This window comes from Myotis nattereri (genome assembly GCF_964212035.1).
Source record: "Myotis nattereri genome assembly, chromosome: 3".
NCBI classification, from domain to species: Eukaryota; Metazoa; Chordata; class Mammalia; order Chiroptera; family Vespertilionidae; genus Myotis; species Myotis nattereri.
Genome location: NC_138077.1, coordinates 122,814,907 through 122,886,995, shown reverse-complemented (window position 1 = coordinate 122,886,995; position 72,089 = coordinate 122,814,907). Strand labels below are relative to the sequence as shown.

General features: G+C 45.4%; 1 protein-coding gene across 3 annotated transcripts; it reads right to left on the bottom strand.

Moving 5' to 3' along the window:
• Positions 1–28,622: 28,622 nt before the first annotated feature.
• On the bottom strand, positions 28,623–66,054 carry NQO2 (N-ribosyldihydronicotinamide:quinone dehydrogenase 2). 3 transcript variants are annotated; one of them, XM_081086212.1, is made up of 7 exons: positions 66,000–66,054; positions 47,395–47,529; positions 44,580–44,744; positions 34,478–34,608; positions 32,085–32,198; positions 30,461–30,562; positions 28,623–28,878 (listed from the first exon to the last, which is right to left on the bottom strand). In XM_081086212.1, the coding sequence occupies exons 2-7, from the start codon at positions 47,399–47,401 to the stop codon at positions 28,702–28,704; spliced, it is 696 nt and encodes a 231-aa protein (XP_080942338.1). In that variant the 5' UTR covers positions 47,402–47,529; positions 66,000–66,054; the 3' UTR covers positions 28,623–28,701. The 3 variants fall into 3 exon arrangements, with proteins under 3 accessions (XP_080942338.1, XP_080942337.1, XP_080942339.1); XM_081086211.1 differs by lacking the exon at positions 66,000–66,054 and adding an exon at positions 52,150–52,451; XM_081086213.1 differs by lacking the exon at positions 66,000–66,054 and adding an exon at positions 52,150–52,451 and having other exon boundaries at positions 28,623–28,833.
• Positions 66,055–72,089: the final 6,035 nt, after the last annotated feature.

Genomic DNA, 72,089 nt, shown 5'->3' with positions numbered 1-72,089 from the left:
TGTTTAATTTCCATTTATATCTGAGTTTTTCAGTTTTATTTCTATTATTGTTTACATCAATTATCATTGATTAGAAGTTTCATTCCACTGTAATCTGAAAAGATACTGTGTATTACTTCAATCTTCTTTCATTTATTGAGAGTTGTTTGTTCTAAAAAGGGTTTTTTGTGAAGAATGTTCAACATGCACTTGAGAAGTGTATATACGTTTGTTGTTGAGTGGAGTGTTCTCTATATGTCTGTCAGTTGTAGGCTGTAAGGGTGAATTTTGCCAAACATTTAATAATTCCAGAAAATAGAACATTTTCTAATTAATTCTATGAAGCCATCAGTACCCTGATACCAAAGCCAGATAAAGACATCACAAGAAAACTACATACCAATATCATTGTGCATATTGATGCAAAAATCCTTAACCAAAAATTTGCAAACCTAATCAAACAGGATATCTAAAGGATTGTATGTCAGAATCAAGTGGTACTCACCCAGGAATAAAAGGGTAGTTCAATATGTATAAAACAATCAATGAAACACACCACATTAATAAAATAAAGGGAGAAAAACGCATCACATAATGATCTCAATAGGCACAGAAAAAAGATTTGACAAAATTCAGCACTAATTCATGGTGAAAACATTCAGAAACTAAGAATATCAAGAAATGTCCTCAAGCTTCTGCCACCATGGCATCCCTGGGGTCACTGGCATTTTTCTCCCTTCTGTGCTCCCTCTCTTGTCTGGACATCTGGCGTGAGATCTCAGACCTAAGGTGATGAAGATTTGGTGCTTGAAAATGAGAGTCAGACATCTTGTGAAGCATAAAATAGAAAAGCAGCAAAGAGATGGAACTTGCCTAAGCCTTCAACCAAAGTTTTACCACCTGCTGAACAGGCCACACAGAGAGGTTCCAGATTTACCTGAAGAACCTCCTGAAGCAGCTCGAGAAGTAGTTACTGCTGCTGTCCGGTGTCCAGATGGGAATGTCCTGAGAAGGTTTTTATTATTTATTTATTTATTTATTTATTTATTTATTTATTTATTTATTTATTTCAGAGAGGAAGGGAGAGGGAGAGAAAGATAGAAACATCAATAATGAGAGAGCATCATTGATTGGCTGCCTCCTACACACCCCACAGTGGGGATTGACCTCACAACCCAGGCATGTGCCCTGACTGGGAATTGAACCATGACCTTCTGGTTCATAGGTCGATGTACAACCACTGAGCGATGTCATCCAGGCAAGGAGGAGGTTTTTAAAATCCTAAAGTTCACAGGTTCTATTTGACTGGATGATGAAAATTGGGTACCACACATCCCTATAAAGCCTTTCTACTTCCTTTCCTAGAGGCCTATGGAAGTGTAGGGTGGCCAGTCATTGCAGGACATAGGAATAACTGTGGATACTGTACTCAAAATGGAAGAAAAAGAGCCAAGCAACTAGAAACAAGAACTATCTATTCTACATAAAATCAGTTATGTTATGACCTTACAGGACAATAGAGGATTCACATTAAAATCATGCCATACCTTGACTGAGCTCAAAGCAGTGAGAATATGTGGACATAAAGGATTAGGAAAGGAATGCTCTCTGCATATAATGATTTTTGGAATATGCTATTTTATAATGTACCAAATGAGAGCTTGGTAAAAATGTATACAATAAAGCTCTCAATAACTTATTTTGTTCAGCTGATATCATTATGTTGAAAAACAAAACCATATGACTTTGGTTTCTGCCTCTTTAATCCATCTTAATTACACTATATTTCACAATTCAGTGAAACTCCTCATAGTCTTACAAATAACAATGTTACTTCTGCTGTATTCCTAGAAATTAAAAACTTTAAGAGAATATTCAAAGCTCCTTACAGCTTTAAAGTTTTTTTAAGTATATATATATTTTTTATTTTTTGGGGGGGGCATTATGACTTTTATTGTGACTTCCCTCACGTCCAAGTCCACAATCATTTGCTATGAACAATATTTTCAGAGCCACCGAACTTTTGATTTAGGGCCAACAGGACCTTTTTGGCTGGCGAGTTCTATGCTATTTTTCTTGCATAACGTTCACCCGTAATACATCCCCTACAATTTCCAGTTTCCCTGAAGAGGGAGAAATCAGAGTCCAGTGAAGCATTCAGTACAGAACCCTTGTAAGTTTTTTAGGCCCCCACCTCTCATCTTTTTTTTTTTTAATTAAATCTTTATTGTTCAGATTATTACAGTTGTTCCTCTTTTTTCCCCCCATAGCTCTCCTCCACCCAGTTCCCACCCCACCCTCTGCCCTTACCCCTCCCACTGTCCTCATCCATAGGTGTACCAATTTTGTCCAGTCTCTTCCTGCACCCCCACACCCCTTTCCCCCCAAGAATTGTCAGTCATCTCCTTTTCTATGCCTCTGGTTCTATTATATTCACCAGTTCACTCTGTTCATCAGATTTTTTATTCACTTGATTTTTAGATTCACTTGTTGATAGATATGTATTTGCTGTTCATAATTTGTATCTTTACCCTTTTCTTCTTCTTCCTCTTCTTAAAGGATACCTTTCAGCATTTCATATAATACTGGTTTGGTAGTGATGAACTCCTTTAGCTTTTTCTTATCTGTGAAGTTCTTTATCTGACCTTCAATTCTGAATGATAGCTTTGCTGGATAAAGTAATCTTGGTTGTAGGTTCTTGCTATTCATCACTTTGAGTATTTCTTAAGTATATTTTTATGGTTGATACTAGTACAGATATTTTGCATCAATAAATATAATCATGTAGCTTTTCTTCCTTAACATATTATTGATTACATTGATTAATGTTCAAATATTGTACCAGACTTGCTTGCCTGGGATAAACCCCACTTTGTCATTCTGTTTATACATTGCTGGATCTGTTTGCTAATTTTTTTGTTGAGTATTTCTACATTTATGTTAAAAAGTATAGAGGTAAGCCCTAGCTGGTTTGGCTCAGGCTGAAGGGTACAGGGTTTGATTCCAGTCAAGGGCACATACCTGGGTTGCAGTGTGGGAGGCAACCAATTGATGTATTTCTCTCATATCAATGTTTCCCTCTGTCTCTCCCCCCCCCCCCCTCAAAAAAAAAAAAAAGATATAGCTATAGTGTTCTATAAGTATAATGGTCTAAAATTTCTTTTTTTCACTGCCTTTGTTTTTGCTATCATGATACTGTGAGCCTCATAAAATGAGTTCCCTCTTTTATTTTCTGGAAGAGATTGTTTTCTCATTTAAATAGTTGGTAGAACTCACCAATAAAACCATATAGGCCTAGAGATTTCTTGTTTGAAAGGCTTTTAACTATAAATTCAATTTCTTCAGTAGTCACAGGACTATTCAAATTATCTATTGCAACCTGGCACATTTTAGGAGTTTGCAGTTTTCAAGGAGTTGGTTGATTTCATTTGAAGTTGGTGGGTATAGAGCTGTTTATAGTATTGTTTTATTGTCTTATTCGTGGCTTTTTGTTGTGTTTTTTTTTTTTGTTTGTTTGTTTTTTTTGAGGCAGATATTTTAATCCATGCCCACGAAATTTAACTAAAACAAATAGATTTGGGATTGATAGAGTTGTGTTGGCTAGGATGTGGAAAAAGGGGAACTCTTGTGAACTGTTGGTGGGAATGCAAATTGGTGCAGCCACTGTGGAAAACAGTATGGAAGTGCCTCAAAAAAATTAAAAATAATTCTGACTTGTGACCTAGCAATTTCACTTCTGGATATATAGCTGAAGAAATCTAAAACATTACTTTGAAAGAATATACCCCTATGCTCACTACAGCATTATTTACAATAGCAAAACTATGGAAACAACCCAAGTGTCCACCAATAGAGGAGTGGATAAAAAAGTTGTGGAATATTACTCCGCTATAAAACGCCCCCTCAATATCTTACCACTTGCAATAGCATGGATGGACCTAGAAGGTATTATGCTAAGTGAAATAAATCATTCAGAGAAAGACAATTGCCATATAATTTCACTGATATGTGGAATCAAAAGAACATTATAAATAGAAAAAACAATACAGAAACAGACTCATAGATACAGAGAACAGACTGATGGTTGTCAGAAGGGAGAGGTTGGGAGAGTGAGTGAAAAGGGTGAAGGGATAGAGAAGTACAAATTGGCAGTTACAAAATAGCCAGGGGATGTAAAGTACAGCATAGGGAATATAGTCATTAATACTGTAATAACCATGTATGGTGCCATGTGGGTACTAGAAATATCAGGGGGAACACTCTGTAAAGTCTTACTAGTTTCTGAATGTCCGTGGGTCTGTAATGACATTCCCTCTTTAGTAATCATATTAATAATTCTTGGGGCGGTGCTGGGGCCTGGAGCTGGATCTAAGATGACAGTGGTGGTGGGGGGTGGGGGGAGGGCAGGTGTCGCAGGACCCGTGTGGCCCTGTCGGTGTTCCCCTGTGACGGCCTCCCACCTTCGGGGACTCAAACCTCGAGATCCAGCCGCGAACAGCAGGAACAGGGCCAGCATCGCCTTCCATAGTGATGAGGGCGAAGATGTGTGTGCTCGGTGTCCCGTGAGACGGAGGGCAGCCAGGCGGGCAGGTGGTCCTTCGTCCTCATCCTGAGCTGCAACCGCTTCCTCTTCCAGCTCACCACACCCACGACCTCCTGGAGACCTCCCGAGGCCGTACTGAGCTGTCGGTGTTCAGCGACCGAGGGCGGAGCAGCGCCCTGCAGTATTCCCAGTCTCATGGCCACCGGCGGTCGACCATTCCTGGCAGCCTCAGTGGACACATTTGACACCTGGAGCCTGATGGCCAAGTCTGTCAAGCACAGCGAAGGGCATTTGCACAGGATGGACATCCCCCGTCTGCATTCCGGGCTGGGTCAGGGTTAGGGTCGGCAGGGGAGGGCAGTTGGGGGCGACCTGTGTTCTTCATTCTGTTACTGAGATCATATTTTGGTTATTGTATTTGCAGTCCTAAATTTTTCATTTGTTTCTTTTTAATATCTTCCATTTATTTACTGAGATTTTTTTTACTTTTCCATTGGGTTCTAGAGTATTTGTGATTAGTCATTACAGAATTTGTCCTTGTCAATTCATTCCAACGTCTATGTCATCTTGGTGTTAGCATCTTTTGGTGTTAGCAACGTCTTTTCCCCCCATGTGTCGAGTGTTTCCTTCCACAACCCGGGTGGAGTAGGGTTCAGTACCTGAAAGAGGAGCCGCACAACAAATGAGAGAAAAAGACACGAGATAATTTTGCAATATTGGAGGTCCAGGCGGGCAAGTCCAACTCAAGGAGAGGGACTTCCACCCATGCTCAGGCCGCTCCAATCTTTTATTGATCTGGAGTAGCCCTTAGGCAGGTGACCCCCTAGCAACAAACAGACTAGCCCATCAGCAAGGATTTACATAATAATAAATGGGGGAGTAGTTTCAGCTACCACTGTCTGGACAAACAGAGGTGGTGCCTAGCTCTGGGCTTTGCTAGGGCTTCAAAGGCACCCAGCCTTGGGGGGGGGGGGGGACGGGGGGCGTTTCGGGGAGTTCTCTGTCTATGCTTAACAGATAGTGAAGGCAATAAACAGCTTCCCACACCCATGCAAGTTGAGATTTGGTTCTTGAATACCAGGTAATTTTGGATTGTTTTCTGGCTAGTTTGAATATTATATTATGAAACTCTGGGTCTTATTTAAATTCCACGGAGAATGTTGTTATTTCCGTTTTATGAAGGAATCCCCTTGTTAATTAAGATCAGGTCACAAATTCTAACACATTTTCACTGAGTGGTGGTTTCCATGTCAGTTCAGTTCTCAAAGACTTTGCAGCGCTGCTTGGACCTGCCCTCCGTGTATGACACCAATGGCCCGTCTGTGACCTGAGCAAAAGTTTATCTTTTAGCTCAGTTCTCAGAGTGTTTGGTAGGCTGACTGGGCCCAGATCTACATGTCTGTGGTCCAGGAGTCACACCTAACGTTATAATGCAGGTTTCCTGCACTTTTCTTTCTCCCTTTGTATAATCTCCCCAGCACTTCCTGCTTCGATGGGATTTCTATTTCCAGGCTGCAGTCAGAAAGCTGGGCTTTGGCACGAGGGGCTGCAGCTGGGATGGACCCTGCAGGGCTGGATGGCGGTGGCGGTGGCGGTGGCGGCAGCCATGGTGGGGAGGACAGACCCCACTCCCGGTGGCCATTCAGGACCTTTACCCGAGGGGGCCGTCACTCGGGGCCCAGCTGCCACTTGGCTCAAGACAGGAAGGCGTCCCAGGTCTGCAGGTACTTCCAGCGAGGATTCTGCTTCCACGGAGACGGGTGCAGCTATCAGCACCCGCAGCCCCCGGGCCACTTGCAGTGGGGCCGCCGCCATTCGGAGCCGCTTGTCACCCAGCCAGGACCCCCGCTGGGGCTGACCCGCAGGGGCTCCGAGCCCACCTACCTGCCCTCAGCGGCTGTGGGTTGGGGCGGGGCCGAGGCCGTCTGGGACACGGAGCCTGGCCTCGAGGGGCTGGCCAGCCGGAATGAGGCGCTTGGTGGCAGTTCCTGGAAGTTCCTGTTGACATCATCTGATGGAGATCACAGCTACTCCCAGAAGTCTCGGCCTCAGTCAGACCCTGTCCAGGAGCTCTGGGCCCCACTTCAGAGCATGGACCTTGAGAGGGAGCAGGACAGCCGGATGTCGTGTGTGGCATCTGCATGGACAAGGTGTGGGACAAGCCGGAGGACAAGGGGATCTTCGGCATCCTGCCCAACTGCACACACGCCCACTGCCTGGGCTGCCTGCGCACCTGGCGGAGGAGCCGCCAGCACTTCCCGCTGAATGTCATCAAGGCCTGTCCCCAGTGCCGTGTCTATTCCAGCTACATCATCCCCCACAAATTCTGGGTGGGCGAGGGGGCCGAGAAGGAGAAACTCATCAGGAACTTCAAGGCTCGGACCAGCCAGATCCGATGCCGGTACTTTGCGCGGGGGAGTGACCGCTGCCCCTTCAGGTCTGACTGCATTTACCTGCACCAGCTCCCGGACACGGCCCCGTCCTCGGCTCCCCCCCGCCCAGACTGCACACGGCCGGCCTCCGGGAGTGAGATGGTGCCGGGCCCCGCAGTGCTGCTGGAGGACGGGATGTTCCTGGATTATAACCTGGCTGCCGCCGCCTTCTTGGGGTTAGAACTCCTGCTGGATCGCACCAGTTCTTGACGGCCCAGCCAGGACCAACATGTGGGGGGTGGGGCTGAGGGGCAGGGTGTGCTAGTGGGAAAGTCTTTCCCCTTTTGGGGTTTCTAACACACGTCTGTGACAAATGTAAAACTTGTATGAGATCTATGACGTGAACGGAGCCACTAAGTGGGATGGAATTAGCCCCCTCTCCACCTCCGTGAACATGGGAAGGGTGGAGGGCTCTGGGCAAAGGGGAGGGTTCTCACTGCCTTACTAGGGACTTGGATTTTAACTTTGCCCTTTTGTAGAAGGATTCTGACAGAAAACCAATAAAATGCACCTAAGCCAAAAAAAATAAAATAAAAATAATAATAATAAAAAAGCTGGGCTTTAACTGCCCCGCTCTGTCACATGCTTTTACAAGTGCACTCACATCTGGAGCCAAGAGAAGGGAGGGCAGAAAGCAGCAGGGTTTTGTCCCAACCCCTTAGGACCACAGTGTTATTGATTGGAGAAGAAGGTTTTATTTCTCCTGCACGCCCCCTACTGGGGATCGAGCCTGCAACCCTGGCATGTGCCCTTGACCAGAATCAAACTTGGGACCCTTTATTCCGCAGGCCGGTGTCTATCCACTGAGCCAAACCAGCTAGGGCTTTATGCCTAGTTTTTACCTTGTTGGGAAAGGCATCCACTATGGCCACTGAGTTCGCTGTAGTTTCTTACTGAGCATGCCAAGGATGTTTGAGTGCTCACTACCTGGGCTACTTCTCAGGGCGTGAAGTGGTCAACCTCAAGGGATGCGTTAACATGTCTCCCCAGCAGAGAGCAGGCTTGCCTCTGCTGTCTGTAAAAGCAGCGAGTCCCCAAACTCGAAGTTCCTCTTCTGTAATCCTCTATGTGAGGGCATCCATCCTGTGCTTTGCATTGCCTTCGCGGAACCCGGCGGCCTTGAGGAACCAACACAAAAGAGTATGATGCACTCTTGCTTCCACAGTAGCTAGAGTGCATCATACTCTTTGGTGTCTCTGACCAGAAGTCTCTCCCTTCTACCAGCATCCCCGAAACAGGATCTAACGGGTCTGCTTGATAGCTTGTAAATAGGGTAAAACTTTAGCATCTGCCGAGTTGTTGGCAATTACTATTTCTTACATGCAAGGGTTTTCACGATCAGGTTTCATAAATTGTGCATAACACCACACTTACTTTTTTTCTGCTAGGTTTATGCTGTTACATCAAGTGAAATAAATTAATTTGCTTAATCAACCCATATTTAGGATTTTTTTCCTTCATTTAAAAATAATATATAACTTGGTAATTTTTTAAAAATATATTTTTATTGATTTTTTACAGAGAGGAAGGGAGAGGAGTAGAGAGTTAGAAACATCAATGGGAGAGAAACACCCATCAGCTGTCTCCTGCACACCCCCCAATGGGGATGTGCCCGCAACCAAGGTACATGCCCTTGACCGGAATCGAACCTGGGACCCTTCAGTCTGCAGGCGGACGCTCTATTCCAGCCGTGGGCAAACTACGGCCCGCGGGCCGGATCCGGCCCGTTTGAAATGAATAAAACTAAAAAAAAAAAAAAAAGACCATACCCTTTTATGTAATGATGTTTACTTTGAATTTATATTAGTTCACACAAACACTCCATCCATGCTTTTGTTCCGGCCCTCCGGTTCAGTTTAAGAACCCATTGTGGCCCTCGAGTCAAAAAGTTTGTCCACCCCTGCCTATTCACTGAGCCAAACCGGTTAGTGCTAACTTGGTAATTTTAAAAGTACTTTTTGAGGATAAATTCTCAAGAATGTATAAAAAGTATTAAATGTAATGAGCATTTTCTTCATAAATTGTCTTGTTAGAAAAAAATTAATTGTCTTATTAGAAAAAAATTATTTTGAAAGAAAAATAATAATAGTAGAAGAAAATGAAGCTCTATGATCATATCTATGATTTAAAAAATTGTAAGTGGTGAATAAGTTCCCCAGATTGTATCTGGGGATATGAACCCAGCTATCTTCAGAATTACAGAGTTGGAAAAATTTTATTTTGCTATGTAAAATATGAAGCACACTAATTCATGAAAGTTCTTAACCATCTGGGTTGTCCATCATAAAGCCTTATTCACATCATGAAATGTAGCAATCTAGGTCTAATCAGGAGACAGGAAGCACACAATAGGTTAAACAGAAGTTTAATATAAAGAATTATTAGCTATGAAAAAAAGTGACTATAAGATACAAGGCACCTCTATCAGGTTCCCTTGGGCTGAGGGACAGTACACATGGAAGGGCAGAGGGTTCAGAACTGTTGGAGCAGGTGTGGCTCAGCCCACAGATGGCAGAGACATGTGCTGGTTTGTTCAAGTTGGAGCTGGTCTGGAGTTGCTGGATGAGCAACAGTCCACTTGGGAAAGTGCAGGCAGATGAGCAGCACCTGCAAAAAGGTCATCTGGCCTGGCTGACAGGGACCTAGGTGTGCAGACCCTCCCTCTGGGGCACACGGGGCTTAAAGGAATTCTGTTAATCACAGCAAATATATTGAAGGTGGCATTCAAGGCTGAGAGGCAATAAATTGATAACACATTAAGTACTGATATATTCAACCAACTTTTTTTGAGGTTTTATTTAACTACTAGTGGCCCGGTGCACGAAATTTGTGCACGGGAGAGGGTATGTTCCTCAGCCTGGCCTGCACCCTCTCCAATTTGGGACCCCTCGAAGGATGTCCTACTGCCAGTTTACAGGGATCAGGTCTAAACTGGCAGTCGGACATCCCTCTTACAATCCAGGACTGCTGGCTCCTAACCACTCACCTGCCTGCCTTCCTTCCTGATTGCCTCTAACCATTCTGCCTGCCGGTCTTTGCTCCCAAATGCCCCCCCGCCAGCCTGATCACCCCAAACTGCCCCCCCTGCTGGCCTGTTCGCCCCTATCTGCTCTCCCCACTGGCTTGCTCATCCCCAAATGTCCCCCTGCTGGCCTGCTCACTCCAAACTGCCCCCCCCCGCTGTCCTGATCATTTCCAACTGACCCCCACTGATGGCCTGCTTGTCCCCAACTGGCCCCCCTGCTGGTATGCTTACCCCCAACGGCCCTGTCCCCCACCAGCCTGATCACCCACAACTGCCCTCCCCTCTTGGCCTCTAACTGCCTCTACCTCGGCCCTGCCACCATGGCTTTGTCCAGAAGAGCACCTAGAAGGTCTCCCAGTCTAATTAGCATATTACCCTTTTATTAGTATAGATGAATTATTTTATAGAATGGGCATTTTATTGCAGATGGTTTCCCATGGCATTTTTTCTAAAGAAGTAAAAATTACTTTAAAAAATGTTTCAGGAAGACTTTGAGAAATTTACAGTATCTGCTTTTTTTCCAAGAAAGTTGTCACTTTTATGCCAGAGTGAGAATTATTTGTATGCTTTGTATGTCAGCATTGGGCCACTGTGACTGGGGGCACTTAGCTTGACTTGAGAGTAATTATCTTGCTCACTGGCTGGGAGGGAGGGTGTGTGGCAGAGGAGATAAATACTCGGTTCTGGATTATTTATAGATTGCTGACTTTCTGGATTGATTGTGCGGGCCCCTCCTTTTATTGATGTCCACCTTCTATTGACAGACATCTACCATGGGAGAGAAATGAGATGAAACTCTCTTCCTTTTCATTGTAAAAAGCATTTGAATTCCTAAGGTGTGATAAGGCCACCCAGCCATCCACAGTCAACGTACACATTTTCATGGAGGATGTTCCCACTCTTGAATAAATTAAAACAATTTTTTTTTAAATTTAAACTTTCTTCTATAACTGTTTCCTTGTTACTTAAAAGCTAGTTTTTTTGAAACTACTTCCAAAGCTTTTCAAGCTGTATATGTCCTCGGAATGAATTTATAAATTAGAATTGAGCCCGGCCAGTGTGACTCAGTGGTTTAGCAACAACCTATGAACCAGGAAGTCACAGTTTGATTCCAGGTCAGGCCACATGCCCGGATTGTGGGCTTGATCCCCAGTACGGGGCGTGTAGGAGGCAGCCGATCAATGATTCTCTCTCATCATTGATGTTTCTTTCTTTCTTTTTTTTTTTAAATATATTTTATTTTTTTTTACAGAGAGGAAGGGAGAGGGATAGAGAGTTAGAAACATTGATGAGAGAGAAACATCGATCAGTTGCCTCCTGCATGCCTCCTACTGGAGATGTGCCCGCAACCAAGGTACATGCCCTTGACCAGAATCGAACCTGGGACCCTTCAGTCCGCAGGCCAATGCTCTATCCATTGGCTCACTGTCTGTTTTAATTTGTCTGTTCGTTTTGACTCTGTCATATGCTCAAACTTCAGTGGAAGTCATGAGAACCTATTATTTTTGCCTGCTCCCTCCTTTACTTTGGAAATATTCTTTTTTACTCAGAGGGACCTTAACTTTGATGTAAGGGATTGTTTCTGTTGCCAACTGTTTTCTTCCTTGCCAAGTAAGAGAGTTGTTGTGAACTCTTCAGTGATGCCTTCCCCAGGATATTTGCAGATGTGGTTGGGAAAAGTCATTTCATCCCCAACCTTTGCATCTCAGGTGCTGAGGTGCCTGGGGTGCCATGGCGATCACGGGGAAGCAGACCAGCTGGCACCCCCACCCCGGGGTGTCCAGGGGTGCGGGCTGGCCTGCGCCCGGGCTCTCTCTCCCCCCGATCCACAATGCGATCACCGACCGCAGGCAGCCAGCACCCCCGGCCTGGGGTTGTTGCCTCGCCTGCCGCCAGGCTTTCCAATGGTGATCACCTTCTGGTGGGTGGGCCTACAGGCTGCCTTTGCCCACCGCCCAGCTCTTGCCCTGCCACCTGGGTTTCTAATCTCATTCACCTCCCATGATTGTGCCTATGTATGCAAATTAACCATCATCTTGGTTGGCAGTTAATTTGCATATCGCCCTGATTAGCCAATGGGAAGCATGTCGGAGGTACGGTTAATTACCATGTTTGTCTATTATTAGATAGGCTTAGAGGCCCGGTGCACGGGGGAGGGGAGTCCCTCAGCCTGGCCTGCACTGTCTTCATTCTGGGACCCACTGGGGGATGTTCATAGGGATCGGACCTAAACTGGCAGTTGGACATCCCTCTTGCAATCCAGGACCGCTGGCTCCTAACTGCTCACCTGCCTGCCTGCCTGGTCGCCCCTAATATCCCTTCCCTGCTGGCTTGGTAACCCCTAACTGCCCTCTCCTGCCAGCCTGGTCACCACTAACCACCTCTGCCTTGCCTCCACCACTGTGGCTTTGTCTGGAAGGATGTCTGAAAGATGTCTGGTCTAATTAACATATTACTCTTTTATTAGAATAGAAGTATAGATATGGCTGCGGGATCGGGCCTAAACCGGCAGTTGGACATCCCTCTCGCAATCCAGGACGTCTGGCTCCTAACTGCTCACCTGCCTGCCTGCCTGATTGCCCCTAATCATTCTGCCTGCCTGCCTGGTTGCCCCTAACAGCCCTCCCCTGCTGGCCTGGTCACCACTAACCACCTTTGCCTTGGTCCCTGCCACTGTAACTGTCTGGAAGGACATCTAGAAGGATGTCCAGTCTAATTAGCATATTACTCTTTTATTAGTATAGAAGTATAGATATGCCTGTGGGATCGGGCCTAAACTGGAGGTTGGACATCCCTCTAACAATCCGGGACTGTGGGCTCCTAACCGCTTATCTGCCTGCTGGCCAGGTCACCCCTAACTGCCCTCCCCTGCCAGCCTTGTCCCCCATAACTTCCCTCCTCTGCCAGCCTGGTTGCTCCTAACTGCTCTCCCCTGCCAACCTGGTTGCTCCTAACTGCTCTCCCCTGCCAGGGTAGTTGCCACTAATTGCCTCTGCCTTGACCCCACCACCATGGCTTTGTCCAGAAGGATGTCTGGAAGGATGTTCGAAAAATGTCTGGTTTAATTAGCATATTACCTTTTTATTAGTATAGACTAGAGGCCCGGTGCACAAAAATTTGTGCACTCGAGGGGGAGGGGGGGTCCCTCAGCCCGGCCTGTGCCCTCTCGCAGTCTGGGACCCCTCGGGAGATAATGACCTGCTGGCTTAGGCCTGCTCCCGGGTGGCAGAGGGCAGGCCCAATCCCTAGGTGCAGCCCCTGGTCAGGCTCAGAGCAGGGCCAATTGGGGAGTTGGGGAGCCACCCCCTGTCATGCACAGAGCAGGGCAGATTGGGAGGTTGCGATGCCACCCTCAGTCATGCTCAGGGTAGGGCTGATTGGGGGGTTGGGGCACCACCCCCTGTCACACTCAAGGCAGGGTTGATGGGGAGGTTGCAGTGCCACCCCCTGTCATGCACAGAGCAGGGCCCATCAGGGGGGTTGGGGCTCCATACCCTGTCATGTACAGAGCAGGGCCAATCAGGGGGTTAGGGTGCTGCACCCTGTCACGCACAGAGCAGGGTGAATCAGGGGGTTGGGGAGCTGCCCCCTGTCATGCACAGAGCAGGGCCGATCAGGGGGTTGAGGCGCTCCCCCTGTCACTCACAGAGTAGGGCCGATAGGGGAGTTGGGGCACCGCCCCCTGTCACACTCAGGGCAGGGCAGATCAGGTGGTTGGGGAGCCGCCACTCTCACACTCAGGGCAGGGCCGATGGGCAGGTTATGGCTCTACCCTGTCACACACAGAGCAGGGCCCGTGGGGGCTAGGGGTTTGGGGCACCGCACCTGTCACACACAGAGCAGGGCTGATCAGGTGGTTGGGGCACCGTACCCTGTCACACACAGAGCCGCAGGGCGATCAGGGGGTTGGGGAGCTCCCCCCTATCAGGCACAGAGCAGGGCTGATCAGAGGGTTGGGGCGCCTTCCCCTGTCACAAACAGAGCAGGGTGGATAGGGAGGTTGTGGCCCCACCCCCTGTCACACACAGAGCTGCAGGGTGATCAGGGGGTTTGGGCGCTGCCCCCTGTCACACTGATCCCGGTGCCAGGAGGCCTCTCGGCTCCACTGATCCCGGTGCTGGGAGGCATATTACCCTTTTACTATATAGGATAGAGGCCTGGTGCACGTGTGGGGGCCAGCTGGTTTGCCCTGAAGGGTGTCCTGGACAGGGTGGGGGTCCCCACTGGGGTTCCTGGCCAGCCTGGGTGAGGGGATGACGGCTGTTTGCAGTTGGTCACACACCCTTCCGGGTGGGGGTCCCCACTGGGGTGCCTGGCCAGTCTGGGTGAGGGGCTGAGGGCTGTTTTTAGGCTGACTGAAGCTCCCAACCGCTCCTTTTTTATTTTTATTTTTTATTCTGGGCCAGCTTTAGCTCTGGCTCCAGCTCTGAGCCCTCCACTGCTGAAAGAAGGTATCTGGTTTGTTTGGGTTCTATAATCGAAACTCTGTATCAACTCCAGCTCTGAGATCCTGGGCTCGCTGAAAGCAGGTTTCTGGAGTTTTGTTTAGCTTCTATATTTGTTACAATGTTTAAACTGCAGGCTCAGAGGCTGGCAGCGCAGGCGGGGAACGTTGGAGTCCTCCGTCACTGAAGCAAGCAAGCCTCATGTTAGTTTCAAGCTGCCTGGCTGCCAGCCGCCATCTTGGCTGGCAGTTAATTTGCATATCTCGCTGATTAGCCAATGGGAAGGGTAGCAGTAGTATGCCAATTACCATGTTTCTCTTTTATTAGATAGGAAGTATAGATATGTCTTTGGCATCAGGCCTATTCTGGCAGTCAGTCATCCTTCTCACAATCTGGGACCACTGGCTCCTAACTGCTCACCTGCCTTCCTTCCTGATCACCCCTAACCACTCTGCCTGCCTGGTCGCCCCTAACTGCCCTCCCATGCTGGCCTGGTCACCCTTAACGGGTCACATCTGCCGGCTTGGTTGCCCCTAACTGCTTTCCCCTCTCGGCCTGGTTGCCACTAACTGCCTCTGCCTCGGCCTCCACCTCCATGACTGTCTGGAAGGACGTCCAGAGGTGTAAGGTCTAATTAGCATATTACCCTTTTATTAGTATAGAAGTATAGATATGCCTGCGGGATCGGGCCTAAACTGGCAGTTGGACATCCCTCTCACAATCCGGGACTGCTGGCTCCTAACTGCTCACCTGCCTGCCTGCCTGATCACCTCTAACCCCTCTACCTGCCTCCCTGGTTGCCCCTAACTGCTCTCCCCTGCCGCCCCTGCCTTGGCCCCTGCCACCGTGGCTTTGTACAGAAGGACGTCTGGAAGGATGTCTGGTATTATGAGTTGGCTCAGCGAGATAGACCACCAACTCAGAATTTAAATTTAAGAGCTTTTATTAAGCTGGCCAGCTGACCACAGTCCCAGCACTCTGCCGAAGCAGAGGCTGAACTGCAGTACAGACTGCAGAAGTTACAGCATTTTATCTGCGAAACCCACAAAGTTACAAAGCCTTGTTTACTCAATTAGTTCCCAACACAGTATAGCATTATCACCTTCCTATCTATGTTTTCCTGGAACAGAGAGCACAGCATATTGAGGAGGGACCATGAGACCATATCTCAAGGCCTGACATGATGTCAGTACCTTCCTATCTATGTGTTCCAGGACAGACAGCACAGCACGCCCCGTCTGGCCGAAGTGCCAGATATGCAGCCCAGTACATGGTCTAATTAGCATATTACCCTTTTATTAATATAGATAGTTCCACCTGGCCACCATTTGGTGGGCTGTGCTGAATGTCATTGCCCAAGTACTGAGGGGGTGTGCAGTGGGTGGGCTCTGCCTCTGGGCCCACAGTACCACCATCTCTTTCCTGTCTTTGTTTGATGCATCCTCAGGAACAAAACCCATCTGAGGGGCAAGGAAAGGACTTTAGCTCTACAGAAGCTAAAGTGCTCAAGTCATAAAGTCAGAAAAAAAATGGATTGGGAACCACCCCTCACAGGTCCACTCAGAGATACAAATTCTCCAAAGCCCTTCCAAGAAGGATTAAATGCCAGTTAACTAAAAATAGCTCCCGCCCCACATCAGGTCAAAATGCACAGAACATGCAAGGTTTCCTATAATTAAGATCCCTCCAACTTTTCTGATTTCTGACTGTGGCACGGACAAATTATGGCATCGGTATTAGTGAAGTGACCATCTAGAGCCCCTCACTTCTGCAGAATTTTAGTTCTCAGAACCACTAACCAATCTTCTAAGTAAAAACATTCTCCCCTTAGAAAGAGCACCTCCCTCCTACCCTGTTTTCCTTTAAGCTCACCCTCATGAAGCAACTGTAGCATAGCTGCACTTTGTTCCAGATATGCTGACACTGGACTCTCCTTGGCATTTGTCACCTTGTTGCACCTTGTTGCAGCCTCAGCATAGGTGTGCACAGTTCGCCACACAGCAGGGAACACAGTGCAAAAGCTTAGTATTGGACTCCATCCAGAAGGGTTCAGCCAGTCAGCTCTCAGAAGGCCTCGTTAGAAGGCACTCCCAGCTAGTCATCCAGCTTTTCCACACAGTGCTAGGCTGACAATGATTAGGGCAGAATAGGTTAGCATTTACAAATCCTAATTTTATTTCTATATTCAGAATCAACTCAATAACTAACAATCGATCATCAAGGACTCAGCGGCTGCTGCTTCGCACGGAGGCGAGGCAGGAGGTGGAGAAGGTTGGCACACAGCTGTGAGAGCAGGCCCCCGTTCTTCATCTACCTACAGGAATACCACTAAGGACACCTACTTCATAGCCTTCTTGTGAAGATTAACGACACACTTCAGGTGAATTATGTAGCACAGTGCACGGCACTGAGTGAGCAGTCTATACACTTTAGCCATTGTTCTCATTCGCCTTTAATGAAAAAATGTGCTTACCTTCTGGGCTAGGTGTCTAGAAACGGTCTGGGATTGCAGTTGGGAGGCACCCATGTGTGCAGACTCATGGAGTCCCTTAAATGAACTGACCTGCGCACACCCAGGACCGAGGCTTACTACCAGGACCTGCCACGAGAGGGCAGCAGACGCACAGCCTGGCTGTCCTGGCCCAGCTCCAGCCCTTTGGAGTGAGTCAAACTGTGGGCTCAGATCCCGAGGCTCTGGAGGGCCACCCACTTCTCCGCGGGCATGCGCACATAGCACCCCAGGATGCGCTGCTATGGAAAGCGGCTTCACTTCCCAACGGGCCAAGCCGGGTGATCAGAATCAGTATCTTGGGAAGGTGTTGACTCAAGCAGGCCATTTATCAGTTTGTGAAGCAGATTAAAAAAACACACATAACAAACAAAAAACAAAAATCACCAAGGTAAACAAAGACAAGGAGGAGTTTTCTTAAATTCTCCGGACTTGTCAGGTAGATGGCCTGTTGTAAACCTAAATGACCTTGATAATCTCATTTTGGCAAAGCCAGGTGCAAGCTGGCCTGCGGCCATTAAGGGGGGGGGGGGGGTGTGAGGAGGGCGCTTTTGAGTCACCCAGAGGACAAAGCGCCCTCTAGCCACAGTTAGCCTGGAGACTTAGAATTTAAAATTTGTGATTCTGGTGGTCTGACTAAGCAATCAGATTTGTGAATATTATTTCTTGATGCACATTACCAAGTATATGTGTGGTATGTACACCACACTGCAATCCGAAGATACCTGGCTTATCCCATATTAAGAAATATTAAATATATTTAATAGGAGGACCAAATGAGAGAGAGAGAGAGAGAGAGAGAGAGAGAGAGAGAGAGAGAGAGAGAGAATAGGAGGAAAAGCAATCCTGAAATATCACCAGATTAGCTTCCTGAATTTTCCCTTGTTCCTGAAGTATATCTCTGGCTGCAGACATTTTCTTACAGTCTCCATGACCGCCCAGCTCACAGCTGAAGAACCTGGGTGGCAGAGGGTTCCTGGGTGGAGATGTGGCACACCTAGCTACTCTAGCCCCTAGCCAGTAGGAGATCCCCCCAGCAGACAGGGCGAGAGCCGTCCTCTGTCATCCATTCCACGTGTGTTCACTGGTGTTCTAGTTTGTGCTGCCATGGGTTTCCAATCCTGGCATGCATTTTCATGGCCTAAGGAATGGATAGAGAAATAGGAACCAAAATATGTGTAGCAACATGGGAAGGAGCTCCTGCTTAGACAGCTATACGTGTCCGATCAACTCTGGGAAACAGATTCCAGCCAGAACCAGTCAAAACCATAATCAAAATCTAAGGCACCGGTGTGCATGGAGGACGTGGGAGGTTAGCTCCACTGAGGTGGGCCAGGAAGACTCCTCAGACAGAGCATTCTTTTTTTAAAAAAAATATATTTTATTGATTTTTTACAGAGAGGAAGGGAGAGGGATAGAGAGTTAGAAACATCGATGAGAGAGAAACATCGACCAGCTGCCTCCTGCACACCTCCCACTGGAGATGTGCCCGCAACCAAGGTACATGCCCCTGACCGGAATCGAACCCGGGACCCTTCAGTCCGCAGGCCAATGCTCTATCCACTGAGCCAAACCGGTTTGGCGACAGAGCATTCTTGAATATAATTTTGAAGGCTGTCTTGGGTTTTCCAGAGACGAGTTTGAGAGGTGGCAGGAACGGGGTCATTGAAGGCAAAGCACTTGACCGTATGAGAGTTCTTCCCGAAGCACGAGGCCTATGAGTGCCAGGGTGGACTGTGCCAGAGTTTGTGGCAGCCAAGGGAGGGGCAGGGAGTCTTTACAAGAAAGCAGACGAGGGTAGGTCGGCCCATATCATGGGAGGTCTTGGACTTCATCTGGAAGCAATGGGCAATAATGGAAGGTGTTTGTGCTGGAAGGGGACTTAGGACATGCTCAGATTTGTGTTTTAGAGACATTCTTTGGGAGCAATGTAGAAAAGGGCAAGGGTGGAGGTCGGGCAACCTGTTAGGAGGTGATTATATGATAACAAGAGGCCCAGTGCACAGATTCATGCATTGGTGGGGTCCCTTGGCCTGGCCTATGCCCTCTCGCAATCCGGGACCCCTTAGTGGATGTCGAAGAGCCGGTTTTGGCCCAATCCTCACAGGCCAGGCCAAAGGACCCCACTGGTGCACGAATCCATGCACCGGGCCTCTAGAATGCATAAAAGATCTTTGGTTAATCTCGTCCCACCCTCCCTCCAGCAGCAACTTAACCCACAGCCGATTCCTCGAGGAATCAGGCTCCTTCCTCTACTGGTCAGAGCATCTTCCCCCTGGTGGTCATTGTGTGTCATAGCTACCTGGCAAATGGTTGAACAGTTGGATGGTCACTTAGGCTTTTATATATACAGATAAAAACTTCCAGGGCCCAATGTGGCCCAGTCTCAGCAGGCTTTCATGCTAAGAAACAAAACGCAACAGCTAAAAGTTATTTTTTAAAATAACGTTATTAAAAAACAATTCCAGCCTTTTCTTCTGCTTCTGAAAAATGCTAAAGGGAATGCAATTTAAAGCACATAGCAACACATTGTGGCCATTTTTCCTCATCAGCAATCCACATGCCTTAAGTGTGAGTAATTGGAGAGTAGGAATTCTGTGTCTTGTTTTTTCTTGAATCCACAGCTTTTAGAATAGCATTTGGAGCTTAACAAAGCTCTGTGTAGGTATTTTTTACTCCATGGTACAGCCTCTCGCATGCAAACCTAGTTCCTCCCACTCTCAGCCCACCTGGCCTACCTCCTTCTTCCCAGTTTCCCCATCTTTGCACCACCAGACCTGGGAACTCACTTGACAAGATCTGTGCTTGAGGCTGGTGGGAAGCTTTGAGGATAAAGATGAAACCCTTCTGTGGCAAAGAGGCTGAGGACACTCAGGTAATAATGACTTCTACCTCCATCTCAATTGGTGTCTCCAGATGAGAGATGATAAGGACTAAACTCAGGCACTGGCAATGGGGAGGAAAGCAAGAATGTCTAGGACAGACATCACAAAAGCCACTTGCAGGACTGCCTCCCTGAAGACCAGAAACCTGGAGTGTTGCCATGACGGAAAGAAAGACGACTTTGATGCATTCCCTGGACACCCATGTGGCCTTGAAAGTCAATGATAGAGTTACTGTTTATTGAGCACATACTCCACGCCAGGCAGTACAATACACTAGATGCCTTTGACACAGAGACATTAATAAAGTCATATACATAACGCACATGTGGTCATCTTACAGAGATGGAAACCGAGGCACTGAGAAGATAGGTGATTTGCCTAATGTCACAGAGTCAGTAAGCGTCAGAGACCAAGATTGTTAAGCTAGGTGTATTTGCTTAGGAGTTTACAAATACTAGTTTGTCTTTGGTTGGGGATGAGACTCTGTCCTGGTGTCATCTTTATTTTTATAGTTTGGTTTGTTGTCTTTCTTTTTTTTAGTCTACTATTGTTTTGGGTAGAAAAAAGAGAGCAATGATGTAAAAGACAGAGTATGGAAAAAATCTATCAGTGTTATTGCTTTAGGTAAACACTTGTGACTTATTAGCTAATAATTTCAGATAATGCTATGTTGGTCAATCAACAAAACTATTAGCAAATATTTAAATGCATCACCACATTCAAAGGTGAGAAATAACTTTTTCGTTTGACGTAGTCCCACTTGTAGTGGTGGGACTCTGGTCAAGTTACTTCAACTCTGTAAGCCCCTGTTTGCCCATCTGCGAAAATGGAGATAATAATAACAATGGACACACTGCCAGCTCCTCCTGGGAGAAATCAGCACAAAATCCAGGCCTTCCATCAGTGGCTCAGGAGTGCCAGTGACACAGGCTCTGATTCCTGATAAACTTTGTCCTTTTTTTTTTTTTTTTTTTTTAATATATTTTATTGATTTTTTACAGAGAGGAAGGGAGAGAGACAGAGAGTTAGAAACATCGATGAGAGAGAAACATCGATGAGAGAGAAACATCGATCAGCTGCCTCCTGCACATCTCCTACTGGGGATGTGCCCGCAACCCAGGTACATGCCCTTGACCAGAATCGAACCTGGGACCCCTCAGTCTGCAAGCCGACGCTCTATCCACTGAGCCAAACCGGTTTCGGCTATCCTTTTTGTTTTTAATGAAACAAATGACAGTATGAATTTACATTTCACTGCATCTTTCCATTTTACAGAGAGAAAGAGCAAAAGGCAAAGAGAAATCAGACATACTGTACTTGTCTACATATCAAAGTCATTAGCAGCCCCAGGACTGGACTATTGGGATCCCAGAGAATATAAGACTGTTTCTGGGACCTCAGGTAAAAGATTCCAACATGACAGGACTGAGGGCCTCCTGGCCTCTTGCACATCATGTGGGATAACTATGCAAGGCCAGACTCCCCTTATCTCATAAAAGAGAAACTGAGGCCCAAATAGGTTGTTCAGATAGTTCAAGGCCTCTCAGTCAGTTACTGGCAGAACTGGTATTGACCTCGGGACTCTGTACCGCCTTCTGCTGCCTCCCTCAGTTCTCCACTATGGCCCATTCTTCAACTCATGCTCCTCCTTTGTGCACGAGACACTATGTACTTAACCCATGTGGTGAGAAAAGAATTGGACAAATATTACTATAGATTTTGGTCTCATTTTATACACTTCTATGTGTGATTTTTAAAGGAATATATATGTTTTATTGATTTCAGAGCAGAAAGGAGAGGAAGAGAGAGATAGAAACATCAATGATGAGAGAGAATCATTGATCGACTGCCTCCAGCACACACCCTACTGCAACCAGACCTGTGCCCTGACGGGGATCGAACCATGACCATCTGGTTCATAGGTCAATGCTCAACCGCTGAACCACACCAGCCGAGCTCTATATGTTTTTTAATTTTAATATATTTTTATTGACTTCAGAGAGGAAGAGAGGGGGAGAGAGAGATACAAACATCAATGATGAGAGAGAATCATTGATTGGCAGCCTCCTGCACGCCCCCCACTAGGGATCAAGCCTGTGCCCTGACCGGGGATTGATCTGTGACCTCCTGGTTCATAGGTCCCACACTCAACTACTGAGCCATGTCGGCTGGGCTCTATTTGTATTTTTATATCATTATACTCAGATTACTAAATTAATTTGTGTTTTGTTTTCACTGTAGTAGTTATTTCCATGTAGATATAAACTGTGCTGGTTGAATTATTTAGGATTGTTCAGTTACTATAAAACCATTTAAGCAAAAACAGCAACATACTGCCTTGTAGGACTAAAGAACTAAAGAAAAAACTCCAGCTTCAGCAAGGATGGGTCCCGGTGTTCAAAAAATGTCATTAGGAAGTTGCCTCTTTATATCATTTAGATGAGCTTTCCTCAGGTTTGGCTTCTTTTTAAGGGCAGTGCTCACTATGTCTTTATTGTCGGGAGTATTACAGATGCCCTCCCCCCCCCCCCCGCCCCCGCATTCCACCTGGGTCCCACCCGCTACAGGCCTTCCTGCCCTATTGTCTATGTTCAAGGGTTATGCATAAATGCAAATAAGTTCTTTGCTTATTCTCTTCCTGTCCCACTCCATCTTTCCCTTTGAGATTTGCCAATCTATTCCATGCTTTTATGTCCCTGGACCTATTTTTTAAAAATATATTTGTATTGTTCAGAAAGGAAGGGAGAGGGAGATAGAAACATCAATGACGAGAGGGAATCATTGATTGGCTGCCTCCTCCATGCCCCACATTGGTGACTGAGCCCACAAACTGGGCATGTGCCCTTGACCAGAATTGAACCCGGGACCTCCTAGTTCGTAGATGAATGTTCAACCACTGAGCCATGCCATCCATGCTGGACCTATTTTGTTCATTCAGTTACACAGATAAGTGAGATCATGTGATATTTGTCTTTCTCAGTTTGGTTTATTTCACTTAGCATAGTATTCTCCAGGTTCATCCACGCTGTCTCAGAGGTAAAAGATCCTTCTTTTTCACAGCTCCATAGTATCCCATTGTGTAAATTTACCACAGCTTTTTACCCACTCATCTGCTGATGGGCTCCTGGGCTGTTTCCAGATCTTACCTATTGTAACTAACACTGCTGTGAACATAAGGGTGCATATATTCTTTCTGATTGGCATTTTGGGGGGTCTAGGATATATTCCCAGAAGTGGGATCACTGGGCCAAATAGTGGTTCCAATTTTACTTTTTTGAGGAAACTCCATACTGTTTTCCACAGTGGCTGCACCAGTCTGCATTCCCACCAGCAGTATACGAGGGTTCCCTTTTCCTCACATCCTCGCCAGCACTTGTTGATTTATTCATGGTAGCCATTCTGGCAGGCATAAGGTAATACCTCATTGCAGTTTTAGGTTGCGTCTCTCTGGTGATTAGTGACCTTGAGCATATTTTTCATGTCTCTTGGCCATCTGTATATCCACTTTGGAGAAGTATCTATTGAGGTCCTTTGACCATAGATTAGATTCAAACCTTAAGCTTCCAAAGCAGTTTTATAAATAGAAATACTTAAATTATAAAATAGCTTGATATAGCATCCTTTTTAAAATTAATGTATTTTTATTCAGAGAAGAAGGGAGAGATAGAAACATCAATGATGAGGGAGAATCATTGATTGGCTGCCTCCTGCACACTCCTGAGCCACACCAGCCAGGCTAGCATCCTTTTTTAAAAATTCAAACTTTTTATTGATAATGAAAATTGCTGCTTGAGCTAAACTTAATCTAGAACAGAGACATATTAAAAGTAATGCTATGCTACATTATTTAAGACTAGAGACCCGATGCATGAAAATTCATGCAACAGTAGGCCTTTCTTCCCCCAGCTCCTGGCACCAGCTTCCTTCCAGCACCCAGGACCCAGGAAAGGGCTGGCTTCCCTCGGGCTGCCTGCAGGCACCTAGTTCCTGGCTGGCTTCCCTCTGACCCTGGCTTTGTTAGGAAGGACGTCCGGAATGACATCAGAAGATGTCTAGTCTTATTAGCGTATTACCCTTTTATTATTATAGACTAGTGGCCCGGTACATGAAATTTGTGCGGGGGGGGGGGGGGGGGGGAGGGTGAAGAGGGGTGTCCCTCAGCCCGGCCTGCACCCTCTCCAATTTGGGACTCCTCAGGGGATAACTGGCAGTTGGACATCCCTCTCACAATCCAGAACTGCTGGCTCCTAACTGCTTGCCTGTCTGCCTGATTGCCCCTAACTGCTTCTGCCTGCCAGCCTGATCACCCTTAACTGCTCCCCTGCTGGCTTGATTGCCCCTAACCATCTCTGCCTCAGCCCCACACCCAGGACCCAGAATTCCCTCCTCCAGCAGACCAGAGTCACCTGGGACCTGGGTTTCCCTCCCTCTGGTCAGCCATAGGCACACGGGACCCGGGCCAGCTTTGCCCAGGCTGGCTACAGCTGCAGGGGATGGTGGGCAGTTGGCTTCGCTCGGGCTGCAGTCGCAGGTGCTGGCGCCTGGGACCACAGGGTGGGCGGCTTCTCCATCTCCCAGGCCACAGCCAGCCGCAGGTGCTGGTGCCTGGGACTGCTGGCAGGCGGCTTTGCTTGGGCCTGGCTTTGTCAGGATGTGTGGATGGTCGTACAGAAGATGTGCGGTCTAATTAGGATATTACCCTTTTATTAGTATAGATCATGGTGTGTTTTTTATTGCCATCATTAACCATAGTAACTGTTGCTTATGTATTAAAGTTCTATTCCTGCTAAGTCTAGGAGCAGCCTCAGAATCCTTCTCACCATTCATCTTAAGTCTGATGCTTAGTTGATCAGAATTAATACCTGAGGTGAAGCCTCTTACTGCAGATGTATCCCAGAATGTATGGCATCCTCTCTGCTTTCTGATCCAGCTAATAATACATTGCCTCAATCATGTTGATTGAGGCCATTTTCCCCCTTGCAGTTTCTAGTAGTAGATTACCATCTACTGCCTAGGAAGCAAAATTGACTGTCTCCATGTAGATCGCAAAATAAGGCATTTTTCTCATCAATAAAATTTCATTCTTTCAGCATGAGTAATTTTATCAACAATGTTTTGAGGCAGTAACAGTTATAACAAATTGAGTGAATTATTGTTTCAGGTACTGTGCTGTGCCATACACAGATTTTATTTTATCTTTGCAACAACTGTATACAGTAGGTACTATAATTACACAGATGAGAACCCCGAGGGATAGAGAGATCAGGTAACTTGAACAGTAAAATCTAGAAGTGGCTGAATCTCATTTTAAATCCATGAGCCATGCCATTTAACCATTACACTCCACTCAGTATTGTGCTAGAGCCTGCTCTTTTTTTAAAAAAAAAATTTGTTTTATTGCTTAAAGTATTACAAAGAGTATCACATATGTCTCCTTCCCCCCCCCCCTTGACCTTCCCCCGGCCTCCCCTACCCCCCAGTGTCTTGTGTCCATTGGTTATGCTTATATGCATGCATACAAGTCCTTTGGTTAGAGCCTGCTCTTACTGGCTCACAAATTTTCAGTAATTTTGTAAGCTGGTTGTTAAACATGTTCATTATTAAAAATTAAATTATATAATCTTAAAAGTGAATAAATTACATTAAAACCAAAGGTAATACATACTCTAAATTCATCACTCCTTAATTATTTACTACACTTTACTGTTCTGACTCGACATTATTTATGTCTTTTGGGTCTTTCTGGTAATAGTGTATTACTGCATGTTTCTCCTTCAGCTCTGCAGATGTATCCCAGAATGTATGGCATCCTCTCTGCTTTATGATCCAGCTAATAATACATTGCCTCAATCATTAGCAGCTGAAATCAGTCATGGATGGAGAATTTATGCCACAGAAATTGGCTGATAGTATAAATCAGAGTTTTGTTTTCTTTGATTGAGAGCCAGTTGTTAAACATTTATCGGCACAACACTGACCACATTGGTGGTGGTGGTCTTGTCAGAATGTGTTATATTATGCAGATAAAAATCTATCTAAACAGACTTGATTAGATATTTTGAAAGATGGAAGAATTGTCCCTGTCAACTATTTTAGTTGATTCATATCTTCACTAATTGTCATCATTGCAAAGTTTTCAGTCCCCATATGGATTCCTGGATATAGTATGTCATGCCCTGTCCCTGTCCCCTCCCTTTGTAGCCTTTGTTATCTTAAGGACTCTAGTTTTCCATTTATATGTTTAAGTACCAACCTTACTGGCTTAAAAATGTAAGCTTTTAACACTGCTCTCTCTGTTCTGTATCCTACAGATAAAAACTGGAGTTGGGTTGTGGCAGAAGAGATAAATTCAGAAGGGGAATATTGGAGTAATGACTGCAGTGGGAGAAGAGGGAACCTATCACCCAGGCCACAGGCGCTGGCACCCTGGACCACAGGGCTGGCAGCTTCTCCGAGTGGCTGCTGCCTGGGACCTCGGGGTGAGTGGCTTGTCTGTCTCCTGGGCCAGAGCCAGCTGCAGGCACTGGCTCCTGGACCACAGGTGGGCGGCTTCTCCGTGTCCCCTGGGATGCAGTGTGGGCAGCTTCTCCGGCTGGCTGCGGCCTGAGATCACGGGGCAGGCAGCTTCTTCATCTCCCGGCCGAAGCCAGCCTCAGGCGCTAGAGCTGAACTTCTCTGTCTCCCCTGACTTCTGCATCCCCAACAGGCCTGGAGTGGCCAGAGCCAGGATGCTTGCATGGTAGCCATGGCTATGATGCAAGTATTCCAGCTCCAGCCTCCCCCATCTTTGTTGGGTTAATTTGCATACTTACTCTGATTGGCTGGTGAGCATAGTGGGAGGGATGGTTAATTTACATGTTTCTCTTTTATTATATAGGAGGATTATTGGCAAATTATTTAATGGGTTGTTATGAGTTGCATTCTAATTATAGACAATTATCTGAGTATGGAATAAGTACTAGATTAAATCCCTTAAAAATAAACTATATATGAAAAGATATTTGAAAAAAAAAGATGGGGTGATTTTGAAGAAGATGCTTCTGAAAACGATGCTAGAGAGCATGGCCCCAAAGGAGACTCCGAGGGAGGCAATTCCTAAAGTCTGCAAAGAGTCAGAAAAGAGATCCTAAAAAGATGAGCCTCAAAAAAAGATGACGAGCCCTAGCTGATTTGGCTCAGTGGACAGAGCATCGGCCTGTGGACTAAAGGGTCTGGGGTTCAATTCTAGTCAAGGGCACATGCCCAGGTTGTGGGCTTGATCCCCAGTATGGGGCATGCAGGAGGCAGCCAATCAATGATTCTGTCTCATCATTGATGTTTCTCTCTCTCTCCCTCTCCTTTCCTTTCCTTATGAAATAAGTAAAAATATATTTAAAAAGAAATAAAAAGATAATGAGGAGCCTGGCTAGGCTCCTCAGTTGGTTGGAGCATCATCCCATGCACCAAAAAGTTGTGGATTTGATTCCACTCAGGGCACATACCTTGATTACAAGTTTGGTTCCTGGTCAGGGCACATATGGAAGGTAAACAATGATGTTTTCTCTCACATTGATATTTCTCTCTCTCTCTCTCTCTCTCTCTCTCTCTCTCTCTCTCTCTCTCTCTCAAAATAAATAAAAAAGACATATCCTCGGGTGAGGATTTAAAAAAAAAAGAAGGTGACAAGAAAGGCTTTGCCAAAGGCCTGAAGGAGACCCTGAAAAAGAAGCCGAACAGGAGGAGGATAGCCCCCAAAAGGCCTGAGGAAGTCTTGGAAAGAGAATCTGAAGACTGCTTTGGAAAAGATGGCTCCAAAAAATAATTAGAAGAAAATGGTGTTGAAAAGTTAGGAGAAATGACCCTGAAAATTGAGAGTCTGAGGATAATGGGTCTGAGAGAATGAGGAGAAAAGCACTGAGTGTGAAGATCCAGGTGCAAAGGGAGAAGATGAATATGAAGACGTATTTGATGATGCATCAGATGGAGAAGAGGAGGAAGACAGTGCAGAAGCGGAGGGTCTGACAGTGCTGAGGAAGAGGAGGAGGAGGGTGCAGGTGGACAGCTGTTGGAAGATGAGGATGCCAACAAGATGGTGTTTGATGAGGAGGGTCCAGTGAGGGGTGCATGTTGAGTCCCATGTGAGGGGCTCTGCAGGGGTGTTAGCAACAAGGAAGGGCCCTGTCCACGAGCAGAGGCTTTGTCCTCAGAGGTGATGATGATGATGATGATGATGATGATGATGATGGTGAAGATGAGAAGCAGGGGGAGGAGGAGATCGGATCTCTATAACACGTTTTTGTGGAGACACCTCCATCTCCCCCGGCGTTCTCTGTGGGGGTAATTATTAGTGGTGTTACATGAACACATGCATTGTGATAGGAAGCCATCGGACTATTGTTTGGGAATTTTCGTTGTAATTAGCACTCAATGATTTTAAATGTAATTTAAATGGCTATTCAATTAAAACTCATGGTCATAATACAAATTTTTTAAAAAATAAAAGAAAGAAGTGCAAACAGCACTAAAACGCTAGCTATGGAAAGATTGAAGTTTCCTATGAAAAAAACAGAAACTCAAGTTATGAAATAAAACGAACACAAATTCACAAGTGCAGCTTAATGTGAAGGGGAATATCTGAAAACAACATTACCCATGAAGAATGAATATAGGGAGAGGGACAGCTATCAGAAAGGAAATAAGCCTGGGTGAATAATGGTATTAGAATAGAATTCAATAGGACCTGCTGATTAGAGAAATTTTGGACCTGGCTGTATATCCCTCTGAAGAAACCCATTCGCACACCTCAGTAAACAGATCCAGTGAACTTGTTGTAACTGAGTTTTATTAGAGCAGCATCTTCTCTTCCCATGCGCTTGCATCGCCTAGTGTGTTGTTCACATGATGTTACTGCCCAAAGTACCAAGAGCGCGTGCAGGGGATGGGCACTTCCTCCCAGATGGTCTCCAGCCTCTGGGCCCAAGATGCCACCATCTGCTTTCTTTCCTCTTCTGATGCAGTCTCAGGAGCAAAACTGATCTGGGGGGCGAGCACTTTAAATCCACAGAAGTGCAAGGTGCCATGCTACAGCCACAAAGCAGGAAGAATTGATCGGAAGCCACACCCTTACACAGCATTCAGGTGAATAATTAAAGGGGGAGATGATATAAAATAAAACTTCAAAAACACAACTGGAAACCTTGAATGCTACTGGGTAACTGAAAACCACGAAGTGCCCTATAACCTTAGGATGCTATTACCGGGGAGGTGAAGAATTCTGGGCAACAAGAAGTTCCAAATTCTATTCTGTTCATTGATCTTTGCTACTGACTCAGACAGCGAACTTTATGGTTTTGACTGAGTAGGCAAATTAGTATCCATTTACATGATAGATTATTCTAGAATGAGATTATTCTAGCTATAATGTGCACTCTGGAAGGTTTCTCAAGTTCTGTATTAAATAAAAACAATAAGAAGTTTGAAGCAACATTTATAGTATACCATTTAGGTGAAAAAATATAATAAACCTAATAATAATAATATAGATTATTAAAAATGATTATTTTTAAGGTGAAATTAAGAGTACTGACTTTGTATTTTTGTATTTTATAGTCTCACTTTTTTCTTTTATGCACTTTTACAAAGTGAAAAAATATAAAGATTTTTTTAAAACAAGAAGAATTTAAGTGTGGACAGTGGCACGTGAGAGACCAGTTGGCCCTGAAGAAAGACAGTAAGGCTTGTAAATAATCATTTCTTTCTCAGGGCTTCACTAAGTGGAATCCCTGTGTCATCTCCTTTCAAAGAAGACCACATTTTCTTTCCTAGAAATATCCCTCTCCTTCCCTTAAAACCCACACTCTGTCCAGGCCTACCCTACCAGGGTTGGTGGGAGGGCAAGAGGCCCACACATCACCGTCACATTTTAAAAGTGAGCTCACCAACTTTTAAATATGTGATCACTCCTCCCTGGACAACCATCCCCTCATAGCAATGTGGAAGAACGTTCCCATCTCAGTTATGGAGTCTCCTGGCAGTTCTCTGCTCCTCCCCTCAACCTGCTTGAACCTGCCACGCCCACTGCTTTCCCCTTTGCAAACCACCATCCTCCGGGCCCCTGGGCCCAGGGGTGCGCACACAGTCGGGCCTGAATCCTGGGGACCTGAGTGAGGTGCTCTGAGGAGGAGGCACAGCCGGGGCCCCATGGGCCTCCTCTGTGGGGGGCGTGAGGCTGTTGGGAATGCCAGGCCTGAGCACCTCTTGCCAGGGTTGGAGGGCGATGCTGCCTTCAAGCAGCAAGGCCTGTGGAGGACTCTATAGCTCTGAGGGCTCAGTACCTGCCCAGTCCCCCACTAACCACCCCCCCCCCCCCCCCCCGTCCCAGTCCCCGCCGGGGCAATCCTGTTATCTGCAGAGCAGATTCCAGCTAACCAGGCTTGTCCTAGCTTCCACCCAAACAATATTGCAGCCTGTCATTATAATTTGTGTTGTCCCTATTGGCCAACCTTTTCAGTGCTGCTAAGTCAAAAAATTAAAAAGGGTAAAATGTTATAATTTCCTGCATCCAGATGGAGTCAAAATGAATGGGTTTCAGGCTTCAGTCCCACCTCATTTTGCACCTGGGGAAGCTGTGGGGAGAGGGGGTGGGGTGCGGTGCAATGGCTACCTGGAGGGGCCACAAGAAGTATTTAAAATCTCCGCTGACTCCAGTTTTCGTGTACATCTCGGCCGTGCTGCCCGTGGTTATGGAAAGGAGGGCCAGTTTACCCTGCGGAGGAGAAAGCACGTGTGTCATGTGAACCCCAGAGGAGGAGACAAATAAATGTCACTGTGACTCCAGCACAGAGCTCTGTAATGACCAGGAGGGGCATCTGGGGAGGGGCAAATACAACACTCCCACTTCCAGGAAGGCCAGCTACAGGCGACAGCTGCCCCCAGTGGGAGGCAGGGAGGGAGCAATCAGAGGGAATAGTCTGATCTCCCACCTCTGGCAGAAGGTGGGTTCAGCGCTGCAGGTGAGAAGTGGGCAAGGCGGGCGCAGACCTGGAGGGCTGGGAGGTTGGGGGCCGAAGGAGGCCAGGTCATGCCCACACATGGCACCACTCAGCAAATGTTAGCACACTTCTGGCCCAAGCCGGATCTTTGTGACTTAGTGTTTTCTTTATATGCACTATTTTCTGAAGCTTTTAGAATTTTAATAATCATGTATTTTAATAAGAAATTCATAGCTACCACGTGTTGGGTATGGACCAGCTTCCATGGGAAGCTCTGAGAGACGAACTGCGAGGGGAGCAGAGCCGCCAGCCCTCTCGAAGTCAGGGCTGCGCACCACGTGGCCCACTTTGAGACCATTGTTATAATCTGATTGTTATTGAACAGGAAAGGAGTAAAGGGAAGACTAGAGAATACAGGCATGCCATTTATACAGCTTTGCTAATTTAACACTATCCAAGTCTGTTCCCCACTGATTGATGTGGGAAGGGGCTGGACACAGGCAGTTTGGACGCATGCCCAGTAAAGAGAAGATGTTTATCTGTCGATCACACCTGGGAACAGGTAATTGGCCAGAATGAGTGGGGCCACTGCGAGGGCATGAAACCTGAATATTTCAACAGCTGCACAAAGGTGTATGCTCTCTTGGTTCTCTGTCTGGAGCACTGGGCTCCCGGCTCTCCTGTTGCTGGGAGTGTCCTCCCTTGCACCCATGTGGCTCACGGCCATGTGGAATCCAAACTATAGGCTAATGGAATTTGATTAACTGATGCTGAACTGGACCCAGCTGCAACATGGAACAGACACTTTGGACACTGGCTTTGCTTTTGGAGCTGCTGGAACCTCAGCGGCCCCCTTTTCAGGACTGGGTTAAGTGGCATCAGACATTACAACCCCAGGAATGGAACTCCATGCTAGTAAAGCTTTCTCCCACATCTCATTCACCTGGGGGGTATTCTGAAAATATCATTTCAGCGGTACACAAAAACCCTACTGCCACTCGTGTGCACCCAGCCCACTAATTTCTCTAGCAGCAACACCACCTTCCTAGCAAAACTTCAGGCCCTCACAGCCATACACGTAGTGCACTGTGGCTGTGTCTGTGCCTCCCTAGAGACAGAGCTCCGAGGCTTCAGAAACAATGCTTTTATTCACCCACGTGCAGCGCACAGAGCTTTCTTTGCCCATAGTTGGTGCCCAATCAATATTTGTTTTTTAAAAAGTAAACTAGAAATATAACTCGATGAGATGCACTCTGTCCCTCCCTCAGTCTATAGTGATCCTTACCCAGCACATACCTTGAGAAACCCGGAATCATAGAATCCTGGGAGGTCGAAGGCAAACCCCTGGCACAGCACCCTGTCCATCCAGCCCTTCAGGATGGCCGGCACGCTGAACCAGTACAGTGGGAACTGGGGACAACACCAAGGACAAACAAATGCTGCGGTTGTCTCAGGCTTCGTGGTTCAGTCTATCTCAGTGATGGTGAACCTATGACATGCGTGTCAGAGGTAACATGCAAACTCATTTTTTTGTTTGATTTTTCTTTGTTAAATGGCATTTAAATATATAAAATAAATATCAAAAATATGTCTTTGTTTTACTATGGTTGCAAATATCAAAAAATTTCTATATGTGACACGGCACCAGAGTTAAGTTAGGGTTTTTCAAAATGCTGACACGCCGAGCTCAAAAGGTTCGCCATCACTGGGTGACTGAAGGAATCCTGCTGCCCGCTTGCAGGGGGACTGAGCAGGCGAGTGTAACCCATGGGGCAGCACAAGTGGAGGACATTTCTTCCCTTTCAGTGTGAGGCATGCAGTGTGGGTTTGAGAAGGTGGAGTGGGTGGGGCAGAGTGGACAATGGAGCTGGTTGCTGTCACAGGTGCCGCTGCATCCTCTACGACAGCCCCCTTATGCTGGACCCCGAGCAGACGGGGAGGCGCTCAGAAGCTCTGCTAGACTCGGATCTGTGGCGGCAGCCTGTGGCCGACACTATGGAAGGGACATGAGGAAGGGTGTGGAAATAGATTCTGCCCCTTTGTGTGCCTGGGGGGAGCTGCTGGCATCTGGAAATCAGACTGAGTTAGGTTCTGAGAAGCTTCAGGTTTAACACAAGCTAAAGCCTTACCCTCAGATCCCACACACCAGCAGTAAGATCTCCTCGAAGTTTTCGTGTTCTCCTGGAAGCCCTGACACTATGTCCAATAATGCCATCAATGCAAAGAGATGGACACAGACAAGAACCAGTTACTAAAGGTGAAAGGAGGACTGTGCTTCATGTGTTTTCACTCTAACTCACACTCAAACTCGGGACTTGCACTGATCCAAGCTTCACAACCTACTTCTGTGTGATATTGGCAAGTTACTTAACCTGTCTGTGCCTCCTGTTCCTAATTTGCAAATAGGGCTACTCCTCGTCCCTAGCTCACAGCATTGTGGTGAGGGAGGGTCCAGAACAGAGTAACTGCTCAGTGAAGAGTGAGATGTGTATGGTAACAGTAGGAGTGGGGCTGAATGAGACAAACAATCCAACAATGCAGACCCTGTTGGTAAAGTATAAGGAAGTGAGAAGGAGGGTGGAAGAAGAGAGGTGATATGGGGGGTTAAGAAAACAACTTAATAGTCTCAACAATAAAGATAAAGCTGAACAAAACAAAATAAAACAAAACAAACCATTATAAAAGAACAGGCCTTGGCTTGCTTAGCTACCCGGTTCCATGAGTGGTCAGCTGACCCCGGGAGTCAGGAAGGAGAACGAGAGCTGCTTGTGGTTCTGAGGCCAGAGTTGCTACAGCCCCATCATCTTTCTGCCAGAAAGAGGTGGCCTTGTTCTGCCCACTTCCTGCCCTCACCAGGGTTGGGAAGCAGACAATCTGGACCAATCAGTTCCATCTTGGAGACTCTGGATCTAGAGACTCCTGTCCTTGGTGTGAAGCTAGGGGAGGACAGAGCCAGCAGGTGGAGAGCAGATGAGACTCAGAGAAAGAAGAGCCTCTGTTTCCACTGTCCTTTGCCACCATCTGTCCTGGGTTCCAGGAGACCCAGGTGACCAGGGCCCTAAGTATAAATTCCCTTTTTTTCTAGTTTGACTTGTATTTCCATTACCCCAATGACTCCCAAAGAGTAAGTTTGATATTGCTGCCAAGCTTAGGGTCACAAACTTGACTGCAAACCTTCTAGCTGTGGCAGGGAGTGGCCTTGCTGAGTTAGGCCAATTCTTGGGCCAGATCTTTAGGTCGTGAATCCTGGCCCTGGAACAATTTGTGAATGAATACAGGGATGGTGGGCGGGTGAGGCAACCAATGAGAGGCAGGAAACCAATAGATTTTCCTCTTAATGATCAGGATATTTAAGGCAGGAGCTGCATGTGACCTGCTGGTGTAGATAATGCTGGTTTTCCTCCAGCCCCTGCCTGTCTGGGGTGGGGAAAAGAGGGAAATGAAAGCAGCATGATATGACATTTCTTGGACCATTGGGCTAAAGGCAAAATACTTCTATTTACTTGGGGGTCAGGATTTTGAATGAGTAATATTGGCTATATGGATCTCCTTACCCAACTAGGCATAAATAAGTGTGCAAATGTGCTGAAAACATCAACACCACTTCTGGAAGTATGAAATCCAATATTTGGAAAGAGTTTATCCATAGAATGAATCTAATTCAGTATAATAATTAGAGGAAAACAAACCTGAAATATCACTAGATCAGCTTCCTGAACCTTCTTCTGCTCATCGACTATGTCACTGGTAAGAGACTGCTTCTTGCAGGCTTCATATGCTTCCACCCCGTAACTGAAGACCTCGGGATTAGAGAGAGGACCTGGAGAGGAAGAGGCCAAATGTTCTCACTCTCAGGGCAACATCCACGGCCATCCAGGCCAAGCCCACTGGTGTCATTTACCCTGGACTCCCCAAAGCAAGTCACCAGATCGTCACTGAGACCCAACCAGGTATTCAGGCTATGGAATAAAAAGAAAGGAAGCTGCTGTCCTTACCTTCAAGGACTCAAAGTCCAGTAGGAGAAGCAGTGAAATAACTAACCAAATGATTAACATACGGTACAAAACAGAATTGGTCAGCTAGCTCAGTCCAGCGCTACAGCCCGATCAGCTTCATGTCATACAGTCAAGATGCATGTGGTCTAACTCTGGGTGTGTGCTAAGTACAGTGGTGGCCCTCAGGGCCAGTGACCAGCTCTGTTTGGGTGGGTTAGCAAACATATCTCTGGGAATGGGCTTTGTGAACTGGGTTTTCAAGATGGAGCAGGAGTCACCAGGCAGCCTGGAACACTAGAGGGAAGTGAAAGGATGTTCTGGACAAAAGACACAAGGCACTTGACTGACAACAAGGTCAGCACATCTGAGGAGCTGGGGTGGAAAGCCAGTAAGGATGCCTGTGATGTATCTGCAGATGGGCCTCTGGCCTTGTTGTGAGTTTTGCTAAGGAACTTAAGCTTTTCCTGCACATGGGGAGCCATGTGGTTTAAGAAGAGAAAAAATAAGTTCTGTGGTTTAGATTTAGAAAAGCTTCCTATACCAGCAGGGGTATGAGAGCAAGCCTGGGGGTGGGGCGGAAGTCAGGTGGTAGCAGTGGGTGGGAGGAGGTTTTTCAGGGCTAGAACTTACAGTACCATCCAACAGCAACTAAGATGAAAGATGAGGTATCTTGTTCTCTCACTTTATTGGGCTTGTGTCAACTAGAATGATTCATCAGCATTAACCACAGGTTACCCTTTACTGAGCACATCCTCATTGTCAGGGGCAGCGCTCCACACACTCCACCTTCTCTATCTTCACAACACCGGGTGAGATGGGTATAAATCCCAACTACCAAAGGGGAAACTGAGACTAAAGAGAGGCCACAGACTACTTCAATGCCCCAGGGCCCTAAGTGGCAGCAGAGGTGGGAGGATGAAGGTGCAGGTTTGAACCACTGCGCACTCGGGGTCTGGAGATGAGCCAGCAAGCTCCAGGTCGCTTGGAGAAGAGCCAAGAGGAGAACTGGACCCTCAGTGCTTCAATAGATTCACAATTTAAAAACTTCAGTGTTCTTTGCCACCTCTTTTAATCTACCTACATTTCACTGTCATTCAAAAAACACTTATTGAGTGCCTTTGCATAAGGTTCATTATTGACAGGGAACCCTAGGAGGGTAATTGCCCTATAGATAGGTCAAAAGAGGTTACCTCTAATCTCATTATGGGCAAGGCCTTTAATTCAGGCCTTCCAGGTAGTTAAGGGAGGGGCAGAATTTTCTGTGGTAGAAAGTTTTATTTGCATGAAATTACATCCTTCACTTTCTTTTTTAAAAATATATTTTTATTAATTTCAGAGAGGAAGGGAGAGGGAGAGAGAGGTAGAAACATCAATGAGAGAGAATCATTGATTGGCTGCCTCTGGCACACACCCACTGGGATCAAGCCTGCAACCCAAGCATGTTTCCTTGAACAGAATGAAACCCAGAACCGTTTGGTCCACAGGCCAACCCTCTATCTACTGATGGATAGGGCCATCCCTCAGTTTCTTAAAGTCCCATTTCTAATCTAGGCCTAGAGGAGGTGCAGCTGGTGATTCATCAGCTAAAAGCAAGGGCAGTGTCCAAAATTTCCATTCCACAGTGGAGCTAGACTGGTACAACAGTCCATCAGCCCATTGTGTGGGGTCCACATGGCTCTGAGCCATGTGGGTGAATGCGAGAGAGCAGGAACAGGAGAGCCTGGAAGCCTGGAGCACAAGAGGCAAGAGAGCAAGAGAGAGAACTCCCTTGTTTAGGAGCTTAAATTTATTAAACTTTCCCTGCTTTCAGTGGCCACACCTTCTTTGGCAAATGACCAGTTCCCAGGTATGATTGATAGATAAGTACCTTCCCTATGTCATCCAGATTTTACTGGGCATGCCTATAATATTTGGTGTCCCCTTTGCTCCTTTCCAGTTATTAATAACTGGGTTTATTATAATGGTATTACTTACATTCTCTCTTTAATTCCAAGTGCATAAAAGAAATTGCAAAACTGCCATTCTCAGGAGTACCCAAGAATGCTTCCTGGCAATGTTGTCAGTTTGGGTTCAAATAAACATTTAAAGTTTCTACAGGAATGGACATTCCTACCTTGGCAGTGTTAGGCACTTACATTTGTGTGAGTTAGGGAAATCCCTCATTGTACCAGGAAGAGGAAGACGTCTACATCTCTAGAAACTGTTATCAATGGAGAAGGTTCAAACTTAAGTCTGCACAATCCTACCCTTGCTTACTGTGCCTTTCCTGGTAACCTCTCGTAACTGACTCCCCACGCCCAATGTCATTTTTTTTTTGCCTTTAGCTAAAGATGGTATTTAAGGTGCTGGCTTCTGCCATTTTGAAGAGCTACTCACTTTTCCCGAGTCTCTCTCATGTATATGGGAAGAACAGAAGTTTAATTTGTTTTTCTTCTGATAACCTGTCTCATGCCAATTTAATTATTAGACCAGCTAGAAGAACTTAGAAGGGGAGAGGAAAAGTCTTCCTCAACAATATCAAAGCAATAATTTTTATTAGTGTGGGTGCGGAGAGACCTTTCTAAGCAAGAAATCCAGAGCCATAAAAGAAAGACTGACACATGGCTTGAAATAAAAGTTGGAAGCAACATAAATATAAATAAACATAGGAATGGGTAAGTTATAATACATACTGTTACCATTGTCATTAGCCAGTTATTAATAATAAGAAAGGAGTAAAGGGAAGGCCAGACATTATAAATTTGGCCATCTTATGGGTGAAGCATGGGTTGCTTCACCAGGAAGCTGCAATTTCACACTCCACAGGGAACCACTGCCCATTCCTGCAAATCCCTGGGGGAAGGGACTGGACTAAAGGTAAGATGGGCGCATGCACAGTGAGCCAGTGTGATGTAGGGAAAGCACTTGCCTGTCAATCTAATCTGGGAACAAAGATAATTGCCCAGAAGGGTGGAGCCACTTCAAGCCTTAGAAAATTTGGGAATACATAATCCTGAAACAAAGGAATTTTCTCTCTCTGGTTCCTCTGGCTTTGCTCCTGGTTACTTGCATTTGCCCCTGTTCCCTCCATACCCAATGGACTGCAGAAGCCATATGGCTCATGGCTGTGCGGACCCCACACATAAAGGACTGCAGCTGGGAACACAAGCTAAGGTAGCCTGACGCTTGATTGGACTGTGCAAATATGGTGTGGAAACTCTGAGCACTGGCTGTAATTCTAGCCCCACTGAAGACAAGACTGGGGTTTTTCCTTGGTGGATGGATGGAGATGGGACCATGGAAACTCAGGTGTTTAGTTCCATGCAAATAAATATCACTAATTCTCCCATGCAAATCTCAGAAAATTGCTTTACTCGTGACATCGCGAGAATCCCACTCCCACCAGCAACAGGCGAGGAAACAGAGAGCTCCCCACCGATAACAATACCAGCGAGTGCTACACAGTCTTTAAAAAGACTTCTGAATGCTGGAATAAAGCAAGGAACAATGGCTGTATTTATATCTGTGTCTATAGATTTTCTGATCATATACATCAATAAAAACTCTTTTTTTTATATTTAGAATAAGGTCTACAAGGATCCATACCAGAAAGTTAAGCTTACTTGACTCTGGGTACAGTGTAGTATGTGAAAATAGTTGATTGATTTATTAATAGACAATAAAGACCTGGAGAGGCAAGGATGTCAGCTATTATCTTCAGTATTAAATACTAAATATGGAGATCTCGTTAATGCAATTACAAACAATGTTAAACAGTGGAAAAGTAGAGGTGAAATGATCCTTATTTGCAGATTATGTGATTGTATATTGGAAATGCACAGAGCATCACCTGAAAACTACCACAGACGTAAGTAAATGAGCAACGGTTGGATGCACACACACACGTGGATGCAGAGGTATATACCAAGATTAATCCTCTCTACACAGAAAAACAAAAACCAGTCCATAAGAATCAGGCAAGATCTCTAAAAGAAAACTTGTTAACCGATTTAGAGAGTTGTGAAAAAGACATGAGCAAATGAAAAGCCATACAATTTTCTCAGATAGAATTGGCATCATAAAAGCTAACCTGTAAATTTATCTACTTATTTAATTGATTCTTTAGAGAGAGGGAGAGAGAGAAACAATGATGTGAGAGTGAAACATTGATCAGTTGCCTTCTGCTTGTACCACCACTTGGTATTGAACCCACACCTGGGTATATGCCCTGACCAGGAATCAAACCCACCACCTTCTGGCATATGGGATGACGCTCCAATCAACTGAGATACACCGGCTAGAGCTCATCTGTAAATTTAACGGGATCTGAATTAAAATATCATCTGGTTACTTATTGAATCTAGAAACCTAATTCAAAAGATTTAATGAAAAATTAAAATGAAAATAGAAAATAAGGGAAATGAGGGTGACATAACTCTACCATATATTAAATTTGCCAAAATAAATAAAGTCGTGTGGTAGAAAATAAACAAAGTCATGGACAGAAAACAAAGAGAAACTATAAAGTAGTGTGAATGAAAAGGGGCCACATGCTTAACCAGACAAGCTAAGCGAAGGCCTGCATAGCAGGCCTTATAAACTCAGACACCAAAAGTAACCACATAGCATGGTCTGAAATGAAAACATTCTAACTAAAAGCAGGTCATGTCCTAGGCTAGAATCTTCTCTGCCTGATCTTCTGTGACAAAGGTCAATTCTGACCTTGATTGAGCCTGTCTAGTGTCTTTTTGCATCTACCATGACATGCCTTTGGAATGTCAAGGTTAATTCCCTTTTTCCTGACCCCTCCTGGCACAAGCACAGCACCAGGGCAGAGACCACAAATTCTCTCATTGTTCTTGTTATCATATTTATTATTGACTGTTAACTATCCCATACCCAAATAAAATAAGTATTTGTCTATCCATTTTACTTTTTATCCACGCCTAGAGGTTTCTCTGCATTGTTTTCTCCTGCTTCCCTAATCCATCACCAATGAATTTCATGTTACCCCTTACATCTTGCCCTTTGATTCTAATGCATAAAGTAAGGGGTAAAACTGCCATTTTCCTAATCTGTTGAGATTTTGCTTCCCAGCAATTATTGTCAGTTTGGCTCAAATAAACTCATAAAAGTTCTCTAAAGGTTTGAATGTTTGTTATGTTGAAACAGAGTAAAATGTAAGTGGAAATTTAGATTACAATGAAGGTGGCATTTTAAATCAGGGCAAATAGCTGGGTCATGCAATAAATGGTGGGAGAAAACTGAGTAGATAGTTGGGAAATACTTGGACTCATGCCTCACATTAGACACTGAAATAAATTTTGAATGGATAAAGTTTGTAATTTTAAAAAGTAGAATCTGTAAAGTACTACAAGAAACTATAAAATGTTTAAAAAATAAACTTAGAGTTTATATATATATATATATATATATGGCAAAATCCAGATCTTAGAAAGTTTGACCTTTGATCAAAAGCCAACTAATTAAAAGTAAATAAAATCCTGCATGGAAAAAAAAGATTATACCATAAGCATAGTAAAAAACAAAAAATTTGGTGGAAATGTATTTACAATTCAAATCCCACACTAAATGCTAATTTTATAATATATAAAGAGCTCTTTAAAATCATAAGAAAAGGGAGGATTCTAAAATGTGGCGGAATAAGTGGAAGCTACACTGACAGTCTCCCAGGACCAAAGTAGAAATACAACTAAAATACAGAAAAACTACCCAGAAAAATTAACTGAGGACTCTGAGCTCCAACCCCAGAGTCCCCAAGGACAGAAAGAACCCTAATAATCAAGGACAGAAAGTGGAGACTGCATAGAGACTGGTAGGAAGTGTGGAGGGGCTGAGCCCTCACAGACAGCAGCTGAAGGTATGGAGGGATATCTCAGCTTTGGGAAGTTCCCAATGAGAACCCTGAGTCTAAATGCCAAGCTGGGCTCCACAGAACAGAGAACCAGAATTGAGAAAGGTGCCCACAGAACACCTGGCTGTTAATAGCAGTAGGATTGCTGTAGGCCAGGGAGAGGCAGCTAGAAATGCAGACACCCTCTTAAAAGTCAAAAACAAAAAATTCTGTGTGCAGCCACTCACCTTGGGCTTTGGCATAGGGAGGGCAGAGTGGACTGGAGCTATGTGAGGAGAGTCCAGAGTGGGGGGCTTTGGGGTTGGAGCTCAGAGTGTGGGCACCCTGATTTCATGCTCTGAGTCATTACCTCATGCTGTAGAGGACATCTTTGTCTGGCAGATCTTTGAGGAAGGCAGTTGCCCCACCTTGTTGGAAGACCTCTATCACCACTCTGATGTTGATAGCCTGAGGCTAACAAAGCTTGAGTGTCAATTGAACTGAAGGCAGAGGAAGATCTCTGTGGGCTCTGAGTCTCTGCCTGATCTTTTGGGCCTGAGGCTAGGAAAAGCAGACCCTGGTGCACATCTTGGTCCTTTCCAAAGGCACAAAGCCCCAGCAGAGGGAGCCACAACATGTGGATTGCCGATAGTTCCAGGAGGGTACTCAGGGAAAGTCTCAGTGTCTAACATTGTCCTGTACTAGAAACTGGGAGTCATAGCAGATCTACCTAATACATAGACACAAACCCAAACAGGCAGTCAAATGGGGAGACAAAAAAACAAGCCCCAAATGAAAGAACAAGAGAATTCTCAAGAAGAGCTAAACAAAATAGACATAAGAAATTTATTAGATATAGAGTTCAGAATAATGATGGCAAAGATGATCAACAACATGAATAAAGATGAAAAAAAGATGACTGGGTTACCATGAGATCAAGAAAGAAATAAAAAACTTCCTGGAAACCAATGAAAATGAACACACAACTACCCAAAAATCTCTGGGTCACAGCAAAAGAAGTTTTGAGAGGGAAGTTCATAGCACTACAGGCCTACCTCAAAAAAACAAGAAAAATTAAAAACAAACCATTTAACCCTACAACTTAAAGAATTAGAAAGAGAACAAGAGAAGTCCAGAGTATGTAGATACTTTGAGTGAGACATCTAGAAATCTTCTTGATGCCTGTCTTCTCAACTCAGAACCTGGGATTATAATCTGCTCTAATCATTAACCAAAACTTCTGTTCTTATAGAGATGACTCTCCTAAATACCTGATCACGTAGACCAAAGGCCTAACTTTGGGAACCCATAGGCATCACCAACTCCTGAAATGAGACACAGCTGTTTAAATGAGCTAAACTCTTCTCAAGACTGAGTCTGGTTTAACGAGAACTAAAACAACCTACCAACCCACCTTCTGAAATGTGAACTTCTCAGGAAATTTTAACGGCAAGACTGATGGAGTTCAGGACAGGCCACTTGACATGTGAATTATTTTGAGCTGAAGGCGACTGAGAACCTGCTGGCCCACAAACAACTTTTACTTCTCCCTGAGAGAATTTAAATTAGGACCTTGCCTATAATAAATGTTATTAGCAGAAATAACTTTGTATAGGGCAGGGCAGACTTCTAATTACTGAACACCTGCTCTTATCATCCTGCAATGACCTTCATCCCCTCTGAAGCCCCAAGGTGCCTTACCTCTCCTTAGCTCAGAATGCCATATGTACCGCATTTTGCCTTTCTGTCTCTGAACCTCTCATGTATGTTGGGTTCCCATATGTATGCATGTACATAATTAAATTTTGTTATTTTTTCTTGTTGATCTCTCTAATATTTATTGGACCAGAGGACAAAGGAAAATTTCTTCCTCCCCACAATAGTAAAACTCACTTATTTGAATGAGAAAAATGCAAATTAGAACTATACCAGGAACCAATTTTTTTCACGTGTCACGTTACCAATTTTCAAAAATTGATAACACTTTTGGAGACAGTGAGGAAATGAGCACTTGCAAGCATCGCTGGTAGGAGTGTAAACTGGTTCAACATTTATGGGAAGCAATTTGATATTACCTATAAAAATTAAAAGTGCACATTCCCCACACCAGCCATTCCACTACTAGATCTACTAGCATATGTAGGGCAACACATGTGGTGATGACTATTCACTACAGCACTGTTTATAACAGCAAAAGGTGGACAACAACCTAAAGTGCCCTTGAGGCCCTAACCAGTTTGGCTCAGTGAATAGAGCATCAGCCTGCGGACTGAAGGGTCCCAGGTTCGATTCCGGTTAAGTGCCCTTGAGTAGGGGCTACTTAAACTATGACATCCAAATAATGGAATAGTTTGTAGTAGTAAAAAAGGAAAGCAATGTGCAAATCAATGGATATAATATACTACCATTTTTAAAAAAATATATTTTATTGATTTTTTACAGAGAGGAAGGGAGAGGGATAGAGAGTCAGAAACATCGATGAGAGACAAACATCGATCATCTGCCTCCTGCACACTCCCCACTGGGGACGTGCCCGCAACCAAGGTACATGCCCTTGACTGGAATCGAACCTAGGACCCTTGAGTCCGCAGGTCGACGCTCTATCCACTGAGCCAAACCAGTCAGGGCTATACTACCATTTTTTAAAAATAGTGGAAAATATACCTGTAATTGCTTTATACAGCACAGAATGTCCTTGGAAGGACAGTGAGAAAATGGGTAACACTTATTATCTCAGGGCCAGAGAAACTGGTGTCCACGGGATGGTAAACAAACTTGCACTGTGGAATTCTCCACTTGAGAATTGTATATTATGTGTGCTGGTTATTTTTTTCTCTAAATTTTTTTTAAATTACAAAAATAAAAAGTAAGAAAACAAATAATCTGACTTAAAAATGGTCAGAGGACTTTAATAAATATTTTTCCAAAGAAGACATATAAATGACCAACAGGCACATGAAAAGATGTTAAATTTTACTAGCTATTGGAGAAATGCAAATCAAAACCACAATGAGATACCACCTAACACCTGTTAGAATGGCTATTATAAAAAAGACAAGAAATAACCAGTGTTGGCAAGGATGTGGAGAAAAGAGAACCCCTGTGCTCTATTGGTGGGAATATAATTTGGTGAATCCACTAAGGAAAATAGCATGGAGGGTCCTCAAAAAATTAAAACTAGAACTACCTTATGACTCAGAAATTTCACTTCTGGGTATTTATCCAAAGAAAACAAAAAACACTAATTTGAAAAAATATAGGGTCCTCGTGTTCATTATAGCATTATTTACAATAGCTAAGGCATGGAAACAACCTAATGTCCATCAGCGAATACATAGATAAAGAAAATGTGGTATATATACAATGGAATGCTATTACTCCGCCACAAAGAAAGAATGAAATCTTAGCATTTGCAACAATATGGGTGGACCTACAAGGTATTAGTCTAAGTGAAATAAGTCAGACAGAAAAAGATGCATACTGTATGATCTCACTTACACATGGAATGTATATTTTAAAAAAAAGAACAAACAAACAAAACACCAACAACCAAACGAAAATAACTGAGTTCATGGATATAGAGAACAGATTGGTGGGTTTCTGAGGCAGAGATTGGGGAGTGGGCCACACAGATGAAGGGGGTCAAAGGTACAATTTTTAGTTATAAAATGAGTAAGTCATGGAGATGTTATGTACAGCATGGTGACTACAGTAAATAAGCCTGTATTGCTCATTGGAAAGTAGCTGGATGGTGGATCTTCACAAGGAAAAGGAATATGTAATTATGTGAGGTGACGAGTGTTAACTGGACTTATTGTGGTCATCATTTTGCAATGCATACAAATATTGAATCTTTACATTGTAAAGCTGAAACTAATGTCCTATCAGTTGTGCCTCAATAAAAAAATGCACACACCCAAAGAAAGAAGTTTTAAAAGACACAGCTTGTGTCCCGTGACTTACCAGTGATATCGTTCCTTGTGGCTCTCGGCTCAAAGTCCATGGCATAGAGGTCAGACACGGTGACGGAGCAGCCCTGCTTGCTCAAGGTCTCCACAGCCACTTTCTTCAGACAGCCGTTGAAAGACCGGGGCTCCTGGTGCGCATAGACGATGAGCACTTTCTTACCTAAGTCCAGAGAAGAAATGATTTCTCTTAAAGAGCAATTCTTCTTTGTCAAAATTCAAAAAGACTAAAACGGAAATGACGTGTGTAGGAGCATTACAGCATTTAAAGCTAAGAAATACCAACCTTTTCAATGAGTGAGGTTTTAATCCAGTTATAGCATAGCTCATGGGTACTTGAGTTTACTAATATGCAAATATACAATGGGTCCAATTATGATTGGTCAAAACTCACACAACCAAGTTCTTTCAAAGCCCAATCTGGCTTGGTTATCCTCTGAGAAGTTGGAGCCCTGTTCCCAAACTCAATGAAATGAAAAGCTCCCTGACTCATGTTTTGTGCTAACCCTATGTGGGCAGGTATCAGCTATTGACACACAGTCTTGCTTTTTTTCCTCCAGCCCCATTGAAATGTCACACTTAAACAAGATATGAAAAACTGGACTCCTAGTACTACTCCAGGGAAGACAGGGTCGTAAGGAGCCCAGCTTTTGGATGTGAGATGACAAGAAGTGTAAGAGTCAGGTCTTATGGGTCCTGGCTGTGTCACTATTACCAATAGCTCCTGAAGCAGTATTGTCCTTGCTAGAAGATAACTTGAAATTATGCTCTGATTTTTTTTGCAAGAGGCAGCTCTGGTGATTTGCTTAAATTTTCTCAGGTAAAGTTTAAGGCCAAGTATTTAAACTGTTGATTTAAAATGTTCAGTTTAGGTCCTTAAGGAGAAAATACAAAGGTTAGTTTGAAGCAAACAATTTTGGGGCATTCCACTGAGTATAAAGGTTAAATTCCATGAGTTAATGATATACTTTTTTTTTTTTTTTTTTAATTTTAACTTCTCAGGCTCATTAGCCATGAATGGAGTCTACTTGGGAAAATGGATACAAATAAAATATTTATACCAATGGTTCTCAACTAGGGCAGTGCTGCCTCGCAGGAGATATTTCACAATAACTGGAGACATTTTCAGTTTTCATGGCTGGGAGGGTTCAGGGGATGCAGGGTGGGGGGCAGTGCAGGGGAACTTCTGGCATCTGATAGCCCCAAGGATGCTGCATAAAACAAAGGGTTTTCTGGCCCAAAATGTCAGTAGTGCTGAGGTGGAAAACCCCAATGTATAGTATCATATGTAAGGTGCACCATTATGTTCTGAAATTAAGAGATTTTTATGTTATACTAGTGTCCTAGTGCACAGATTCATGCACATTGAAAGGGAATTAATTAGAAGAAATATTTTAATATTGCTATTCACCCTTTCTCTATAATAGAAGTGTCAACCAAATTTATGATCGACAATTATAGATCAAAACATACACATGCGATTGGTGCCAGTGAGAGCTTTATATGTATCACGCATGCGTCAGTCAACTTAGCCTTTTATATGGAATAAACTTGCTTAATTAGACTTGCTTTCTGAACTTTTTCCAGCCCAGTGAAGCACCCAACTTCTCTTTCAGGTAATTGTCAGCAACACAGCAGTAAATATCAACACGAAGCACATTATTACTGTAGATCATGCAGAGAGAAAAAGGGTAAAATATTTAACTGTAGCAGTGTTTGACTATATTCTGCACAGTGAGAAAACCTGAAGTCATTTTCAAGTTCCACCATTTCTTACTTCTTTTCAGTTGGGTCAAGTTTCTAAACTTTCTAAATTTCCATTTTCATTTTTCTGGCTAATGAAAAGAAAATAGGATTCTACCAAGTCTCCTATCTACCTACTCCAGGACTTCTGTGAGGATCAAATGAGATGAGGCACATGAAAACGCTTCACAGACATTTGGTTAAAGTATAAAAAGTTTCCACCTGGCTATAAAGCAAGTCATGTTCCTGGGCTGAAGAAACTCCAAGGAGACTAGTTGCTAGGGAAAGGAAGCTGGGTTTTGCTATGTGAAATCATTACCCGGCACCCACAGTGACTGTTTCTGGGCTGGGCTGGGCTGGGCTATGGGCCACATTTTGCACCATGGGGTCTTGGCAGTGTTGGCTGTAATTTGGTGGGCTGTCACCCCAGGATGGTGGTGGGGCCTGTGTCCCACTTGGGGGAAGCCGAGTGTTGCTTTGTGGCGCCAGGTCCATGGTGCGGTTTATTTTTAAATGGCCAGTGTGCATCTTGGCAGCTCCTGCATTGAGCGTCTGCCCCCTGGTGGTCAGTGCATGTCATAGCTACTGGTTGGATGGACACTTAGCCTTTTATATATATAGATTGTTGAGAGAAAAAAAGATGTAGCAGAATGGGGCCATGAGCAGGGAGACAAGTAAAGATGGGGAGTTATACTGAATTTTTAACCATGGTTACCCAGGGGGCTCATTCACGCAACTATATATTGAGCATCTACTATTCCCTCGGGTCATTTCAGAGATTGGATAAGCATGGCCCTTACTTTGGAGGAACCTATATTTTGGTAGGATTTTTTTTTTAATTGTTTTATTGCTTAAAGTATTACAAAGGGTATTACATATGTGTCCTTTTTGGTAGGATTTAAATAAATAATAAAATAAGTAAGAAAATAAAAAATAAAGTAATTCCAGGTAGTGATCCACATAAACAAAACAAGTTTTATACACTTCAGTGTTATTTAGATTTTTTCTAAATAACATATTCAACTTTTACTTAAAATTTTAATTTAGAAAAGTTAATAGCTAATAGTCACCTGCCATGTTCTAGGCAGATGGATTTCTCTCTGACAGGTCACAGAGGAGGTTTGCTTTAATCCTAAGCACAGAAGGATTCTGAGTGGTGAGCCCCAGGCTTTCAGATGTAGTCAGTCTCCTCAGGCCTCAACAACCTAGAAGAGAAAAAACAAACACTTGAGGGAGGTGGGGAGACAAGGAGGTGAGGTTGAAGTACTGGCTCCAGGCCTCACCACCACTTTCTGAAGGACATGCAAATGGATCAGCAAAAGGCTTTTTAGGAGAGGCCAGGCGCCAGTGAAGAAGCTGGTGGTGAATGGGCAGAAAAAGAAGTGGATTCTGAAGTTCACCAGTGACTGCCCTACTCTGTAGCAAACAGAATCACAGCTGGGAAATTTGGTGGAGTCACTGTAACCAGTGAAAGAAGCAAGAGCGAGATCACTGTAACCTCTGAGGGGCCTTCTTCCAAAAGGTATTTGAAATATGTCACCTAACTCCAAAGTCAGATAAAGACACTACAAAGAAAGAGAATTACAGGCCAATATCCCTGATGACCACAGATGCTAAAATCCTCAACAAAATATTAGCAAATCAAACCCAGCAATATATGAAAAAGCTCATACACCATGATCAAGTGGGATTTATTCCAGGGATGCAAGGCCGGTACAATATTCACAAATCAGTAATGTGATATGTTACATAAAAAACTGAAAGACAAAAACCACATGATCATATCAATAGATGTAGCAAAAGCATCTGACAAAATCCATCATCCTTTTTTTGATAACAACTCTCAGTAAAGGGAATAGAGAGGTCTGACTTCAACATAATAAAGGCCATATATGACAAACCTACAGCCAACATCATACTCAATAGGGAAAGACTAAAAGTATTTCCCCTTAGAACAGGAACAAGACAAAGATGTCTGCTTTCACCACTCTTATTCAACATAGTTCTGGAAGTCCTGGCCACAGCAATCAGAAAAGAAGAAGAGACAAAAGACATCCAAATTGGAAAGGAGGATGTAAAACTCTCATTATTTGCAGATGACATGATATTGTACATAGAAAATCCTAAAGACTCCACCAGGAAACTACTAGATTTAATAAATGAATTCAGTAAGGTAGCAGGATACAAAATCAACCTCCAGAAATCGATGGCATTTTTATATACTAATAATGAACTCTCAGAAAGAGAAACTAAAAAAGCAATCCCTTTTACCACTGTAACAACAACAAAATAATATACCTAGGAATAAACTTAAATAAGGAAGTAAAAGACCTGTACTTGGAAAATGATAGGACATTGAAAAAAGAAATAGAGGGAGATACAAATAAATGGAAGAATATACTGTGTTCATGGATTGGAAGAATTAACATCATTAAAATGTCTATACTGCCCTAACCGGTTTGGCTTAGTGGATAGAGCGTCAGCCTGCGTACTCAAGGGTCCCAGGTTCAATTCCGGTCAAGGGCATGTACCTTGGTTGCGGGCACATCCCCAGTAGGGGGTGTGCAGGAGGCAGCTGATCGATGTTTCTCTCTCATCGATGCTTCTAACTCTCTATCCCTCTCCCTTCCTCTCTGTAAAAAATCAATAAAACATATTTAAATAAAATATATATATATGTTTTATTAAAAAAAGTCTATACTACCCAAAGCAATATATAAATTCAATGCAATCCCTATTAAAATACCAATGGCGTACTTCATAGAGCTAGAACACATACTCCAAAAATTTATATGGAACCATAAAAGACCCCGAATAGCTGTAGCAATCTTGAGAAAGAAGAATGATGTAGATGGGATCACGATACCAGATATTAAACTATACTACAAAGCCATTATAACCAAAACAGCCTGGCACTGGCACAAGAACAGGCATATAGACCAATGGATCAGAACTGAGACCCCAGAAATTGATCCACTCCATTACAGTCAATGAATATTTGACAAAGGAAGCAAGAATATACAATGGAGTAGACAGTCTCTTCAACAAATGGTGCTGGGAAAACTTGACAGACCATGCAAAAAGATGAAACTAGAACAACAACTTACACCATACATAAGAATAAACTCAAGATGGGTAAAAGACTTAAATGTAAGACATGAAACCATAAAAATCTTACAGGAGAACATAGGCAATAAAATCTCAGATATCTCATGTAGCAATATGTTTATGGATACATCTCATAGGGCAAATGAAACTAAAGAGAAAATAAACAAATGGGACTACATCAAAATAGAAAGCTTCTGCACAGCAAAAGAAACCAACATTAAAATAAAAAGGGAACCCACTGTATGCGAGAACATATTTGCCAATGATACTTCTGATAAGGGGTTAATATAAAAAGTATATAAAGTACTCATACAACTCAACAAAAGGGAGAAAAATAATCCAATTTAAAAATGGGCAGAAGACCTGAATAGACATTTCTCCAAAGAGGACAACAAATAAATGGCCAAGGGATAATGAAAAAATGCTCAAAGTCACTAATCATCAGAGAGATGCAAATTAAAACCACAATGAGATATCACCTCACACCTGTCAGAATGGCTATCATCAAAAAATCAACAAACAACAAGTGCTGGTGAGGATGTGGACAAAAGGGAACCCTAGTTCACTGCCGGTGGGAATGCAGATTGGTTCAGAGACTATGGAAAACAGTATGGAGTTTACTCAAAAAATTAAAAATGGAACTGCTGTTGACCCGGCAGTCCCACTCCGGGAATATGTCCTAAAAACCTAAAACACCAATCAGAAAGAATATATTCACCCCTATGTTCATAGCAGCATAATTTACAATAGCTAAGATTTGGAAACAGTCCAAGTGCCCATCAGTAGATGAATGGATAAAAAAGCTGTGGGACATTTATACTATGAAATACTATGCAGCTGTAAAAAAGAGAGGAATCGCTTACTCTTTGGGACAACATAGATGGACCTGGAAAATATTAAGTTAAGTGAAATAAGCCAATCTGAAAAAGACACATACCACATGATCTCACATATTTGTGGAATCCATTGAACAAAATGAATTGACCAACAAAATAAGACCCAAAGCATAGAGGCATGGGACAGACTGACATACCTCAATGTGGGATTGGGGGAATGAGAAGAGATAAACCAAAGAACTTATATATGATCTGAGGGGTGGGTAGGGGTTGGGAGGAGGGGACAAAGGGGTGGGGGGGGGGGTGGAAGATATCTGTAACACTATAAAATACATTAAATAAATGGTGATCCCCCCCAAAAAAGAAAGAAAATAAAGTAGTTTAGCAGATAAAATGGCTGGACTGTGTTTGATATTTTAGGATAGAAAGGTCCAAGAAGGTATCTCTAAGCGCAGATGAATGATGATAGGACCAAGCCATGTAAAACCTTGGGAGAATAGCAAGTACTAGTAAGAGGCCTGAGTTGGGAACTGACCTAGAGTATTCAATAAACCCTGTTTGACTAGCCTGTGGTTAAACACAGAATTTTGGTGGGCAATGCAATCATAGGTGAGTGGGATCAGCGAGACTGGGGTGAGGACATTATTCTAAGCATAACAAGACAGCCACTGGAGCGCCTTAAGCAGGAATGATATGTCCTGATTACTTTTTAAAACGTTATCATTGTCACTTCAGACTCATATAATAACTTATCCTGAGCTTCCTAAGATGAAGGCCCAAAACAATTTTGGTTGGGGGGAAATTATTTAATTTTAATGCCTCTAGCAGGACATGTATTCTGTATTCCCAGGCCCCACCATTCCCTATTGCTTGCTTGGCCCAGTTACATATTCACATCACATGCCCGGTCACTTGAGGCATTTGCGTTTGTGACTCCCGCGCTCCTACAATTCTCCAAGTTGCACAGAATAAGAAACAGGCTCAGGAAGTTACTTGTTCCAAATAAAACATTTGAGCCAGGCTTTGGACTTGCTGTCCAGTGCCCTTCCATTCCCACTCATTCCCCTTCCTTACACCCCACTCCACAGCAGTAATCCTTCCCCTTTGATAAGAATTATGCACTCAGCCAGGTCGACAGAAAAGAACCACGCGGTTATGAAACTACATAGACTGCATCAAATAGGCTGATATTGTTGATGTGCATTACTTCTTAATCAGTACCCAGAAGCTGTTGTGTTTTCACTTTGCCTCTTTACACACTGGCAGGCTCTGTGCCTGTCACCCCGGTAGACAGCATTTCATTAAGTAACTAGACCACTGTCTGCATGCCCATGTGTGACCGTTTCTCCGTTTCTGGGCACTTGGGTTATGTCCAGAACTATACACAGCACTGCTAGAAGCATATAATATTTAATACATGCCCCTTTCCATGTATTTTTTGGCTGATATTTTAAGGGAAATTAAAGGTTAAAGAAGCTGTTTAAAATGTTTAAAGGTTCCGTCACAGACTGCCACAATGTACTGGACAAAGGGCGAGCTGTGGGGCGCTGGCCTTATTTGGCACCCCCTTCACGAACTGATCTGAGCCTGTTTCATTGTAAATTTCCTCACTTGTAATAGGGCTGAGAGCAGATCAGAGGAGCCTGTTATAACCAGGCCTGGCATGCGGTAGGATTTAGGAAGAGGTCCGTAAAATCCTGACTTTGAAAGGGTCAGTGGGCCACGGTAGGAGGAAGCATGGGGACCAGTAAGTCCACTCTGGCCGGGACGTGAAAATCCGCAGAGACCTCTCCAGCCTGCAGCCCCCGCCAAGAGCGCGCGCTGAGCTCCGGGAGCTGCGCCGGCCAAGCCCCCGGGCCCATGGCAAGAGGAGGCACTCACCCTCCCGAAGCGGACGCCCCGGGAAAGAAGCGTCAGGGCCGAACTCGCGTGGGCGGGAGGGAAGCTCCGGGCGTCCACGCCGGGTTCCGGCCGCTGGGGCCGCGCACTCGCAGCTGCCAGGCCAAGGACAGACTGCCCTGTTCGGCACAGACCCAGCGGCCAGGGGAACTTGGGTTGCACAAGGCCTGGTCCCGGGCGCCCAGCCCCCTGCTCCTCCCAGGGCTCCTCTCCCGCGCTCCGCCCCTGCCAGCTCCAGGGCCGTTCTTTGCCCCCTCACCCCTCACCCCTCACCCCTCCGCCCCGCTGCGGCCGTGCCCCACCCACTACCCTGCTCAACTTCTCAGACAAAGCCCGCTGGCCCCGCCCCTGGCCCCGCCCTGTGCCCACTCCCTCCTCCCCTGGGATTGAAGCCGCACCTGTGTTGACTGAGTGCTGTGGGGGACGGTGAGCCCACCGTGCTTGGAAGAGGGCTGCCCTGCTGCCCAGGTAGGGATCTAGGGTAAAAAGTGAAGGTACATATCTTAGCTATTGTAAGTAATGCTACATTGAACACAGGGATGCGTTTATCTTTTTGAAATAGTGTTTTCGGATAAATTCCCCAAAGTGGAATTGCTGGGTTGTATGGTAATTCTAGTTTTAATTTTTCGAGGAAAATCCTTACTATTTCCCATTGTGATTCCACCAATTTGCAGTCCCACCAACAGTGCAGGAGGGTTCCTTTTCCCCACATTCTGGCCAACATAGTAGATCATCTTCTAACTGGTGTGAGGTGATAGCTCCCTGTGGTTTTGATTTGCATTTCCCCGATTATTAGTGATGTTGACCATTTTTTCATGCCTGTTGGCCATCTGTATGTCTTTGGAGAAATGTCTGTTCAGGTCCTCCACCCATGTCTAAATGAGATTGTTTTTTCTTTTTTTTTTTTATGTTGAACTGTATTCAGAAGTACAAGCTGCTAGTTATAAAAACATCACAGTGATGTAAAGTACAGCTTTGGGAATTTAGTCAATGATAGTAATAATGATGTGTGGTGCCAGGTAGGTACTTACTGTGGTCGTCGCTTTGTAAGGTATATAAATGTCTAAGCACTGTGTTGTACACCTAAAAGTAATATATTATTATATGATAACTATAATTTTGAAGTAAATTTTAAGGATGATGGGCCATGGCACAACACTTAGCAATAAAAAGGAATGAACTAATGATACAGCCAATGTCCTGTGTGAATCTCCAGAGAATTATGAAAGGAAAAAAGCCAATCCCAAAAGGTTCCGTACACTGTGTAACTGTACAATAACATGTACATGGTCCCACAAATTGTGTAATATTCTTGAAATGACAGCTTATAGAAATGGAGAAGAGATTAGTGGTTGCCAGAGGTGAGGGAGGGGTTGGATGTGGCTATAAGAGGGCAACAGTTGGAACCCCTGTGGTGATGGAAATGGTCTGTATCTGACTATCAATATGAATATCCTCATTGTAATATTATGCTGTAGTTTGGCCAGATGTTTTCTTTGGGAGAAACTGGATAAAGTGCACATGTGATGTCTATGTGTTACTTCCTACAGCTGCATATCAATTTAATTTTCTGAAAAGAAAAAATTTAATTAAAAAAACACACAGATGTTTCAAAGCCCAGGACATCCCCTAGAACAGTGGTCGGCAAACTGCGGCTTGTGAGCCACATGCGGCTCTTTGGCCTCTTGAGTGTGGCTCTTCCGCAAAATACCGACTTCTGCGCATGGGCCACGAAGTTTCAATTGCACTGTACGTGCGCACCCGCACGTGGTATTTTGTGCAAGAGCCACACTCAAGGGGCCAAAGAGCCGCGTGTGGCTCGCGAGCTGCAGTTTGCCGACCACTGCCCTAGAAGGTGGAAAGTTATGGAATCTGTGGGTGTGTTTGTGTGTGTGTTTGTGGGGTGGGGGGAGGGGTTTGCTGATGAGCAGTTTGAGCTAATGGTCTCTTTTTTGCTTTTTCCACCACTTGCTGGTTTGTGCCATCTCATTTGGCAGTCCATCAACCATGATGACATCCCAAGGATTGTCCTCCAACTCTGCACCTTGATTTCTGGTGTCCTTGGATGGTTCTGTTCAAACAATAGGGCAGAAGTAAGGAATCCCCTGTGTTCTTAATGTTCCTCATGAGCAAAAGTGCTGCTGTTTGTAGCCGGTGTTGGGGTTCGTTTGTCTGCTGCTGCTGCTTTCCTTGTATTCAGGGAGGAGAATATGGTCTCTCTGAGATGCCCTCCTGCCAGCAGGGGACAGGGCCACCTTGCATTGTGAGCCTAGGAAGTCCTGGAAGCAGACTTTATTTTAGAACTAGAGGCCCGGTGCACAAAAATTTGTGCACTCGGGGGGGAGGGGGGTCCCTCAGCCCAGCCTGTGCCCTCTCGCAGTCTGGGACCCCTCAGGAGATAACGCCCTTCTGGCTTAGGCCCGCTCCCGGGTGGCAGAGGGCAGGCCCAATCCCTAGGTGCAGCCCCTGGTCGGGCTCAGAGCAGGGCCGATTGGGGAGTTGGGGCGCCGCCCCCTGTCACTCACAGAGCAGGGCCAATCAGGGGGGTTGGGGCGCTGCCCCCTGTCACTCACAGAGCAGGGCCCATCAGGGGGGTTGGGGAGCTCCCCCCTGTCATGCACAGAGCAGGGCCCATCAGGAGGTTGGGGAGCTCCCCCCTGTCACGTACAGAGCAGGGCCGATCAGGGGGTAGGGGAGCTCCCCCCTGTCACTCAGAGAGTAGGGCCGATAGGGGAGTTGGGGCACCGCCCCCTGTCACACACAGAGCAGGGTGGATCAGGTGGTTGGGGCGCCGCACCCTGTCACACTCAGGGCAGGGCCGATGGGGAGGTTATGGCTCTAACCCATCACACACAGAGCAGGGCGGATCAGGGGGTTGGGGTGCCGCCCTCTATCACCCATAGAGCAGGGCGGATCAGGGGGTTGGGGTGCCTCCCTCTATCACCCACAGAGCAGGGCCGATCAGGGGATTGGGGCGCCGCCACTGTCACACTCAGGGCAGGGCTGATGGGGAGGTTATGGCTCTACCCCGTCACGCAGAGCAGGGCCCGTGGTGGTGGGAGGAGCAGCGGTTGGGGCACCGCACCCTGTCACACACACAGCAGGGCTGATCAGGGGTTGGGGCGCCAGACCCTGTTACACACAGAGCAGGGCCGATCAGGGGGTTGGGGCACCACAGCCTGTCACACACAGAGCAGGGCCAATCAGGGGGTTGAGGCGCCGCACCCTGTCACACACAGAGCCGCAGGGCGATCAGGGGGTTGGGGCGCCTTCCCCTGTCACAAAAAGAGCAGGGCAGATAGGGAGGTTTTGGCCCCGCCCCCTGTCACACACACAGCCGCAGGGCGATCAGGGGGTTTGGGCGCTGCCCCCTGTCACTCTGATCCCGGTGCTGGGAGGCCTCTTGGCTCCGCTGATCCTGGTGCTGGGAGGCATATTACCCTTTTACTATATAGGATAGAGGCCTGGTGCACGGGTAGGGGCCAGCTGGTTTGCCCTGAAGCGTGTCCCGGATCAGGGTGGGGGTCCCCACTGGGGTGCCTGGCCAGCCTGGGTGAGGGGATGATGGCTGTTTGCAGCTGGTCACACACCCTTCAGGGTGGGGGGTCCCCACTGGGGTGCCTGGCCAGTCTGGGTGAGGGGCTGAGGGCTGTTTTCAGGCTGGCGGGTGACAGAAGCTCCCAACTGCTCCTTTTTTTCTTTTTCTTTTTTTTTATTCTGGGCCAGCTTTAGCCCTGAGGCTTGTCTCCAGCTCTTAGGCCTCTGCTGGCCTTTGTTTACCTTCTGTATTCGAAACAATGTTGCGATCCTGCTGGCTGAAGCCCTACGGACTAAAGCAGGTTTCTGGGGTTTTGTTTAGCTTCTATATTTGTAACATAGTTGCTTAGAGTTGCAGCTCAGAGGCCTGCAGCAGCAGGTGGGGAACGTTGGAGTCCTCCGTCACTGAAGCAAGCAAGCCTCATGTTAGTTTCAAGCTGCCTGGCTGCCGGCCGCCATCTTGGCTGGCAGTTAATTTGCATATCGCCCTGATTAGCCAATGGGGAGGGAAGCGGTCATACGCTAATTACCATGTTTCTCTTTTATTAGATAGGATTACCTTTATCAGAGGAAAAGTACTCAAGGTATTTCCAAATATACTAGAATGTCCACAAAGATAACATTCGTTTTTGTTTCCCCTCTTTCTGGTTAAATTGGCTTAGGGGTCCTCAAATAATAGTTGTGTGGTAGAAAGTAAATGAGTCGCTCTAAGAGAGGTAGGTGCAGGTCAGGTTCTCTGGAATAACTGAAGGTAGATTTTCCTATAATGAGGGAAAGTAACCCTGGTGTCCAGTGGGAGGGGTGTATTTTGTCTTTTGTGCTGTGAGATCTTCTAAGAAAACAACAGCCAGACCTCTGGGTGGTGTGGATCCCACGAAAGGACCAGGGAGCTGTGGAATAGCAAGTGTTAGAAAATGCCTTGGAGACAAGTAAGTCTTTTTCAAGGAAATCACTTTTTTGAACCAAATCTTGGTCCTGTATTATATATGATTAAAGAGTGGTTACATGCCTTAACACCAAAGATAGAAAATTATAGTAATTATGACATTTTATCATATTTTTATGAAACACTTCACCTCTATTATATCTCACATCAAATATCAATGGAAGAAATCCCTTGTGTTTGTGTTCTAGCAAATTAAAAGTTTTTAAATGTTTTGTGTCAACGCAAAATCAAAAGAGAAGTAGGTAAGAAGTGAATTGAGATCATGGAAACCAAACCAGAATTAAGGAAGACCAATGCAACAGTATCTTGATGGCTGACAATTAGAAAATCTTAAATATATGTATTTTAAAAAAATAATAAAAGAATGACAAAGCTTGAGAACAGGAGGATTTATTCATTCATTCACTTTTTCATTCTTCATTCATTCAGAAAGTGTTTACACCTACTCTGTGTCAGTCACTATTTGGGGCCTGGAGGACTCAAATCTGAGCAAAACAGACTTTGGTTCCTTGGTCCCCTGGAATCATGGAGCATACAAACTACTGGGGGAAATGGGAGCTAGTGCAAAGAATAATTGCAATCATCTTGAAGACAAGGTGGGTGGGGGAGGAGAGAGAGAGAGAAAGAGAGAGAAAGAGAGAGAGAGAGTTAGGTTTGAAATAAAGAGGCTTGATGTGGAGAAATTTTTGCTGATGTTACATGCTGGAAGCCAATTCTAGCATGTCATAATTGCAAGAGTTTCATCAAAAGGTTGATGGAACTTGGGGACTCAACAAGGGTTGAGTCACATATGTTGTCACCTGTTGGGAATGGCTGATGGTATTTCCCAAACCTGAATATGATACTTTAATTGATTGTTTGCTGCCAAGACAGCTCAGGGCATCTTAATCTACATGTTAATGCCTCCTACTGGCCAAATACCTGAACAGCTGTAAGCTAATTCTTCCATTCTGACAATGCCTCTGTATATGAAACCCTGACCCTTAGAAGTGTATATCTCTGCCTCACCTCAGGACAATTTGTGTTAAGAAGCATGGGGTCCTGAGACTAAGAGATCTCAGTTTCCTTTAAACTACGCTCCTCTGACCCCCAAATGCCTTACAAAATTATATTTCGTCTCTGGACTCCTATTTAATCTACGCACAGCCTTCTCCAGATTCCCTTCTTAATGCTGGAACAAGAACCCCGGCAGTTATGTGTTCTCCCTCAGTGCCAAAGTATACAGCCTGTCTTTTTCACAGACCTTAGGAGTAGTAGATAATCATGCTATTAATCTCATTTGCTCCTAGGGAAAAATTAAATAATATAAGAGTAGAAGGGGGTCTCAGTTCCTGCTGGGGATTATTTATTTGCAGGCCTTTCTTTATAGATATTATGACTCCATTTTTATAAAAAGTATCAATATAAATACAGATGTTATATAAAATCCTAAAATATAAAAGCCCAGGGTCAAAACGACCAATCACAACCGAAGGCTGACCAACCCAGAAGTCCTTCAGTCAACGCTGGGTTGCCTTGGTGACCCAGCACTGATTGCCCTGCTGCAGCCTGGAGACCCAGCGCTGACTGCCCAGGGGCTGAGACCCAGAGAGAGAGGCAGGGTCTGATCCTCAGCCTCACTGGCAACTATTGATCAGTACTTGCCTCTCTCTTTCTCTCCCTTTTTCTTTCCAGGCTTTGCCAGCAGCTGAGCCTTTCTTTCTCTCCTGGCCTCTGTGGGAGCTGCTGTTCTGCCCGCCTCTCTGATCAGGCCCAGAGATAGGCCCGAAGATGCTGACGGAACCAATCAGAACCAAATGTGGACGCTGTGAAGAGCCAATGGCTGTCTAAAAGGTGGAGCTTTTGACTCTGACTGGCATAGGAACTGACCAATCAGAACCAAATGTGGGTGCTGTGAAGAACCAATGGATGCCTAGGAAGTGGAGCTTTTGACGTTGATTGGCATAGGAACCGACCAATCAGAACCAAATGTGGATGCTGTGAAGACCCAATGGCTGTCTAAAAGGTGGAGCTTTTGACTCTGACTGGCATAGGAACCAACAATTAAGAACAAAATTGGCCATCAGAGAAGGGCAGTTGGGGGCGAGATCAGGCCAGCAGGGGAGGGCCATTGGGGGCGACATCAGGCCAGCAGGGGAGGGCAGTTGGGGCAACCAGGCTGGCAGAGGAGGGCAGTTAGGGGCGATCAGGCCGGGAGGGGAAGGCAGTTAGGGGTGATCACACTGTCAGGCAGAGGCAGTTAGGGGATATCAGGCAGGCAGACAGGTGAGCAGTTAGGAGTCAGCGGTCCCAGATTGCGAGGGATCAAGCCTAAACCAGCAGTTGGACATCCCCCAAGGGGTCTCCAATTGGAGAGGGTGCAGGCTGGGTTGAAGGAACCCCCCCCCTCCTGTGCACAAATTTCATGCACTGGGCCTCTAGTGTTTATATAAATGCAGATGTTGTAAATATATCTCATAAATGCAGATGTTTCCATATATACATATTTTAATATACCAAGGCTATTTGGGGAAGAAACGAGAGAAAGATTTCATTCTTCCCTTTTCATTTTTCTGGAATGCTTGATTTTGTTACAGGGACACATTTTTTTGCAATATTATTATTATTTTTTAAAAAATCTTTATTGTTGAGAGTATAAAAGATGCCCCCACCCTACTTTCTTGCAATTGCCTCCCTCCACCCAGTTCCTGCCCCATTCTAGGCCTTCACCACCCTAATGTCTATGTCCATAGGAAATGCATATCCTATGTAATAAAGAGGGAATACGCAAATTGACCATCAACCATCACAAAGATGGTGGTGCCCACAGCAGAAGTGGGATTTACATAACACAAGATGGCTGTGCCCACAGTGGAGGCAGAGTTCCATAACACAAGATGGCTGCACCCACAGTGGAGGCTGAGTTCCCATAAAAAGCCTTAATGAGCAATTAGCAGGGACCTGAGGCTGCCTGGCGCTGGGCTGGGGCAGGGGACCTGAGGCTGCACCCCCCACCAGGCGGGGGTTGACTGGGGCCTTAAGGCCATGCCCCCTGCCCGGCGGGGCTTGACAGGGGATCTCAGGCTGCATCCCCCACCTGGTGGGGCTCGACAGGGGACCCAGGCTGCACCCCCCACACTGGCACCAGGACAGGAGACCTCAGGCTGTGCCCCCTATCCTGGCACTGGGCCAGGAGACCACTTGCCCTGGCGCCGGGCCGAGGAACCTCAGGCAGCACCCCCTATTCTGGCGCCAGGCTGTGGGACCTGAGGATGCACTGGGGAACCTGAGGCTGTGCCCCCCCCCCCCCCGTGGGGCTTGACAGGGGCCCTGAAGCTGATTCCCCTGTCTGACGCCAGCCAGGGGACTTGAGGCTGCATCCCCCACCCAGCGGGGCTTAACAAGGGTGGGGCCGGCCGGGTCTGGATCTCGCATGATTTTGAGGCACCACGACTGGGTGGGGACTTGACTCTGGGTCCCGCGGTGTGCCTCAGACTCTGACAGGAGGAAGATTTTCATATACATTTTACTAATTTTCTTTCATCTCTGACACTTCTATTATAGAGAAAGAGCAAATAGAAATATTAAAATATTTCGTCGAATTAATCCCCTTTTAATGTGCATGAATTTCATGCACCAGGCCACTAGTCCTACATAATAAAAGCCTAATATGCTAAGCGTCTGGTCATCCAGTCAGCCATTCAACCAATCAAAGCATAATATGCTAATGATATGCTCAGACTGCTCAACCGCTTGCTATGACATGCACTGATCACCAGGGGGCAGACACTCTAACCAGTAGGTTAGCTTTCTGCTGGGGTTCGGCCTATCAGGACAGAGTAAGATGGGCCAGACATGCCCTGGAGCCCTTCCATGTTCCCTCCCCAGTTTGCCAACCTCCCGCATCCCTCCCTGGTCCTGATTGTGCACTGGTGGGGTTCCTTGGCCTGGCCTGCACCCTCCTGCAATCCGGGACCCCTCAGGGGATGTCAGAGAGCCAGTTTTGGCCCTATCCTGCAGGCCAGGCCAAGGGACCCCACTGGTGGATGATTTCGTGCATCGGGTCTCTAGTATACATATAAGATCTTTGGTTAATTTCTTCTTACTCCCCCACTCCCTTTCCTCTGAGATTCGTCTCTCTGTTTCATGTTTCCATGCCTCTGATTCTATTTTATCCATCAGTTTATTTTGTTCATTAGATTTCTTGTTCATTTAATTCTTTTAGATTCAATTATTGATAGCTATGTATTTATTGCCATTTTATTGTTCATATTTTTGATCTTTTTTCTTCCTCTTCTTCTTCTAATTCTCTTCCTCTTCTTAAAGAAGACCCTTCAGCCCTAGCTGGTATGGCTCAGTGGATAGAGCATCAGACTGCGGACCGAAGGGTCCCAGGTTCGATTCCGGTCAAGGGCACATGCCTGGATTGTGGGCTCGATCCCCAGTTGGGGATGTGCGGGAGGCAGCCAATCAATGATTCTCTCTCATCATTGATGTTTCTATCTCTCTCTCCCTCTCCCCTCCTTTTTGAAATCAATAAAAATATATTTAAAAAAAATAAAAAATAATGAAGACCCTTCAACATTTCATGTAATACTGGTTTGGTGGAGATGAACTCCTTTAGCTTTTTCTTGTCTGTGAAGGTCTTTATCTGACCTTTAGTTCTAAATGATAGCTTTGCTAAGTAGAGTAATCTTGGTTGTAGGTTCTTGCTATTCATCACTTTGAGTATTTCTTGCCACCCCCTTCTGGCCTGCACAGTTTCTGTTGAGAAATCAGCTGATGGTCGTATGGGCACTCCTTTGTAGGTAACTAATCATTTTTCTCTTGCTGCTTTTAAGATTCTCTCTTTTTCTTTAACCCTTGACATTTTAATTATGATGTGTCTTGGTGTGGGTCTCTTTGGGTTCCTCTTGTTTGGGTTTCTCTGTGCTCCTGGACTTCTAAGTCTATTTCTTTCACCAGGTAGGGGAAGTTTTCTGTCATTATTTCTTAAAATAGGTTTTCAATTTGTTATTCTTTCTCTTATCCTTCTGGCACCCCCATAGTGCAAATGTTGGGGTGTTTTAAGTTCTCCCAGAGGCTCCTTACACTATCTTCATAGTTTTGGATTATTTTTTTCTTTTACTCTTCTGGTTGGGTGTTTTCTGCTTTTTCATATTCCAAATCATTGATATGAGTCTCAGAATCCTCTACAGTTGAATCCATGTAAATTATTCTTTATTTCAGTTAGTGCATACTTAATTTTTGACTGATCCTTTTTCATGTCTTTGATATTCTCACTAAGATCCTTGAACGTCTCACTAAATCCCTTAATGCTCTCATTAATTCCCTTGAAGCTGGCATTAAGATCCTTGAGTAACCTTATAACCATTGTTTTGAACTCTGTATCCAGTAGTTTGCTTGCTTCTCTTTCTTTCATTTGTACCATGTTTCTTTGTCTCTGCATTTTTTCTACTTCCCTGTTTCTGTTTCTATGTTAGATAGAGCTGTTATGCCTCCTGGGATTGGTAACTGACCTTATTTATTAGATGTCCTGTAGGGCCCAGTGCCTCAATCTCCCATTTCCTGAGCTGGACATCTAGGTGTGCCACTGTGTGAGCTGTGTCCATAGTCTTGTAATTGAACCTTGATTGCTATTGGTGTCACTGGGAGGAATTGACCTCCAGGCCAATTGACTGTGAGGGCCAACTGTGTCTTCAATGGAAGAGTTGCTGTGCAGGAGACACCTCTATGGAGCAGGACTTGCTTCATTGGTGCTTTGGTGCTCACCGAGTTTTCCCCTTGAGTGTTGCTTGTGGGTGTGTAGAGTTGCAATTTGTTATGGTCTGAATTGGGTGCACTGGCTCTGGGGGCTTCTGGGATGTATAAAGCCAGCCACTGCCTGGGGCCAATGGGTAGAAACTACAGAGAGATCTGCAGATGGCTGCTACTTGTATTGGGCTAGGAAGTGCCCCGGTGAGGCCCAGCTGTGAAGCAAGGCAGATTGGTGGTAGTGCCAGGTCTTGGGCTTTTTATTGATAGGTTAGGGCAGTGGTAGGCAAACTGCGGCTCGCAAGCCATATGCGGCTCTTTGGCCCCTTGAGTGTGGCTCTTCCACAAAATACCATGTGCGGGTGCACATGTACAGTGCTATTGAAACTTCGTGGTCCATGTGCAGAAGTCGGTATTTTGTGGAAGAGCCACACTCAAGGGGCCAAAGAGCTGTATGTGGCTTGCGAGCTGCAGTTTGCCAACCACTGGGTGAGGGGCATGCTAACTCCAGCTGCTGATTGTTTAAGAGATTTTAGCAAAGTCTGAATCTTGAGCCAGGACGGGCCATTCATATAGAAAAGCAGCTGGGGTGGGGATAAAAATTGGATGGCTTGGGGGTCTCAGGAAATCACCCAGGTGTGGGCCATGCTGATGGGAACTCAGATATGGCTGCCAGTCAGCTCTACAATGGGGGAGGTTCAAGCACAGGAACTATGACCTCTGTGAGCATCCCTTTCTGGGAGAAAGCCACCCCTGATTTCCTGTCCTGATGCCAGACAGTCTAGTTCCTCCACATATGTCCCTGGATTCCCCCAAAGCCACCACCCCACTGGAACTTAGATGAAGTGAGTTTGTGCACAGGCCTTTTAAGGGGAACACTTGGGACTTCAGCAGCTTTAGTGTCACTGCGCCACAATCCCTGCTGGTTTTTATGGTTAGAAGTTAAGGGGACTTCTCTTCTCATCTCTGGAACCCTGGGCTGGGGGTCTGGAGTATGGCTGAGACCCCCTGCTTATCACGGGAGACCTTGGAGATATCCCTCCTGATTAAAAAAATGCTACACATGAGTGTTGGATCAAACCATTCTGTGCCCTCACCCCTCTTACCAGTCTCAATGTGCTTTCTTCTCTAGTTCTCTAGTTGTAGGGCTTCTATACAGCCAGATTTTAGGCAGTTCTGAATGATGATTGTTCTGTATTTTAGTTGTAATTTTTAAAAATAAGTTTTTATTGATTTCAGAGAGGACAGGAGAGGGAGAGAGAGATTGAAACATCAATGATGAGAGAGAATAATTGATCGGCTGCCTCCTGTGTGCTCCATACTGGGGATTGAGCCCACACCTGAGCATGACTGGAATCAAACCTGGGACCCTTCAGTCTGCAGGCCACTGCTCTATCCACTGAGCCAAACTGGCTAGGGCTTAGTTGTAATTTTGATGTGGTTGTGGGAGGTGGTGAATACAGGCATTTACTCTTGCCATCTTGCTTCTCTTGCAGCAGTGTTATAGTCTATGTTGAACAATCTCTGGGCTGGGCTTGAGCTAAAAGGGGAATTAAACTAGGATAAAAACATAATGGCAAACAGTTCATACCGAGGCTTTCCATCCAAATCCCTAGAACTAGGGAAAAAATAAAATAATAAACCCTCAGTCCCACTGGAAAACAAGAAGAGAATCTTTGGTGGATCAGAGAAACCCCCAATAAGGACTGAAAAGAGAAAGCTGGAATTAGTGAAAAAGTACAACCACAGGAGATTACTGGTATAAAAGCTGGAACAGCTCCAGCGAAGCCCTAAGCATACACAGGGATCCAGAGATACAGATATAGCACCTGGCTCCCACCCAAGGTGATTAATTAGGAGCCCCAACAGAAGCAGAAAGGAAGGTTAGCTCCTGAATTGGAGCACTTTGTGCCCACCCAAGTGAATAGCACAACTTTACAATATTTATCCGAACTTTGAGAATAGTACACTGAAGTAAGCACCAGCAAAACTTCCAAGGCATAGCTACTATCTTTTTGTATTTTTTTTTTGTGTGTGTTTTTTTAAAAAAATCCTCACCAGTGGACTTGCTTAGAGAGAGGAAAGGAGAGAGAGAGGGAGAGGGAGGGGGAGAGGGAGAGAGAGACATCCATGTGAGAAAGAAACATCAATCTGTATATGTCCAACCTGGGGTGGAACTTGCAACCTAGGTATGTGCCTGACCAGGAATCAAACCAACAACTTTTGGTGAACAGGGCGACACTCAACCAACGGAGCCACTCAGGCCTGATACACATCTACTATTTTAAGGACTTGCATAGGTTGAGGAAAACTCTACTATAAGCTTGAAGTTAAATTATATATTGTGCTTATTTTTGAAAGTGCAGTAAAAGTGCCCTAAGGAGTAGGTAAGATCCCAAACATGGAAATGGAGAGACAACAGAAAGCAATGCCTCAGGACTTCCATGAGCACAATGTACACACACTCTGTCCCACCTGAGGTGTGTGATTGGTGTGGTCTAATGATCTGGAGACATAACCCTGGCAAAGGCAGCGGGCTCTGGCAGTGGTCTGAGTGCATCGAGTGGATGGGCGGTCGGATGGTTTGAGGTTAGCTGTCTATGGTGGTGCTGGGAGCTGACACAGTTCTTGCAGGTACCCTATGCTGACCTTGCCAAGCCCCCTGCCGTTCCGCAGAGCTCTCCTTATTCTAAGCCCCAGTCCTTCCTCTCCCCGGGCTTCCAGCCTCCTGGGCCTGCCCTTCTTCCCCCTCCCCTCGCCCAACCCTCGTGGATGCACCTCGCGCCTGGCGCTGTCCCAGGTCGGGGGACTGTGAGGAACTTGGCCTCCTCTCCAGGCAGTGTTCTGCTGGTGGAAACCCAGGGAGGAATTCCTTAGGGTGGTGGCTGGTGCCGTGAAGGAAATACAGAGGGCGCTGTGGTACCAACTAATGGGCTGAGCGGCGTAGGTGCCACTAGTCCCTCCTCCACTGGCCAGGGCCCTGGTGACCGACACAGGGGATCCTCCTCCCAGGTCCTCCTGCAGCGGTGCCACGCCTCCCTTTGGTCCCGGCCCTCCCATTACCCCCCACCTCCCACTCCGCCCCTGGCCATTCCCAGCCGGGTTCTTCCCGTCCTTTCTGGCCCCTTGCGCCCAACCCTGACGCGCCCTGGTCCTCTGGACCCCGCCCAGGTGTGGCGTTCTGGGGGTTCAGGGAGCGGCTTCCGCCTGTGGGTGCAGCTGGACGGAGACCAAGGGCTGGGACTCTGGGAGCGAGCTGGGCGCGGAGGGGCGGCTTCTGCCAGGCCAGGCACGCGCAGGGGGAGGAAGGGGCGCCCCGGAAAGGGAGGGCGATCGGGGGATGGGGGTCGGGGGGACGGTCCCCAAACCGCTGGCCTCGCGTCGGACCCCCCACCACCCACCCATGCACCTAGGCGAGAGAGAAGCTGGGGTGGGCCTGGGGTGCCGCTACTCCAGGGCAGGGCTGGCCCCTTGGAGGCCGGGCGGTGCCTGAAGCTCTCAGGGGCTCCGAGCCCATTTCCCAGTACAGCTCAGCTGCCTTCCCCGAGGCAAGCCCTTCCCAGCACGTCTCCCTCCTTCTTCCCGGGAACCCTACGCCCTGCGCTCCGGGACTCACCCCAGCGCTCTGCCCTCTCACTCCCGTCACTTGCTCGTGTTTCCTGGAACGGCCTGCCATCCACCCCTCCTCCGCCCCACCCCGCCTCGCCTTCTCGGAACCCTCCCGTCAAAGTCGCCATCTGATCCCTCCAGCTCTGGCTGGGCAGGCCTGGGTGGCGCCCTCCCAAGCCGCCATTTCCCCACCGCCGGTAATTGCGTGCTGGTTTTTAGCATCTGGCTTAGCTTCCCCATTCCTTTCTCAGCCATCATCCCTCCACAACTCCGCAGCCTTTAGTGTCTTCAGAGCCGACACTTACGCAGCTCAGCCATGGCTACCCACTCCTGTCACACATGGGCTAATCCTCCCAAACTGCTCACTTGCTCAGCTTCTTTTGTAAAATTGTTTATTGGGCTGACATTGGTTAATAACATTATATAAGTTTCAACGTACAATTCTGTAATACATGTCTGTATATTGCACTGTGTGCTCACCCCCCAAAGCCTAGTCTCCTCCCCTCATCATATATTTGACCCCCTTTACCCTTTACGACCTGCCCCCAGCCCCAGCCCTCTGGTGAGCACCATACTGTTGTCTGTGTTTGTGAGTTTGTTCTTTTATTGCTTTCTGTTTTATATCCCACATATGAGTGAAATCATATGGTTCTTGTCCTTTTCCATCTGACTTATTTTGCTTAGCATGATATTCTCAAGATCCATTCATGGTGTCACAAATAGCAGTATTTCATCTGAGTAGTATTACATTGTATAAATGAACCACATTTCTTTTTCCAATCATCCACTGAAGGACACTTACTGTACATTGTTTCCATGTCTTGGCCACCATGAATAATACTGCAATGAACATAGGGATACATATATCTTTATGAATAAATGTTTTCAAATTTTTCGGGTGGATACCCAGAAGAAAGATTGTTGGGTCATTAAGGTAGCCCTATTCTTAAGTTTTTGAGGAACTGCCATACTGTTCCATAGTGAATGTACCAGTTTACATTCCCACAGCAATGTATGAGGGTTCCCTTTTCTTGACAACATTTGTTATTTCTTGTCTTATTTTTTTAAATTTTTTATTAAGTTATTACATATGTGTCCTTATCCCCACATTACCCCCTATCCCCCTCACTCATGTCCTCACTCCCCTGTTGTCTGTGTCCATTGGTTGGGCTTATATGCATGCATACAAGTCCTTTGGTTGATCTCTCCCCCTTACCCCCACCCTCCCCTGCCTTCCTCTGAGGTTTGACGGTCTGATTGATGCTTCTCTGTCTCTGGGTCTCTTTTTGTTCATCAGTTCATTATATTCCATAAATGAGTGAGAGCATGTGATATTTATCTTTCTCTGACTGGCTTATTTCACTTAGCATAATGTTCTCCAGTTCCATCTGTGCTGTTGCAAATGGTAAGAACTCTCTTGTCTTATTGATAATAGCCATTCTAACAGGTGTGAGGTGGTGTCTCATTGTGGTTTTTATATGCATTTCCCTAAGAACTAGTGAAGTGGAGCCTATTTTCATGTACCTGTTGACCATTTATATATCTTGGGAAAGGTGTCTGTTCAGGTTCCGATCCCTTTTTAAAAATTGGATTGTTAGGTGTTTGTTGTTGAGTTTTATGAGTTATTTATATATTTTGGGTATTAGCCCTTGTCGAAAGTATTATTTGCAAATATCTTCTCCCATTTGGTTGGTTGCCTTTTTGTTTTGTGTTTTTTGTTTTTCTGAGCAGAAGCTTTTTCGTTTGATGTCTCATTTATTTACTTTTGCTTTTATTTCCCTGGTCTTTGGGGTCAAGTTCACAAAAGGCTTTCTGAGACCAAGGTCCATAAGTTTGGTATTTATGTTTTCTTATATGTATTTTATTGTTTCAGGTCTTACATTTAAGTCTGTAATCCATTTTGAGTTAATTTTTGTGTGTGGTGTCAAATAGCAGTCTAGTTTCATTCTTTTGCATGTGTCTTTCCAAATTTTCCGACACTATTGACAAGGCTTTCTTCATTGTGTTTTTTGCTTCTTTGCCTAAAATTAGTTGCCCATATACATGAGGGTTTACTTTTGCTCTCTCAGTTCTGTTCCATTGGTCTGTGTGTCTATTTTTCTGCTAATACCATACTGTTTTGATTATTGTAGCAGCTCTTTCTTTAAAACTCTTTTTGTGCTTTTGTTAATAACTCCCTGATTCTTCTTGTGCTTTTCTGGCCTATCCAGCCTCTCTGTGTCTTTCGCTGGGTCTTTAGAAATGTGCCAGAAAAAGACAAGGAAATGCCATTCTCCCTTATGTACTAGCATTCCTAGGGGTCCCCTCCTCTCCCTGGCAAGCCTCCCCAACACCTGACTTCAGCTACATCCATTGGCGATGAATCCCACAATGACATTGGTGCCTAGACCTGAACCTTCCACGGAACCCCAACCTTACCACATCAAAAACGAAATTCATTTTCTCTTCCAAATTCACTGCCTTCTGTTTCCCCAATCTTGCTTGTCAGCCATTTGCCCGATGGTCCAAGTCAGTAACCTGAAAGTTTATGCTGGATTTCTCCTTCCTACCTACAATCCCCTGGGCCTGTCCTGCAGCTCTTCCTTCTGTGCCTCCAGTTCATCACGTGGCGTCTTTCATTGGAAATGTTGCGGCCATGGTACTTCTGTCCTGTCCTCATCCTGTTTGTCCACATTGCTGCAGAGCAATCTTTCCAGTACATGATTCTGTTTATGTGACCACACAGCTCAGAATTTTTCAGAAGCTCTCCGTAGCCTGTGAGATAAAGTAGAAATTTATTGGCATCGCATATTAGGCTCCTCATAGATATCCAGTTGTTGATACACACAGACCCAGTGAAGAATCCAGGACTAAAAAACTAGCTCTGTAAGCAGAGGGCAGGGAAAGATAGACGGAAGAGGCTAGCCACTCCAGTCCAGTAATTTATATAGTTTATTAATGGACACAGCTCATTAAATACATCTTAGGTGGCTTCAATTCAGAATGGATCCACACAGCTTGGCAGAAGCAAAGAATCATATAGGATAAAGGGGGGATAGCCATGGGTCCTAGCATGTGAAAGCTACCAGGTATGGGAAATCACATGCTGGACCAGGTCAGGACAAAGGCCTGTCCCAGGAACCAGCATGCAGCATGTAGCAGGGGAGGGGTGCTAGTTTATGTCAGAACCGTCATTGATTACAGTATCCGTTCAGGCCCTGGTCCAGTTTGCCTGCGGGTCTGACAGCGGCCATGCCCTGGAACAGTCTCTCCACATCAGCCTAAACTGCCTCGGGTTGAGTGATATCGTGATAGTAAGTTATTTGTTTCCTCAAACATGCATACTTTTGTAAGTGTTCCTGTTGCTGAGTTTAGAATCCTTCCTCCTGGGTGTCACCTGCTTAGCTCATTCTTGTTTTTCGCTCTGACACAACACTTCTCTCTGACCCTTCTGGTCATCAAATGTGTGGGTTGTTCTCCACTACACCAGCTGGCTGTCCTAACTCAACTCAGCACTCCAACCTGGACACAGAGTCAGATTCCACAGGTTTCAGGTTGTCACACCGATTGACCCCCTTCAGATGCCAGTTGCAAGTAGTCGGCCGCAAGGTTACCCACAACTTCTGTCTGATTTTGCTACAGATTGCAGGTTTCAATGACCCTTCTTCCCCAGGTCTGGTTAATTTGCTCGATCAGTTAACAGAACTCAGGGAAACACCTACTTACATTTACTGGTATATTAAAGAATCTGATAAAGGATACAGACAAATGGCCAAATGAAGAGATACATAGGGTGAGCTCTGTTAGGGTTCCCAGCACAGGAGCTTGTATGCCCATGGATTGGGGTACATCACCCTCCAGGTATGGATGTTTGCAAACCTAGAAGCTTCCTAAGTCCCATCCTATGGTCTTTTTGGTGGAGCTTCATCATGGTTAATGATTAACTCCATTTTCAACCCTTGTCCCTGGGTGAGGCTGAGAACTCCAAGCTTCTAACCACGGCTTTGTCAGTCTGGTGAACAGCCTTTATCCAAGAGCCCATCTGGAGTTTCTTCATGAGAACAAAAGACACTGCTCTCGGCCAGGAAATGACAGGGGTGTCAGGAGCCATGTGTCAGGACCTTTGGTCAGAGACCAAATATTAGAACAAAAACTGCTCCCAGTGCCTTTACCACCCAGGAACTCCCGAGGGTTTCAGGAGCTCTGTGTTGGGAGCAGGAGGCAGAGACCAATATACATATTTTCTATAATATCACTGTATCTATCTGGTATGTCGAGGCCAGGGACCATGTCTTCTATCACCATATCACCAGACTTTAGTGTAGCTTCTGGACTATAGTAGGTGCTCAATAAACGTTTGTGGAATAAACAAAATAATTAATCATACTACCCATTTGTGCGTCACTGTTATCATTTTATGAATGCTAGATAGTCCATGTAATAAAGTTATTACAGCTGATGAGCAAACATCAAGTTATCCAAGAATCACCCAGTAAATGATCTACAAGACTTTGCCCATCATATTACTTAGATAACTCACAGGACAAGAACTTCCCACAATTCTTCTGAAGATCTTACATTGACTTTGGAAGTGGCAATGGCCCCTAGGAAAGAGAGAGAAAGTATGTGTATTACAGGGTGGGTTTGGGGTGGGGGAGAGGAAGGAGCAGGAGTGACAGGGTGATAGGACCCCTCCCTCAGCCCTTGCTACTCTGTCCCTGGGGTTTGGTGAACAGTTACTTCTTGATAAGGGACTGAGGCTCAGTATCTCAGGGTGGATGGGTACCTCTAGGACCTAGACTAGAGTCTAGGTGCTTAAACTGCTTGCCTTTGTATAAAAAGAATGAAATGTTCTGACCACCCTTCCCCAAGCAGATGTAAAAATGTGTACCTCATGTCCCTTTTGGCTTTTGTTCTGTGATGCCCAAGCCTGTATTTCCAAATTAAACCTCTTACCTTTGTGCAGAATACAGTGCATTTTCAAGGGGATCCCACTCTCTGAGCATGGAACTTGACCAAGAAGTCAGCCTCTGGGTCTCCAAGGCCACTGCTCTGCATTGCAAGTCCCAGTGTCAGCCCCTGTTTCCCAGAGCACCTCCAACACCAGGAAAGCAAAAACTGGTGGGGCTTGTTGCATGTGCTATGGCACAAGCCATAGACTGGCTGAAATAGCGTCATAACTGTTGAGCTCTGGCATTGGAGGGAACACTTTTCTTAAACTTCTCATGCGAATTTATCTAGCTCCATCAGCAATGACCTGGGACTCAGAATAAGGCTGCCCAGAGTCAGCTGCCCCCTATCAGTTATTTATTTATCAATTAGCTATTTTTAAAATCTTATGATCAGAAATTATCAGCGCTTTACTACATCTATGTATTATATTTATTTTTAGCGAGCTTTCCCTGCTTTGCTGTCTCCCACCTCCCTAATCTATAACCAGTGGATTTCATTTAACCCCTTTATGTCTCCTCTTTTGATTGTAATGTATAAAATAAGGGGCAAAGCTGCCATTCTCTGGGGCATTTTCTCAGTCCCTTGAGACTTTGCTTCCCCGCAATTGTCAACAGTTTGGCTCAAATAAACTCACAAAAATTCTTCACAGGTGTGAATGTTTCCTACATCAACATTTACTTGACATAGTTGGCAGGATTCCAGAAAGCTCACCCAGGAACACTTGTGCTAGGATGCAGCAAGGGGCCCATTGAGCCCCGCCAGCTTCCCACAGGCTGCATCAGGTAAATTGTCTCCTGAATCCAGGATCTTCCCCTGCTGGTGGTAGAAGGCCTGACTAAACTATTGTTAGAAAATCCCTTGAGGTGGCACTAAAGGACAGAAGTTGAAATGGGTGGCCCATTTTGATTTCCACTTTTCAATTGGAACTGCTTTCTGAGAGTCTGAGCAAAACAACAACAACCTTTGCTATAGAAATGAGAGCTGAATTTGTTCAGCTCCAAATATAAGGGGCACACCCTCCCTCCAGCCCAAATCTCTGGTTTTCTTAGGTGACTAAAAATACTTGTGGAGGTATCAAAAGTCATTCCTTACCACCTGCAGCCACTCCATAGGGAAATTCCAACTCAAATGTAATTAAACTGACAGGCTTCCCTGGAGAAGTGCC

What these genes read in the sequence shown, in the direction of transcription:
- NQO2 (XM_081086212.1), bottom strand. An exon ending in CTGATCTAGTGATATTTCAG is followed by an intron (nt 32,199 to 34,477) that starts GTTTGTTTTCCT and finishes TGTTGTCCCCAG; the next exon opens with TTCCCACTGTACTGGTTCAG. An exon ending in ACTTCTTGTGGCCCCTCCAG is followed by an intron (nt 28,879 to 30,460) that starts GTAGCCATTGCA and finishes TTGTGGCTGTAG; the next exon opens with CATGGCACCTTGCACTTCTG.